Source organism: Ictidomys tridecemlineatus, chromosome Y, assembly GCF_052094955.1.
Source record: "Ictidomys tridecemlineatus isolate mIctTri1 chromosome Y, mIctTri1.hap1, whole genome shotgun sequence".
NCBI classification, from domain to species: Eukaryota; Metazoa; Chordata; class Mammalia; order Rodentia; family Sciuridae; genus Ictidomys; species Ictidomys tridecemlineatus.
This window is the reverse complement of record NC_135494.1, coordinates 16,915,923-16,988,011: the sequence shown is the minus strand read 5'-3', so window position 1 is coordinate 16,988,011 and position 72,089 is coordinate 16,915,923. Positions and strand designations below refer to the sequence as shown.

The 72,089-nt window shown below is 35.8% G+C and overlaps 1 long non-coding RNA gene across 1 annotated transcript; it reads left to right on the top strand.

The window, feature by feature from the left end:
• The first annotated feature begins 35,171 nt into the window (after positions 1 to 35,171).
• LOC144371847 (uncharacterized) lies at positions 35,172 to 67,681 on the top strand. Its single transcript, XR_013431949.1, has 3 exons — positions 35,172 to 35,258; positions 63,384 to 63,452; positions 66,256 to 67,681. It is a non-coding gene; the product is annotated as an uncharacterized LOC144371847 (long non-coding RNA).
• Positions 67,682 to 72,089: the final 4,408 nt, after the last annotated feature.

The window sequence follows — 72,089 nt, the reverse complement described above, 5'->3', positions numbered from 1 at the left end:
ATTACATTTCTGCCTGTATTTAAGAAATGTTTTCATTCACCCAAATTTATCTGTCATTTGTGCAGTTGAAATGTAAGACACTGACTCATAAACAATAAATTTACCTTTCAGTATTATTTTTTTAATCTTGAAGGTACCACTCTTAAATTAAGCTTTTGGACTTCTATCACCTGCTGATATACAGCCAATATCTTGCTGAAATAAATTTGTAGAATTTAGCAGGACAAAATGAAACCTACAGACAATTTACATGAGACCAGAATTCGAGAATTTATAATATGAAATTTCAGTAATACATATTAACAAACAAAAAGGGATAGACATATGCAGAAAGAAAATGTTTCCTGAATTATTTTCTTCTGTTTTCAAATGAGTGAGTGTGTGTGTGTGTGTGTGTGTGTGTGTGTGTGTGTAACATAGTTAAACAGTAACTCTATTAAATCATGGGAAAGTATAGAGGGATTTCAATCCATAAATTTATAACTAGAATGTACATATTTTAGAGGTGAGGGTGGCATTTTTTGTCCCATTGAATTAAGTAATGTTCTCAATCCAACTCTCTCTGCAGCAATCCCATGATGACTTTTAGAGTAGCCTTATAAAGAGAAAATAATTTTCATATTTTTCACAGGAATACATGATTTTTCTATGATATCAAAACCCTTGCTTCTAATAGTAAATTTCTGGTTTGGGGAAGTGACTTCACTCTCTTATTGTGTTAATGTGTCTTACTACTCCCACTCTTAAGTAAGGAGGAAAAGTGGGACCAGTAAATACCCTGGTTTTGTATATCATTTTTCTCACTTTTGAGAAGAGAAAAAAAAAAAACCACTTTGCTCCAAGTAATCTCCTACTTCAGCACAAAACACCTTTGAAAACAATGGCATACCTTAATATGTTCTTAGAAATAAATTACTGGTAAATATTTGTTCTTAATACATAAGATCCATTTATTTGCCTTATTTTATATTGATTCATTTTTCAAAGTTCACTGAGATGAAACAAATGCTATCTTGAGATTGTACCAATCTTGGGATTTTCTGAGTAGAGCCTTACACATTTAGCCTTATTTGTCATTTTTATTTTGAAACACAGGCCTTCTTTGGCATTTATCCATTCACAGGACAGAAATAACTGACTTTGTGGATTAGCATTAGAAGCAGAGGCAAAAGACTTGGATAAATCGTGCAACTTGCCTATGTTTTTAGCCTTGCGCTCCTTTTCAGAATTTTGATAAATTTTTCATTGATGTACATAATGTGTTTAATGCTGTTCCTACATTTATCATTTATCAATACATGCAATTTTTATTCACAGCTACAAAATGTTAGAAAGCAAAATATACTAGGAATATTTTTAGGAAAAGACTTTGGGGAACTTTTGTATGTCTTGGTAGATGTAGAGCTAAGGCTTTTACTATGGGCTGGTTGAATACATAAAGTATCAGATGGTGAACATATTTGTATTAAAGTTAAATGTTCTTTTAATTGCCACTGAAGCCATCCCAAAAGATAGGTCCATAATAAAATATTTGGGGTTTTTAACTGTTTAACATGTAGATCATATGATCCTAAAAGTGGATCAATGTGAGAAATAGTGAATTTTTATTTTTTATTGACTTTTTAAAGGTATAATTACAGTAGAGCAGGTTTTGTATAGTATATAACTTCTTCTATTTAGGATCTCATTCCTGTGGTTGAAAATGTTGTAGAGATTTGCTGGTCATATATTCATATGTGAACATAGGAATGTGATGTCAGATACATTGTACTTTCTTTCCCCTCCCTTCTCAGCCCTTTATTCCCTTCTGTCTAATCCAACAAACTTCTATTCTTTCCTACCCCACACTTAGGTGTGTTATCATCCACATATTAAGGAGAATATTCAGACTTTGGATTTGGAAAACTGGCTTATTTCACTTGACATGATACTCTCCAGTTCCAACGATTTACCAACAAATGCCATAATTTCATTCTTCATGGCTGAGTCCATTGTTTATATATGAAAAAATTTCTTTATCCATTCAAATGTTGAAAGTCACCTAGGTTGGTTTCACAGCTTAGCTTTTGTGAAAAGCTGCTATAAATATTTATGTGGCTGTGTCACTGTAGTATCATTTGAGTATATACTGAGGAGCAGAATAACTGGGTCAAATGGTCATTCCATTCTATACTGCTTTCCTGAGTGATTGCTTGGTGCAATGTATGAGTGAATCTTTTCCCCACACTCTTACCAACATTTATTGTGACTTGCATTCTTTATATTTATCATTTTAACTAGTGTGAGGTGGAATCTCAATATAGTTTTAATTTGCATTTTTCTAAATGCTAAAGATATTGAACATTTTATTTTCATATACTTGTGAACTGTTTGCACATCTTCTTCTTTAAAGTGCCTGCTCAGTTTTTTTGTTCATTTATTGATTTGGTTATTTATTTGTTTATTCTGTGTGGGAGAGGGTGCTTCTGTATGTTATATTTTTGAGTTGTTTATATATTCTGGAGATTAATGCTCTATCTGAGGTGTCAGTAACAAAGATTTTCTCCTACTCTCTAGGCTGTCTACTCACATTTTTGATGGTTCCTTTGTTGTAAAGATACCATCCGATTTATTGATTATTTATTGTACTTCTTGTGCTTTAAGGGTCTTTTTGAGGAATTCAGTTCCTGCACAAACATGATGGAGTGCTGGGCCCGTCTTGTCTTGTAATAGGCCTAGGATTTTTTTTTCTAATGTCTAGGTCCTTGATCCACTTTGTGTTGAGTTTTGCATGGAGTTAGAAATAGGGGTTAAATTTCTCCTACTACACATGGATTTTCAATTTTCTCAGAACCATTAGTTGAAGAACCTATCCTATTTCCCAATACATGTTTTATAGTGTGTTTGTCTAGTACTAGATAACTGTATTTATGTGGGTTTTCTTGGTGACTTCTCTTATGTTTCTGCAAAGTTATTTTTTTTTACATTGGAAAACTAACTAATCACTTAATCTATTCTTTCATTCTGGTGTAATGAAGATTTTTTTATCCATTAATTTTTTTATAATCAGGAATTGAATGAGGGTGCTCAACAACTGAGATGCATTTCCAGCCATTTATTTATTTATTTATTTATTTATTTATGAATGATTCAGTGTCTCACTGAATTGCTGAAGATTTGTTTGAACCTGTGATCCTCCAGCCTCAGTCTCCTGAGACATTGGTATTAGGGGCATATGCCTCTGGACCTGTCAGTTCTTATATCCTTTAAGTTGTAACTTTCTTTTACTCTCATAGATCCATTTTCTTGAATTCACTTTTGAACTCTTGGGAATTTATATTTCTATGAGCTCAGAAGTTTACATCTAACTTTTATTCAGTGGGCTATCTATTTATTGAAACCCTTTCACCATATAAATGTACAGGTTATTCTTTAATTTCAGTGAAAAATATGAAATAACATTTTATTAAATGCTAGCTAAATGTTTCCTTGGTTTTATTTAGGTTTCCACTAGTGATAGGACAGAGAACAAGCTATTGCATCAATATTACAGGAATAAGGATGAAATCTCCATAAAGAGACTGGAAATGGACACAATAAAATATCAGAACCTGGAAAATAAGTGCTTTGAGAATCCTCAAATTTTAACAGAAAAGAATATCACTCTTCCATGGACACAAGAATTGAATGAGGAAACACTTACGAAAATATTCAAGGACAAAAAAACAGTTGGATATTTGGAAATCTCAGAGTACACTGGAGAGTGGAAAAACAAAGCATAGAAATATCAGAAACAGAAGTCAAATCCCACCCTACCAGACCTGGCACTGATCCACACCATCATGGTGAAAGTCCAACACCAAAAAGAAATCTAGAACTTGCTTTCCAGAAAACAAGAGATGAAGACTTTAGTTCGCAGAAAGAAAATAATATTAATATATCTAACCTAAAAGTTATTTGTGAGATTTCTTTCCAACAGGTTCCAAAGTCTGAAAAAAAAATGACCTAGAAAACAAGCCATGTCAGACAAGAGGTACTCTGAGAGTAATGACTTTGGCTACAGAACAGTTAAACAGACACCTAAAACAAAGACAGTGCCAACTGAAGGGGATGGAACACCGGTATCAAAATGAACAAAGAAAAAGGAATGAACACCTCAGAAAGCAAGAAGCTTCTAGAGAGAAGGTACCTAAACTACAAAGTGAAACTACATTGTGTGAAGACCAATTGCATGACTATCAGAACAAAGGTGACAATAAAAAGATAGAGTTATTAATATTCAAACCCAAATTATAATATACTTATAACATAATAGTTATAAAAAAACTTCAAGCTCAGAATGAAAGATATCATCTCATGCTGGAAAACAAATATTTGGAATTAATCAATAAAACCAATCATTTAAAAGAACAACTGGATCAATATGGAAAGGAGAAAGCAGAAGAAGTATCAAGCAAGTTAACTGTATAAAGGGTCTTCGAAGGAATATTCAAAGTGATACCTGCTTATGGCTAAAATGTTGAATCTTGATGAATATAAAAAGTGTAGATATTAAAACTGTGTTTTCTATATCAAAAGAGTACAACCTGTTTTCCAGCAAATATAATTTAGGCATCATTCACAGCACAACCAATCTGTGTTTGAAGTGCTAAGCCTTCCAATTTCCCTATTCTGATTCTTACACTCTGTGTACATATTTTAAAATATCTATAGTTACTCATATGCCAACTAAACACAAAAGACTTAGATGGATTTTAATATTTAAAAAGAAGGAAATTTTTTTTAACCTTGGGCCTGACAGATTCCTCAATTTAAGAAATTATGTTTCTTATAAAGATTTAAGAGAGGGCTGGGAATGTGGTTCAAGCGGTAGCGTGCTCGCCTGGCATGCGTGCGGCCCGGGTTCGATCCTCAGCACCACATACAAACAAAGATGTTGTGTCCATCGAAAACTAAAAAATAATAAATAAATAAATTCTCTCTTTAAAAAAAAATTTAAGAGATTGAGTTACAGATTTTTTGTAGATGTATACACTGACATTAGTTATATGGTATCAATAATGTTGAAACAATATCTAATTTTGGTGCTGTTTATTCAACCCAAAGTTTACACATATTCTACCAATGAGCTACATTCTATCACTGAATTACAATTTTAATGTGTTCTTATTGCCATACTTTAAGATCACAATGAAACAGATAATGGAAATGCTCATACCTAGTTTCAATTAAATTAGTTACTTTGACTGTTCATTCCAAATTTCCTAGTTGAACTGAAATGTAGATGCTGTATTTTGTAATAGACTTTCTTTGCTATTTTTATATATATCTAATTGGTAAATTTATTTTTAGTCATTTCAATTCAACTTAAATCTGAAAATAACTGTCCTGATATTTTCTGTTTTCATTGATGTCTTGTCCACCTCTTTAAAAGCATCTATATGTCATTGTAGTAAATTGGGACTAATGTGATGAATTGTAGCAAAACCAAAATTTTTTCATCTGTAATTCATTGCATATATCCATGATAACTTGCTAATAGTTTTCTTCATTTCATGGCCCATTTTCTATTCTGAAATTTATATAGTGTCTTTAAGTAGAAAGATAATTGTAGCTATCTAAATTTCATTAATTTGTCACTGAACCCCCATGTCCAGACTAATGAGGGTGGCAGGGTTTATGTATAGTAGGAGTGGTGTGAGGACCAGTGAGAATTCTAGAAGATATGGACAGGCAGTGAGGTGGAAACCAGGTTACCTAGGGTCTCCTTTATTCTTTGTGAAAGTATATTGGAATTATTGTATCAAAGATTCATGAATGTATATTGGAATTATTTTAACAAAGTTTAAAGATGTGAGGATGTGGGGTATTAATTTGAGCTTCTAATAAGAGAAGGATAATAACCTCTGCAGAATTCACCACCACCAATGAGACCTGTGTAACCATTTCTCATTGAGAATTCAGTAGGTTGTTAAACATTACAACATTATCAAGGGCAGTATGTAGAGATACAGGGTTTGACCCTGTTGTCTAAGGAATGTGATAGTTGTTAGGCAGGAGTACACAACCTTCCCTAAGGGAATTCAGAAATAAACAGGAGTGTACAAACATGTAAAAAAAAAGGAGAATAAACATGTATGTAATGATATTTTTCAGAGTAAACATAATTACAAAATGTTATTAATATACTTTTAAAGTGAGCTGAGTAACAAAATCATTAACAGAAATATCAGATAGTTGCGAGACTGATAACATGAAATTACCATTTGTATCAGAGTTTTCACTAAAAGATTTACCACATTTTCACATAAATTTGAAAGACAAAGACAGGATTTAATGAAGACACTAAGACAAATGACAAGTATGTCTAAAATTGAACATGTCAACTGTAAATCTACATCTACTTAAGTAATAAAAAATGTTCTGGGATAGTAATTTCAATGAACAGCTTTCTTTATATTTTAATTATAATTGATTTTATTATATATGGGGATCTTTATACTGCATTTATTTCTTACACTTAAAACTGTATTTTGAAATTTTTGTCTTACAAACTCATGCATCTTTTATTAAAATATCTAATCTGAGGATAGCTGAGACTTTTTTCTATAACCCAGAAGCTTTTAATGCTATCTCTACTTTCATGTTACAATAAGAAAAATTAAATCAGAGGTACTTTTTAATAGAATGTTTCAGAAAATTTTGTTACTTTTACTTTCATTTTTGTGCATCTATACAGAATCTGCAGGTAATTGATAAATTAATTTTTAAAAAAAAATGATTACAAAAAGGTTTTATGCATTTCTCAAAATGCAGGTATATTTTAGGTTATTGTTTAATTATTGAAAAACTTGGGCTGTTTCTTTTTGTTTTATTTTAGATACATTATGAAAGCATATAAATATTTGTATTATTTCTGGACTGATATTCCAAACTAGTAAATAAAAAATGTTAGCTAAGATTTTTTTTCAGTTGATCTCTTAAAAGGCATTTTTATGATATATGTAATGCACATCCAATTCACCCATTTAACATGTAAAATTCAGTGTCTCTTAGTTCATTAACAGAGTTATATAACCATTTAAACAGATAATTTTTAGAACATTTTTATGTTTTTAAAAGAAACCTGAAACCTTTTAGCCTTCAGTTTTTTAATCCCTACACTTCCAAAGTCCTGGAAAACTACCAATATACTTTTTAGTTATTTATAAATGTAAACAATATTAATTTACTTATTTATTTATTTTTATTTTTACATATATATGTCAGTAGACTGTATTTTCACATTTAAATACATGGAGTATAACTTCACATTATTTTATTTATACTAATGTGGAGTTACACTGGTCACGTATTCATATGTGAACATAGGAAAGTCGTGTCATATTTATTGTACTGTTTTCTCTGTATTCATTCTCACTCCCATCCCTTTTGTCTAATCCAATAAAATTCTATTCTTTTCTCCCGAATTCCTTACTGTGTGTTAGCATCCACTTATGAGAGACAACTTCCAGCCTTTGGATATGGGGGATTGGCTTATTTCACTTAGCATGTTAATCTCCAGTTCTATTCATTTATTGGCAAATGCCATAATTTCATTCTTTCTCTAAGCTGAGTAATATTCCATTGTGTGTATATGACACATTTTTAAAAATCCATTCTTCTATTAAAGGAAACCTCATTTGGTTTAATAGCTTAATTATTGTGATTTGAGCTGCTACAGACATTGTTGTGGCTGCATCCCTGTAGTATGATGATATTAAAGATTTTGTGTGTAAACCAAGGAGTTAGATAAGTGGGTCAAACGGTGGCTACATTTCAAGATTGCTGAGGACTCTCCATACTTCTTTTCAGAGTTTTTGCACCAATTTGCAGTACCATATCTCTGTCATACTTATGTTGTGCTTTCTGTATTGCCTGTTTTTGTTGACTTTATCTCTTTTACTCAGAGCTCACATAAAAGTAAATTTTTCTTTTCATGCACTTTCTCTGACTTTTCTTTCACCAACAGTATTTGCATGGTGATTATCTTATTGAGCAAAAAATTCACTCAAGGTTAGAGTACTATTTAATGTTCACACCTATTCTAGAATGAATGGAAAATATTACTGATTAATATTCTTTAAACAAAATTATTATTTGATATCAACCAATAATTTTTGTTAGTAGATTGACCTGTCAAGTCTTTTATTCTATTTCAGTGACAAAACATAAAATTAAATTAACATAATCCAATAGTGAATTCATCTGTAGAATGTTCATACTTTTGTTAGTATTTGAAAAAATCTTCTGTATAGATTTCCCCAACATTTATTATGCCAGAATTGGAATTTATAGATCTGTAATTCTCGACCAACTGAAAAGCTAATATATCTTATTATAGACACTTAATCTACTCATCAAAATGCTGGTATAAATTATGTTTTTTTGCAATTGAATTTATGTAAAATTTGTTGTTTCAGTTTGTGTCAAATATTTTAAATACCTTATTTTCAAGTTGTGTTATTTCATACTTATTTTATTCATGCAGATATATGATCTTACTACAAAGATGGACAATGTATCTTCAAAGCATTTACAATATTTACAATTGAAAATAAATATGACTTTTTTATGCAGAACTTGTTTTCTTTGGGGGGGGAAGTATACAAGATAAATTTGAAAAAAAGAGAGAAGTCAAAAGAAGTTGGAAGAAAATGTTATATACTTCCCAAGGCACACACAGAGCACTGGAGTAAAATGAGGCCAAGAAGTATGGTAGGAATGTGACATTGAACAATGAGCAAGATGGAATTTAGAGGAGAAGTAAAAATAAATACTTCTGGTTTTATAGGCTATCTTATTTATCTGCAGTGTGTTTTGATCCAGTGTGTTTTGTAAATTATATTTTGGACATATACATTACATGTGTATTCTATATCTCTTGAGGAAAGTTGTTGTGTAGATTTCTAAGAGGAAGAAAACATTTGTTAAACCTTAAAATACCTCAGTTTACATCATTCTTATAGCTAATTCCATCTGAGTAATGATTTTCATCAGATAACTGTTGGATACTTGATAATAGTGGGCATAAATAAAACTATGAGGAGGAAAGAAAAAAATGTGATGCAGAAATATAATATACTTTTGAATTGATAGGTTAAATTTTTCAACTTTTATATTTTGAATTGATTCTATTATTCTTTAAATTGTCAGATGATCTAAGTACTAACATGAGAATGATTCATGACTGAGATCACTTTCCAATGGTACATAGCTAGCCTAGCTTGTGCAAGGACCTGGGTTCCATTTGCAATAGAAAGAAGGAGGAGGAGGCACCAGGGGGGAGGGGGATATGGAGGAGGAGGAGGGTAAAAAATGTGGAGGAAAAAGAGGAGAGGAAGAATTTAATTATTAGTTCTTATTTAATGTAATTGAGAGAGAGATGAGAGAAGTTTAAAGTCTGGCATCTTTTTTCTTCACATTTAAAATTGCTGTCTGAATTTTTTACTCAGAACTAAATGAAATAAATACATAATAATTGGGTTCTAATTTTTTAAAAAAATATATTCTTTTTATTTTCTTTAGGCACAATCAGTAGCTGCATAAATTTCAGAGCAGTTAAAAAAGACTAATTTTGCTTCAATAAGAAGTCAGATGGAACTCAGTATTAGAAATCTGGAATCTAAACTGAAAATTCTAGGCGAGCGTGCTACCACTTGAGCCACATCCCCAGCCCCTTTGTCAGGTTATTAAGCCTGTCTCCTCTCACTTTCTTACTGTCACTTTACTCTAGACTCTAGTGACACTGTTCCACTGTGATTCCATAAGTGTTATTTCTCATCTTGGTGTCTGCATGCACCTCTTACCTCTCTGTCACAATTTCTCCTTTTCCTTCAGATGTTAAGTGACATATAACTTTCACTAAAGGAACTAAAACACTGACACAAATTTGGGACAGAAGTCCCTTCTAAGTGTTCCAGTATTATCCCTGTCATAATGCCAATGACTCTGTATGAAATTTGCCTGCTTGCCTGCTTTTCAAGCTATGGTATATGACTGGTGAGGGGTGTCCATTATCATTTTTATGTTTTCATTCCAGTGCTTGCCAGAATACCCTAGAATATGGTTGTCAAATTTATGCATAAAGGGTGGAAAACCCAAAGCTCTAATACTTTGTCATAATGATAACTGTGTATGAAAATATGGGTATATTGCTTTTCAATTTTATATTGTGGACCTACATATCTATTTTTTCATTCTTATAAACAATGAAAAGTTCTCAACATCTTCACTGATTCATACTTAGAAAATCTTTGAGGCAAAAATATAATTCTTTTTCTCTTCACTTGCTGCAGAATTTGAATCCTGACCATGGGAGATTCTGCCTTAAAATTTACTAATAAGCCAAGAAAAGATGTGCTTTTGGAAACATCATAAGGATATACAAAAATTTTAAGAAAAAAATATATGAAAGCTAATATTGTGTTTTTAGACTGTTGACATAATATTTAAATTGTTTATAAAATGTATGATATAAAAATTTATTGAAATGGATGTGTGTATCATATATATGATAAAATATTCAAAATATGAAAATTATTTACATCTATAAGAAAATTTGAAATGCAATTGCAAACCCAGTTTTTACTAAGACATGCTTTCAAACTATCTAAATGCTAGCATTTACATTCAATTCAACAACCAAATTGTCAACACTAATTTGATAGATCTAAATATCACATTAATGATGGATTATTTGTATTATAAAAATATATCACGGAATATGGATCCAGAGAATTAGGCAACATTATTTTGGTATACTGGTTACTATTATATTCACTAGTGGATAAATGTATTAAAATTATTATACTGCCATCAAACATACAATCCTTAATATTTTATAATTTTAATTTGAGGCACTGACTTAAGAATTTTTCCTAATAAGAAAAAATATTTGCTTAATTTTTTTTATTTCTCTTTGTTTACACAATTTTGGGAAATAATAGTAAATTTACAGGTTCTAATATAAAGTAATTTTGCCTGCTGAAGCATTTTAAATTAAATTGCTAACATATACTATCATTCATGATATTTTTAGTATTTTCTACAAGTCAGAACATGCTAGATAAAGACAATACAGTCTTCATTCATGATGAATGAATTTTTCAAATATTAACAAGTCACAGTATACTTGTTAATAATATCAGTTTCATTATAAAGGTTATTTTGTTATCTAGCATGTTCTGACTTGTAGGAAATAATAAAAATATCACAAAATATGGCATATATTAGTAATTTACTTTAAAATGCTTCAGTGGACAAAAGTAATTTATAGTAGAACCTACAACTTCACAAATATTTTCCACAATTTTATAAAGAGAAAAAAAAAACATTAAGCAAATGCTGTTTCTCAAATCAATACTCATACATTTTATCATAATGCCTTCAACCACTTAATCCTCAGATTATTTTCATGTTTTTCTAGTAGCCTGATATTGTCCTTTATAAAAATATTTCTTTCAGAGCCATAAAATTATCTTAATTGTTGTATTTTATAGATGCCTTCAGATTTAAATATTCCTTAGTCTTTTCTTAACTTTCATGACCTTGAAACTTTTCAGGGAGAAAGCTCATAAAATGTGCTTAAGATAGATTTCTGGTTTTTTTATGATTGGAACTAGATTACATGTTTTTTTGCAAGAGTATCACAGAATCAATTCTGTGATTTTCTCTTTGAATCACATCATGTGACCTATAATATCATCATTACTGCTGATGTTAATCTTAGTAATTAAGGTGGTATTGCAGGATTTTACTTTGTAATTATTTTTTGTGGGGAGATAGTTTGAGACTATAAATGCCTTTGTTAATTATTCACCATAAAATTTGTTCATTTATTAAACCTATACAAATTCGTGGTTTATTTTATTGAGTATGCTGTTAATTATTAATATTTTAAAAATTTATTTTTCTTTCAGAAATGTTCTATTTTGACAATTTCAGATTTATAGAAGATTTAAAACAGTAGTGAAAAGAATTTCTAAGAAACATTACCCAAATGTTATTATTTTGTTAACTGGTTTTATCTTTTCTTTTCCATTTCTAGATAAGTATAGGTACATAAGAGTTTTTTATCTGTGAGCCATTTGCAAGATGCACACAATGTCTTTTTATTCCTAAATATTCACATTTTCTAAAAATGAGAAGTTATCTTCTATAAATATGGTGCAATGATCAAAATAGGGAAACTATCTTATGAATATTCACTCTACAAATCTTATTCAAAATTTGACGTTATTTTAACAATTGTCTAAGAAAAAAATAAATTTAGTTTGGGAAAATTTGAATATCAATTATTCATTGTGTCCAGTGGTCTTTTTCTTTTATTTTTTTTTTAAATCTGGGACGGTTCCTGAGTATCTATGGGCTATTCAAGACACCTCTTAATTTTTGAATGGTTTATGTCAGTAGTCATTCTGTAGATTTTCCTTCAAATTAGAATCATGATGTTTTCTCATGAGTAGATTCAGGTTATGCCATTAGAAGAAGACCATCATGTATGCAATTCCTAGTTCTTACACTAGAGAATATTCTGGAAGCACTGAAAGACATGGTCAAAAATTATGATCAGCCTCTAGTAATTTTGGACATATTGTCTAGGATCTAGAGTCAACCTCTACTTAAATGTAAGCAAATATATGGGGCCTCAATCACACAGGCACAAGACACTATGGAGATATACAGTGTCAGTTGGTTCCATCTCTGGTTATTGTTGACTAATTATTTGGTTAAGTAGTATCTGCCAGGTTGGTCCATGGTAAACATAGTATTTATTTACCCTTTATAGTTCATAAATATTTTGTGTGGAGATACTTTGGGAGTTTATAAATATATCCTTTGTCCCTAAAATTTCACCTACTAGAATTAATATTTCATTGATGATTCCTCCTTGTGTCAAATTATTGCTATTGGGATAGCCAAATGATGATTTTTTTTCATTGATTCTACATAACCAAAAATAGAAAAACCAACCAAAAGAGGGCAATAAGAAAAAGCTTATCATTTTGGTACTCTCTCACCCCAGACAGATGTAGACAGCAACTGCAATTTCAAGCTGATTACACATCTTTTTGATGTGTCCAATTCATCCTGGAGTACATTTGACTTTCTTGCAAAACAAAATGTTTCAAGCACATCATTTATTTTCTTGTTCCAGAGCTAGAATTAGCTGGAAGCTCTGTTTTCTGTTAGAGGAGGAATATCTGACCAGTATTTGTGGTGGTTTTCATTATTATCTTTGGGGTTTTCATGTTAAAGACATGTATTATATCTATAATATAAAAATGTGTATTTTTTTTCTTTTTAATACATTTTTAGTTGTCAATGACCCTTTATTTTCTTTATTGATGCACGGTGCTGTGAATAAAGCCCAGTGCCTCACTCATGCTAGGTAAGCCCTCTACCACTGAGGCACAACCCCAGACCAAAATGTGTATATTTTATATAAAAAACACATGAAGAAGGATCTTTTGCATATATTCTGATTTTGTCGGTATATATTCATTTATAAAAAGATTTATACTGATAAATTACATATAGACATGTAAAGAATATTTATTACAAATTTTTTTAGAAATTGTCTAAGTACTCTTTAAGCATTCAGTTTTTATATCTGTAAAATAATGTAGTATGTAATCATTTTTGAAAATAAGGTGAGATTAATAGAATATGTATTATTTCAAATACAAAGCACATTTAAAGCTCTAGTTTGTTAACACATCTTAAGTTCATTTTGTTCTAATACTTCTAACAACTTGCCAAGTTGCAGAAAGAAGCTGCCTGCCACACTGGCACTCTACCTGGTTACAAAAATTTATTCATAAATAAATTTTAATTTTCATTACCAGTTGATTATTACTCAAAATATTTGACTCTCAAATTAACCCAAATGCTGCTGGTGAATTGCACATAGGGTTTCCTGTTCCACAAACCTGCCAATATATTTGGTGATATTAAAATTATATCAGGGAAATATTTCTTCAGAGGGCCACATCATGAAAACGTTAGGCTTTGTGAAGCAATTTTTTTCTGTGATAATAGCCTCAAATCTGCAATATATAATAACTGAATGCCTGATGGCATTCCAATAAAACAATATTTTCAGGGTAAGGGGGTGAGGCTCAGTGGTAGAGGACTTGCATAGCAAACACAAAGCCTGAGGACAAATCTCAGCATGGCAAAAGAAAACAACAATAGAAACACTTTATTTGCCACACTTTATTTGCATAACCACTGCCCCACTCCCTGCTCCATCACCATCTTCACCATCTAGGTGCTTGACAGGGAAGTGTTCTCTGGGAAGATCATGCTTCTGGTGATGAGATACTGTTCCAGAAGGGGCTAAAGAGTGATGAACCAGGGAGAGAAGGGGTTCACCCAGCTGAATCTAATCCTCAACCTCAGCCTGGAACTCATACTCATCTCATCAAGTATTCTGATGATCAAGAATTCAAGGCCTAGGAGGGGTCTGAGGCCTGTCTGCACACTTGTCAGGCAAGAGAGTCTGGGTTCTTACTGAAGAGCATTTGCTCATTTCAAACTTACTATTCAGCCTCCTGGGAGCTACAAATGGCCTTTATCAAACAGTCCAGGTGTGTACTTGCTCACCTCAGTCTCCAAATACAACTTTTTATTTGCTCAGAGTGGCTGTTGTCCACAATTATTATTTACTTAGTATTCCATGCAGACCAGACCAGGAGTTGCACTTTCCAGGCCAGAAAAAAAGGTGGTGAGATGTTTTTGACATCTTTCAGCATTGCCATTCTCCCAAAAAGTGAGGAGGTGGAGGCTGGCTCCTCCAACTGGACAAATGGGCAAACACAGTGCTATTTCTGCAAGAAGTCTTGTACCTGAAGACCTGACTGGGAGCTGCAAGAAGCACAAAATATAACCAGAACTTGTTACAGGACTCTGGACACAGGTGTTTTGCTATGTTCAGAGAATCTCAGAACCTGTTTATACTTACCTATACATCTGGAAGTTAGTGTCTACTCTCTCTCCTTATTTCTCTCATTTCTGCTGCTACAATTCATGACAGCAAGGAAGATAAACAGTTTTTCCTTATCTGCTTTTTCCATTACTTTCTACTGCTTTTCCCCTTCATTTTCTCTATGGGAACCTGTGTTTAACAAGGTTAGTCCACATTATGTCTCCATAGGGGACCAAACAGCTTCAACATTTGGAACAATTTTTGCCATCAAGAATAGGAATGAACGAGGAGCTAAATTGGTGCTGACAGTGTATCCTGAGATATCTTTTCCACATTTGGGCCTTGGGCTCACCTAATGGAGAAACCACACTTGAGATAAGAAAACATGGGCTGTCTGTGCTTCTGCTTTCTCTTTTCCCTGTTTCTTTAGCTAAGTCACTTCTACCTCTGGACCTAAGGTCATCAGGTATGAAGCAAGGGTGTTGGATTGTGCATTCATTGTCTGGGCTGTCATAAACAAAGGACTACAAACTGGGTAGCTTACACAAAGAAAATTTATTTTCTCACTGTTCTGGACGCCAGAAGTCCAAGACCTATGGGTCAGAAGTGTTGGTTTCTCCTGAGGCCTCTCACCCTTCTTATAGGTACTCTAAGCATCTTCCCTGTGTTAACATAGTTTTCCCTTGCAGTGCACCTATGTACTAATCTTTTGTTTTATTTTTAAACTTTATTTTTTTTTATTTATTCATTTACTATTTATTTATTTATTTATGTGTTGCTGAGGATTGAACCCAGGGTCTTGCACGTGTGAGACAAGTGCTGTACCACTGAGCCATAACACCAGCCCCCTAATCTTTTCTTATACTGATAACTTGTATTGGGCAAATCCTGATGACCTAATTTTAAATAAATTATCTCTTTAAAGACCCTGTCTCCAAATCATGAGATATTTGGGTCATGACTTCAACATCTGAATGTTAAAGGCATGGAATTCAGTCAATAACAGACCAAATAAGCATTGTCCAAAGCATGGGCTGCTGCTACTGGTGAAGATGACTTCATGTCAAAAGAGAAATCAAACTTAGAGAACTATCCATTTTTCTGAGTACTTGAAGAAGGAAGTGTTCAGCTTGATAGTAATGTGTCTTTAACATCTTTTTGACACTTAGTGGTACAAATGGAAAGCAGGCCGCAGGCACAGACCCTTAGGTGGTAACCATAAATATATGGGTTACCTATTGCTGTGTAACAAATCACCCTCAAACTCTAAGTACTAAAAAATGCACCTTTGATATACCAAAGTTTGTAGGTTCAGGAACTCAATAATGACTTAGGTGGGTGTTTCTGATTCATGCTCTCTCCTAAGGTTGCTGTCATCTGAAGGCTTCACTTGTACTTGTTCATTCACCTCTAAGGTGGCTCCCAGTTGTGCTGGCAGTTGGCAGGAGCCCTCAGTTCTTTATCTTCCAGGCCTCTGCCCAGCCTGCCTGAGCATCTTCACAGTGTGGTGGCTGACTTCCTTCAGAATGAGCAATAGGAAAAACCAGAGAGCAACATGGTAGCAGCATATCTTATATTTAGCCTTGGAAGCCACATTCATAGAACCCTATTAGGTCTCTGTGGAATGAGTAAGATACAGCTGAGCTTTATTCACTGTAGAAAGAGCTCCACAAAGGCATAATTATCAGGGATCACTGGGAGCATCTCAAGACTGGTACACTAGAAGTTTATACGTTTAATCTTCTGCATTATTTTGAGTGGCATGCTGTCTGTGTTATTGTATAACCTGTTTTCTTTACTCAATAATATGTTTTTGAGATATACATTGGTATAGATCTGATTCCTTTATTAATTTGTGAGTATTTGCCATTTTTCTTTATCCTTTGCCCTATTAATGGTCATTTAGATCGTCTCCAACTTTTGTTCTTATAACAGTGAAAATCTTTGTACCTGCCCTACGATAAATAATGAGAAAAGAAATTGCTGGGTTGTAGAATGTGTGTATCTAATTATGAATTGCCCCTTAGTATAGTCACATGAATTTCACAGCTATTCACAGAGTAGGAATGTTTTCATTTCTCTTTGATATAACCAACTCTCCCGTCAGCCAGGCATTTTAAATTGTGCCAATCTGAAACATAAAAAAAGTATATTTTTATTATTTTTATTTTTGGTTAAAAAACACATCAAATTTCCCAATGTAGCCATCTTTAAAGTGACCAGTTCAGTAGTGTTAACTATATTCACATTGTAGTGGAACAGATCTCTAGTACTTCTTCCTTTTGCAAAACTGAAACCCACATTCATTCAATAGCTCTCCATTTGCCTTCTTCAGCCCCTGGATGCTACAATTGTTTTTGTTGTAGAAATTTGCCTACTTAAGATACATAAAGATGTGTACATAGTACATATTTGTATTTTTTGCATCTGGCTTTATCTCAGCATAGTGAACTCTATGTACATCTAAATTGTGGTATGTGACAGGATTGCCTCCTTTCCAAGTTTGCATAATATTTCATTGTATGCATATACCATTATTTTTTTTCCTTATTTGTCTATAGATGGAATTTTATGTTGTTTCCATACCTCGGCTATTTTAGAAAATGTTGCTATATACACAGGTGTATAATTTTTTTTTCAGTTCTTCCAAACATATATCCCAAAAATAGCATTGATGGGCAACATGGCAGTTCTGTTATTAATTCCTTGATGAACCTTTATGCTGTTTTCAAGTGCACTCACCTTTCTACATTACTACCCAGGGAACAAATCTTCTAATTTCTCCACATTCTCAACAACACTTGTCATTGTTGTGCTAACAGTACCACTCAACAGTTTGATTTTACACCTTACCAAGCACCAGTGGGTTTAGGCATCTATACACAATTTCTCTTGAACAATGGGAAATTATACTTCTGGGAAGTTAAATCCCTTGCCTCATAGTACAGGGCTAATCAGTGATAGAGCTAAAGTAGAAGTTAGAATCATGGCCCACAAAGCTATATGCATCAATACGTCACCCTGCCCTCAAATTTGCAGTGATTCTTTAAGAAAAGAAAGTAGGGGAGAAAGAGCTGCTCCATGCTTCTGAATTTCTGCCTTTTGAACTCCACATGAGTAGAGAATCTGCCAAGCATTGTTGTTTTTTGACATGCGGGCTAAGTGGCTTTTGCCTCCACCTGGAAGGAAGCGGTGTCCATGCTAATAAACCAGAGGGGAAATGTGTGACCAGAAGATTAGCTCTATTGTATGGGGCTGGATGCTTTCCACCAGAATTGTTTATGGGATACATTGTTTTTGCAAAGTTATTTGCTCCAGTAAATCTCCAAGCTCTTCAGGCTCCCTTGCCATGTAGAGAGTAAGATTTATGGGTAACAAGAGGTGTGGGCAGGAAAGGTTTATGAAAGAACAGATCCTCTGGGAGATTTCAGGAGTTCCCTCAAAAAGCAAGATTGTGGCCCTATTTTGTTCTATTTTTGAAACTGGATGTGCCAACAGGGTGTTGAACTTTTTTTTACTCTTGGTTGTGGGTGTCGATATTGTTGTGTTACTGTCTCTATTCCACATGAGCTCACTTCTGCACATTTCCATGTTTGTTGCTGAGGTTTTGAGACATTACCTTGGTTTTGTTTTCCCTGGTATTCCTGCAAGAAATATCATAGCCCTAACAGCATATACGTGTACCCATTTGTTCTGAATCTACTAGCAGATGGTTCCTGTAGTGCCCCCAAAAAACAATCTCCATTCAGAGGCACTGCTCCTGGTGTGGTCTCAGTGTTTTAGTTCTGTGACAGAGAATGCATTGTGTCTGACATGTGGCAGGGTTGTCAGCTGCTAACATGTGCTGTCTCTTCATTGTTCTCTCTTTCTATATACCTACCCAGTCAGATAGACAGACTGTCCCATCACTGGGATTTTCATACTGTTCTCAAACCTCAAGAATTAGGCTGTCTGATAGAGAAAAATGCAGAAAGCTGGAAGAAATATCAGGTTTCTTACCTCCTCTGAGCCTCAGTGTTCTTACCTGTACAATGGCATGAGAATGTCACCCTGGAACCTGATATTCAGGTAGTCAAGCATATTGATAGCTAAAGCACTTAGAACAATGCCTGGTACCTGAAAAACACTTAATAAAATGTTCTTGTTATTTCATTGGTCTAGACCCTGTGCTAGGGATGCAGGAAAATTAAATAAGATGTAACCTTGTCTCTAAGAACTCAAGGTCAAGTGAAAACCACAATGAACCATCTAGTATATGGGGGAAGGGTAGAGAAGAGTGCAAAGTGGGCACTTATACCTGACGAGGGTATCAGGGAGTCCTCTAAGAATTTGAAGTCAAGTGAAAACCACAATGAACCATCTAGTATATGGGAGAAGGGTAGAGAAGAGTGCAAAGTGGGCACTTATACCTGATGAGGGTATCAGGGGAGTCCTCTCGCAGAAGGTGATATTCAAACTGAGGTTGAAAAATGACTGCCTTTGCTACTTAGGTAATCCCACCAAAAGCACATCAGAGCCTCGCTGGACATCATTGATGTCTATGACTCCCATAATTATTCATTTATTCATTCAATCAGTTTACTAAGTATCCATGAACACCTATGGTACAACTTGAGCATTAAAATGAAGCTTGTCAATCCTTTTGCAGTCACTGAGACCCCTCCCTGGTCCCAGCTGGCTCCAGGCACAACTTTGACAGTGTCCATAGGAAGCCAAAAGGATGGAAGTGAAAATGAAAATAGAGGTTCACTGTCTAGCCTGTGACTTTGCCAAGCTGCTCCATGGCTCTGCCCCTCATCAGTCCTGTTAACACTGGGAGGTGACCTTGGTTCCCATTGGAAAAATGAAAATACTGAGGCCCAGAGACAGTTGTGTATTTCCATGGTGCCTTTCACTTTGTTTGTCTGGGAGACCTGGAGGAAGGCAGTATCTGCCACAGCAGGACCCATCATAAGCACGCTCTCCCCACAGCTTGAGTGTGTGGAACTAAGCTACTTCTGGAGGTCTGTGACTCCCCCAGTATTCATCCCAGACTAAACCCTCTGTTGAGAGCAACTAGAACCTGAATGAAAATGGTTACTCCGTGACCCATATTCCCTTGGTTTAAGAGGTCTTTTCACCAAAAGACTCCATTGTTTCAGAATTCCTTCCTTTTTTCTAGTTTCACCAAGATGGTGTGGGGCTGTGGAAGAGAATCCAATGCCTCAAGCTACTGCTCTGTAAGCCCTTGCCAGTCTCTGGGACAGTGACCTCCTTGCCCTCTGTCACTGGTTCAGCAGGCTACAGTTGCAGGTCCTACAGCTGCTGGACTTCTGGACAGTGATGGTCCACCCAGTCCACTCCTGGCACCTCCAAGTTGACCAGCCCTACCTTTCTGGTGCTAATTTTCTGCTAGAAAACTTGTTGCTTCACCCATTTTCCCTTGGTCATCTCTGGTCACCTTGTAACTTGCAGTCTCAGAGCCACTTCACCCCTCCCACAGCAACTCCTGTTAGTCTCACTACCACAATCAGTTTCTTTCTGTGTCCCTCTTCAGACACATGGAAATTTCTAGAAATTTTTGGATGCAAACTGCAAACTCTCATTCTGCCTAATCACACTGTATGCTGATTATATTTTGACATTGTCCCTAGTCAGAATTTCACATAGGAAATTATGCCAAATCTTCTCTGCTTCTGACTTTTCCATGCCCTCTATCTGCAATCTTCTGCTAGGAGTTCTGCCTAGATGAACATCTAAAATCTGACCACTTCCCCACCTGTCTCTTCTTCTTCTTCCATACTCCAGGCTCCACTGGGCTGGAGAGGGGCTAGCCTTTGAAGCTGCCAGAGAGGTGACCCCAGGGAAGATGTCAGATGATCAGAGAACATATCATGGCAGGTATCAGAAAATTTTACCAGTTACCCTGCCCATTGATGTTCTTGAGAGGACTAAATGCCATTGTGCATATATATGCTGTCTGTTCAAATAAGAATAGACCAGAAGAACAGATGGCTTGGATTCACATCCGATCTTCACCAGCAGGAAGCTGTATGACATATGACATTTCATTTAAACTCTAAACCTCAGTATGCTTGGCTGTAAAATAAGAATAACATTAACCCTCACCTCACTGACTCCTGGGGTGAAATAAAATGTCTAAGTCCCACTCACACATGTGTTTGGATGCTAGTGACAAAGTTTGAGTGCCAGTTTTGGAGGGATTTTTGTTATTTGGTGCCACCTTGAATAAAAGTAAGTTTTTGTTCTAGTAAGGAAGAAGGAAATAGATGCTGGTTAGGTTTCTAGCAAGTGTCCCTGACCACAGTTGGTAAAGTGGTCTCAGCAGAGTGCCTAGTACAGAGTAAGTACTGGAACTATTAGTTAGTAGCAGTAATACTGATCATGAACTAAGCCAAATTGGATCTAAAATTTTGAATTAGTGTCTACTTGGTGGCAAGGCTATTATGAAAGAAAGTCAGCGGAGTCCGTGGGAATCTCTGTGGGAATCCCCTTATTGTTTCTCTGCCAGATCCTTGTCTACATCACACAGAGTAGGTGCTTAATATTCTGTTGAGTTAATGAATAAGTATATTTCTTAGGTTCAGATGGGTTTCAGCCTTCGCCACTACATTTTTGAATCTCTGTCCCTATAACCTTCACTTGACATCCAAGTGATTTTTGTCACGCAATTATTGGCTAAATTCTACCCATCCCATTGTGTGCAAAAGCAAAAAAGCTTATTAAATTTCATTTCCAGCACTTCCTGGCCTGGGCTATATGGACCCTGTTATTCTATTTGCAATGCTTGTCTCTTCTCAACCTCCAGCAAGTGCTGATCCAGCAGCTCAAAGTAAGAGGTGTGAATTTCTTCTCACTGTGTGGTCATGTTTCTTAATCAATAGCCTGACTTGTCAGCACCAAGTAAAACAACTTTGATTTGAAGAGAAAGAGAGAGCCAAAGGACATGGGGCTTAAAAAGCAAGCAGAGAAAGAACCCTTTCTCCATACATTAATTAGTTCATTAAGTCAACAAATACTAGCAATTCTTTGAGCAATGACAGGGTGCCACGTGCTGCACTAAGTGCTATATGCAGATTTGTTCATTCAGTCCTCAAAATATTTCAAGGTGCTGTGATGATTTTTATTTTATACATGAGATGAATTAGAGAACATGTAGGTAAGTAGCTGTGGAACTCTATCCTGAGTTAACTCTGTGCCCAGGAGCCAAAGATGTAGCAGTAAATAAGTAAGACAGGTCTTCCTCATCCTGCCTAGGGGTGGGATATGCACAAAAGCCAAAAAACTGGGGGCAAGAAATGGGAGAGGATGGTTAATGGGTACAGGCTTGCAGGACAGCAACAATCACATCTAATATTTCAGGACATGGTGGGGTAACTATGCTTGACCACATTCAATTGCATATTTCAAAATAGCCACTAGAGAGGACTTGTAATGCTTCCAGTAGAAAGAAATAATAAATGTTTGAGGTGATGGCTATACCAATTTCCCTGACCTAATCACCATGCATTGTATACATGTATCATAATGTCACACTAGACCCCATAAACATGGACAATTATGTGCCAATTAAAATTTATATACACATATTTATTAAATGCATACACACATATTAAAGCAAGCAACAAAATTCACAGTAATTTCAAATAGTATTTTAGTTAGGTATGCTTTTGGAGGCAAGTAGAAGATAACCTGATTATCATGGCTCACACCCTAGGCCTTTGATTTTCTCCCTGGAGTAGAAGATAGGAGGATGCTGGTACTGGATATGTGGCTCTGAAATTTGCATTCTCCCTGGGGTCCTGCAGTGTTCAAACACCTCCCCTCCTGTCCTCATTCCTGTACTTCAGCAGGAGGTAAAGAGGTGGAGACAGTGTCTATATCAGGTAGGGTAAGCAGATTTCTGCATCTCTCATGGGCCACCTCTGCCCAGCTGGCCACAAAAAAGAAGAGCAGTTTCATTGGAAGTCATGTCCAATACCAACAATGCCTGATACAGAAAGTACCATGGAAGAAATTTACAGGGGGTAATTGGTTAGAGGGATTCAGTGCAAAAGGTAGTCAGGAAAAGTGACATTTGAACCTCTGTGACCAGGAGCCAACCCTGAAAATACTTGGGACACTTTTCCACATAGAGAACATCACAATGCAAAGAACTTTGTTTGGAAATGATCATGGGGAAATCTCAGGAGACAGAGGCCCAGGGTAGTTTCAGCTCAAGACCAAAAGAGAGCAAAAAAAATTAAGGCCAAAAGGGAGAAAGGAGCTAGATGATGCAGGTCCCACAAGGAGTTGAAAGTTATTTGGTTCTAAGTGTAGTGGGAAGGTGAAAGCTTTTCTTCAGAGGACTGACATGATCTGATTCATGTTTTAGAAACAATTACTTGGGCCAGAAGAGAGCTCTTTTGAGAGTGAGGAGGCTTGGGCTGGGGATGTGGCTCAAGCGGTAGCTCGCCTGGCATGCGTGCGGCCCGGGTTCGATCCTCAGCACCACATACCAACAAAGATGTTGTGTTCGCCGAGAACTGAAAAATAAATATTAAAAATTCTCTCTCTCTCTCTCTCTCTCTCTCTCTCTCTCTCTCTCTCCTCTCTCACTCTCTCTTTAAAAAGAAAAAAAAAGAGAGTGAGGAGGCTTAATAAGAAGATCTAATTCCAGGTTATGTTATAGTTTTCACAGCTCCTTCCTCTTGGTTAATTATTTCTTCCTCTTACACACCCCCTGCCTGCTGCTTAATTCAGGGAAGCTCTTGAAGAACTGGACTATTTCCTGCCTATTTGTCTCTCCATGGCTTTGCACAGGGCAAGACATTTGGCCAGTGATTGATCAACATGGCTTGAACTGAACTGGACAGAAGCGAGTACTTTTCTCCAAGATCTGTGAGCTCCTGCATCAACTCACCCTCCACTCACATCTTTTGGCTAGGTCAATGGCTCTCAGCTGGGTAAGTTTGCCTCCAAGGTGATATTTGGTAATATCTGCATGCGTATTTGGCTGTCATAACTAGAGAGAGAGTGGGGGAATGCTACTGGCCTCTAGTAGGTATTGGCCAGGAACACTGAAGAATATTCTACAATATGAAGGACACTCCATGAAACAGAATTCTGTGGCCTCAAGTGCTAATAGTGCTGAGGCTGAGAAAATGTGGCTGACTTACATGCCTGCTTTTTTATTTCTCTAGTATTTTCCTTTAAATATTTTACTTTTAAAGCAGAGTTTTAAAAGACACCATAAATTACTCCCCAAAAGTAGAAACTAATGTCACTTTCTATAAATAGATGATAATTGGAAGATACATACTCAGAAAACTAAAATCTATGGCATTCTAGCTGGATATTGTGATGAGCTCAAGACTCCAAACCTGAAGCTTGCTTTCTCTTTGTTAAAAATAGGCTGTGATCAAGGTCCTAAGGATTAAGAAAGACTGAGGAACTATTCCAGGTTAAATGAAAAATATGTGTAATCTGATTCCTAATTGGTTGTGCATCAGAAAAAAATAAAATTATTGAAAATGACTTCATTGGGACAACCAGAAGATTTGACTATAGATTATATGTTGGATAATATCATGGTGTCCACATTACATTCCTGAATTTGGTAACCATATTGTGGTTATACAAAGTAATGTCCCTGGTCTTAGGAAATACTTGAAATATTTAGAACTAAATATTCTAACATTGGAATCTCAATGCTTTAAAATAGTGTGTGTGTGTAATATGCATGTGCATATACATATACCTATACACATATAAATACGTACAGAAAGAGAGGCATGCACGCACAAGAGCTTACAAGGTAAATTTGTCAGAAATAATAGCTGTCAAATCTAGTGTATAAAAGATTATTTGCTGTTCTTGTAACTCTTTCATAGCCTTGAATATTTCTAAAATAAAAAAATTACACAAACAAACAGAAACTCTCTTGAATTTACTTCTCATAACACAAATCTCAAAAAAATTTTTGGAGAACTGGTAGAGCACTTGCTGAGCATGTGTGAGGTACTGAGTTCAATCCTAAGCACCACATAAAAATTAAATTTAAAAAAAACAAGGTATTGTGTCCATCTACAACTAAAAAATACATAAAATTTATTTTAAAGTTTTTTAGGAGCTCAGGAGGCCTTCAGATGTTAAATGGTTTTTAGTGAATTGAATGATTCATGTTTTATTCCCAAAATTATTATCAAAATTAAAATGTCTCCTAAATGGAAAAAAAATAGTATCTGCCCTGTCATTAAGTTTATGTAGATAAGACAGCCAAGTTATCTAAGAATCCAAACAGACCTGTTCTTTTTTTGGAGGGGTGGGACAGGGTGTGCTATGATTGTGACATCACATATCTGCAGAGCAGTCATTTTGCACATTTATGGAAGAATATGTTTGGTTGTATCCTGAGATTGTGATGCTCCTAGCATGTGTTGACTGATAAAAAAGAAACACTAGCAGTAAGAGAGAGGTGTTGCATATGGACTATGCCCAAGAGACTTTATTATCAGAAAGACTGAAAGAAAATAGATCGGATGCTGATTTTCCTCACTGCAGTTCACTGTGTTCAATTCACCCAGAGGCCTCTGCTGGCTCATCAGCTGGCTGTTTCTCTTCAGTCTCATCAAAGTGCTGTTGTGAGACTCAGTTTCCATACCTGTGAAATGGAGATAATACAGAGTAAGCTGACTTGGAGTAGTGTCATCCTGCCCTCTGAAGTCTCTAGCTATTACTGACATGAAACTCCACCCCCACCAGCATTCCAAGTGCCTGGGGGAAATTCCAATGCCTATGCAAAGATGTCATTGAATTCCTAAGACCTTACATTCTTATGATACCTAGGGCTCAATTTCCTTCTGTCTTGGCTGATGTCTTGTTGGTCCTCTGAGTCCCGTGACTTTGTTTGTAAATCCATTGTCACAAGAAATCAGTCCTTTGCTGGGATTTCCAATACACACACATACACACAAAAAGAAGACATACAGGCTCAAAAATATACACACAGAGATGCACTCTTATGGATGGACTCAAATAAATAGAAATAAAGACAAACAAATGTACACACAGAGATTACACACAGAGATATGGACTGCCTCACAGAACAAAAAAAACCCATAAAAATATAGACAAACATACTTATAGACACTGACATAGTTAGACATACACAAACATATACAAATTAATAGACATAGAGACCCATGGACACAGACACCAAGCTTGTATGTGCAGCAGACTTTACAAAGGTCTGGGGATATGGAAGGAGTTTTTAATGCAAACAACTTGTATAAGTTGTGAATGCTAGGAATCTTTTTTCAAAGCTCCCTGAACTTCTGTCCCTTTCCAACTTTTATATTCCCTGCCCTTCCCCAATATTCTCCTCCACTGTTTCCCTTATCAGAACAATTTGTTTCTTTTAAACTCCCTAATTTCAAAGTCTGCTCTGGACTTCTCTTTGCACCTCTCTCTTCTTATGATCTAGCTATGCTGAGAAACACCCTCTGATTTGGTCTCCTGCCCTCACATCAGGTTTTGCCAGGGAAAAAGAGCAGGAGAGAGATTTACTTGCCCACTGATGTGAACTATGTCACATGCCCTCACACACACCTAACCTAAAATGCTGGTGTGAAGCTCACTTCTCAATTCTATCATTATTAACCAAGGGTTTTGTATTGGTGTTGTTTAAAGTATTTTTCACCCTCTACAAAATCACAGAATATTCCTGCAGTCCCTTCACCCCGTTTCCACTCATATTAACTCTTAAAAAGATTAACTAGGCTGGGCACAAGGGTGAATTCCTGTAATCCCAGAAACTCAAGGGGGTAAGGCAGGTGGATATCAAGCTTGAGGCTAGCCTCAGCAAGTAAGCAAGGCCCTAAGCAACTTAGCAAGACCTTGTCTCAAATAAATAAATAAATAAAATAAAAAGGGATAGGGTTTTCCCTCAGTGGCCAAGCAATACAATCCTCCTGGCTTCAATCCTCAATACAAATACATAAATAAATAATTATAGTACAACTATCAAAACAAAGACAAAATCCTGGTTATAAAACTATCAACTAATCTATAGACTTTATTTGAATTTCACCAATTTTCCTTTAAGGTCTTGTTTCTGACTGGGATCTTGTGTTGCATTTAGTCATAATGACTCCTTAGTCTCTTCAAGTCTATGGCAGTGCCTCAGTCTCTCTACTCTTTTATGACCATGATCCTTTTAAAAGATGCTAGTCAGATGTTTTGCACAAGGTCTCTCCTCTTGGGTTTGGTGTTTACTTATGATTTGGTTGGGAGATGCCACAGAGGTAAAAGGTCCTTATGGGATTATTTGGTGGGAAGGGGGATACATCAACATGACTGGTTAGAGTGATATTAATTTCAATCTTGTGATGCTTCTTGGATTTCTTATTATAAACTTACTATTTCTGCCTTTGTGATTAATAAATATCTTGGGAAACATACCTTGTAAATATCTTATTTCTCTCTCAATTTTTACTTATTTAGGGGATGTGGCTCAGTGGTAGAATACTGGTGTGTCATGCATGAGGCCCTAGATTAAATTCCCATACTAGAGGAAAAAAATGTTTTTGCTCACTTACATTTTTGGCATCCATTCATAGATCTTACCCATAACACTTATTATTATGGTTTCCTAAAGGTTATTTTATTTTTATTTCACTTATCCTTTCTTTATTTATAAACTGTAATTATCTTTAAGGAAACAACTCTCTCTATTCTTTTCTTTCTTATTTTTTTCTATTCATATGGACTTATGGTTATCTATTTAATTCTATGACTTATAGTCCAATACTATAGTTAGTTTCTCAAAATGTTCCAACTTTGGCTATTGGAAACTCTTTCATATTGGTTTGTGTATCTTTTCAATAAGTCCCTATCAAATCAACCAATTTATGCTGCAATCATTACATATATGTTACAAGGAATCCTCCTGATATATGTAATTATAATTTACCATTTTAAAAAAATTAAGCCCCTATTCCTTATTAAGTATCTCTCTATTTTCTGACACCACAAGGTGTTCCAGGATTATTTTACATTTTTCCTGCTCCATTTCTGGGAGCAACAATTTCTTCAAGTCTCTATTATTGGAGAATAGTATTTAGAATCTAGATCCGGGTGGAGATCTGTCCTGCTCATTTCTATGGAACAAGAGTTCTAAGTCCTCTTAGTGTTCAGAATTTGGAACTATGTTATGTCTATAAATGCATGCATACACATACATCTCTTTTTATTTGTTTTCTTTTTCCTTTCATTAAAAAGCTTTAGTTTATAATGATACTACTAATTTCAATTCTTTACCACAGTGTTCATCCTAATGCCATCTTTTTTTTTTTTTTTTTTTGTACTCAGATTGAACTCGGGGACATTCTACCACTGGGCTACCTCTCTAGCCTTTTTTATTTTATTTTGGGACAGGGTCTCACTAAATTGCTTAGATTGGTCTCAAACTTTCGATCCTTCTGCCTCAGCTTTCTGAGTAGTTGAAATCACAGGCCCGCACTACTGCACCCATCTAATGTCCTCTTTCCTTACTTGTAACTGTGGAATTCGTTCTTCCTTTTTTTTTTTTTTTACTTTGAAAGGCTGTTGCTTACATATTGCTAAATTGTGAAAAATGTTCCTCGATCATGCCTCCCAAACTTTTTTTTCCCCTAGAAATGGCTGACACAAGAATACAAGATAGGTTGCTATATATTGCTGTCAGAAGCTACACAAAAGAGAAGCCAGCTAATTTCATGGTCCTTCTTCATGCAAAAAGCACTAATCATACCCTTTATGCTTTATCAGTAGTGAGGTACAGGAGGGTCAGTCCAGGCTGTGGAATGTAAGCTCATTGTTCCAGCAAAATGAGTCAGATGAGATGGGAATGAACATTTATTTAAGCCATTGTGTGTCAACAAGGTTCTGAAACAAAACAAAACAAAACACAAAAAGCTTTTTCTCACTCCATCCCTCTGGGAAAAATTCCCAATCTGAGGCCTTCTCACTTTGGTCATTGACCTTCCTGGAGGCAAGTTGCCTCTTGGGCCACCTCTTTATCTCTTCATTGATTTCTGGTCTCTTCTCATACTAACAATGTTAACATACCTGCTGTTTTCTTTTCTTCCTACAAATGGGTCTCTCCTTTATTTTTCACATGCCCTCTGGGTGTTCATCTCAGTGTGGGGTCTCAGCAAACACCACTCAAAGCTTGGGTCTTCAGAATCTTTCCAATCAGAAAAGTCAATATTCCATTTTTTCTTTATTCTGTAGCTTAAGCTTTGTTTTCCCTCAAAGGTTTCCTGTTCTGATGACATTTGGGTAGTGAGGAAAGGATCTGTTTTCTTGTCATTTTATAATAGCCCAGACTCATTCAACAGGCAATCTCAACTGGAAATGCTCACCAAAACCCCAATTTTGCCTACTGTGCTTCAGGTATGTGAAAGATGAGGAGGGAAGGGGGACAAGATTAGATCACTCTGAGGGCATTATTATTCCCAACTAAAATCCCCATTATTAGAGTTCCTTCTAGTAAGAAAAAAAAATAAGCTTTGTGCAGGTATTATTCCTTTTAGAGTTATCAATGATTTCAGAAGCCCACAGGCCTGTTTGACTGCCATCCTGATCCTTCCATAGGGAGACATAGGGGGCATCTCCACAGTGGCCTGGGCTGACCATAAATGAATTGGAAACACCCATAGTGAGAAGAATGTCAGTGAAAGTGGGAGGCTAAAGAGAACCTATGTTTTCTTAGCCATATCCAGATAGCCTGAATGGAACTGTCTGGCAGCTACAGACTTCCCAAAAATGCACTGGAGAGATTCCTGGAGGTACCAGGGAGATAATTTATGATTGGGACACCCAATCATTACAAGACTGTGAAGAATACATTTTGAGGATTCTGAGGATACTATGCATTCTAGGAAGGAATGTTTAGCACAGTCACTTAGACATGGTTGGAAGTATGAGTGATAATATTAATGATGACATCTATGGGAGTATGCTGAGTAGAGATAATAGCAGTGTTGTAATAAGAAGATACTCATAACAACCAAGGTGGTTGGGATTTAGTTCATGTCTCCCTTATGAACCAGGCAAGGCACTCAAGTTTACATCTTAATAAATTCTCACAACCATGAGGCAGTTACTCCCATTAGTTCTACTTTACTTCTGACAACTGAGATTCACAAAGGTGGAGAATTGTACAGTGGTCACAAAATTACCAGAAAACAAAGGCATTTCATAAATATTTCACTGTGTGGTCTTGTTGAAAGGATCTGTCTTGTGGGTTGTAGGAATGTGATTTAGCTGAGTTAAGCATTCACGGGGTCATGGCTGGCGCTTTAGCACAGTGTCCCCAATGCTAGTTACATGACTCAGAGAAAAAAAACTGAGACCCAACTGCAACCTAATGATGGAGATGCTCAGTCAGCCAGTAAAGGAATTGCTGTTGGGGGCAGTCATAGCACCAAGGATGGGGCCAGCCAATCAAGTATTCAATAACCTGGCTGGGGTTCAGAAACAAGGTGGAGAGGATTGAGGGAAGGCATGCCAGAGAGACAGGACAGCTGGAGCCAAAGCACTGCAGTGTGCAGTAAGTGGAATGGTATGGGCCTGCAGTGACAGGCAGTTTAATGCGGTCAGAATACATGGTTAAAGGTAAAGGGGGAAACAAGAAAAAAATCTGGAAGAGAAGCAGGGACCGTAAATGAATCAGCCAAGGCCTTGGGCCCTAGATAGATAAAAGCCTGGATCTGGAGTCCAATTTAGCTCTCTGCTAACTATTTTGAATCTGGGCCACATCTTTAGAGCTTTTATAAGCTTTGTTTTACATAACTGAAAAGTATAGTGACAGATAATAGTCTCCATGTTAAGCTGACAGCTTGGGTACCTGGTCTTGTGGTCACAGAGTTGATGAATGGATTTGCCAGGAAGCATATCTACTTTCTATTACATGTATAACTTTAGTTTTCATCAATTGCTTATATATTCTTACTTACTTTTGCATATTTCAGGTCATTTTCCGTGTTAGTAGTGTAATTTTTCTGGCTCTGGGCTTGTCCTCCCAGTCTAGGTATCCCTCAAGGGTAGACACCATATTTTAATCTACCATCACAAGATGTAGCCATGCAGGAATCTCAACCTTGCTAGACCATTAGAATTGGCTGGGCATACCAGACAATGCACAGGTCTGTTCCCCATCCCAGATGTATTAAACTGGGACCTTCAGGAATGTGGCTTGAGCTTTTACTCTTTACCAGCTGGGCAGAAAAATGTTTGAATCAATGAGAAAACAATCATACTGTATGTACAATTGTCCCTTGGTATCCTAGAGGGACTGGTTTCAGGACCTCTCCTGGATTCCCAAATCAATGAATGTTCTTCACTTTATACAAAGTACATATTTGAATAACCTATACATATTTTGGTACATTTTGAATCACCTCTAAATTACTTATAAACATAGTACAATGTAAATTATATGAAAATAGTTGTTATACTGTATTGTTTAGGAAATAATGACAAGAAGAAATTTCTATACATGTTCAGTATAAATGCAGTTTTTAAAGTATTTTTATTTACATATAGACACAATACCTTTATTTTATTTGTTGGTTTTATCTATTTTTTTTAAATGTGAGACTGAGAATCAAACCCAGTTCCTCACATATGCTAGGCAAGTGCTCTACAACTGAGCCATCACCACATCCCATAAATGCAGTTTTTTTAAAAATTATTTTTGTAATTGTCAATGAACAGCATGCCTTTATTTTGTTTGTTTATTTTATGCAGTGTAAGGGTAAAACCCTGTGCCTCACACATACTAGGCAAACACTCTGCCACTGAGCTATAGCCCCAGCCCTCAAAGCAGTTTTTTTAAAGAAAGTATTTGATCCTCAACTGGTGAAACTATGGATATAGGAGGCCAGTTGCATCAGTCAGGATAGACTACAGCAGGCTATGATAGTTATTAACCCCCAAATTTCAATGGCTTAAAATCAAAAAGATCTGTGTTTTGCTCACATTATGCAACAATGATAGTTTGGTTTGGTTGATAGTTTTCTCAATGGAGAAAACTCGATCACGGGCATTATTGTTTGTCCTATCAGGAAGACATATCTCAGGCTCCTCTCTCACTAGCATTAAATGCTCCACCCAGAAATGGCACAAACTCCTTCCATGTACACTCTTTGGTCAGGACTAGTCACGTGACCAGGAAGTCAATCCTGCAGGTGCCCAGAAGGTGGAGAGCCAGAAGTCATTGGTGAGCAGTGCAAATGACTACTAGCCTCTACAAAATTGGCACCACCAACTTTATTTCACAGCAATACTTACGAGGTGAGTTCGAAGCCAAATAGAAAATATGAAGTGGAATTTGAGATTTTTTTGTTTTTCTGGTTAGTCTCAGGGCCCTATTTTTTTGTTTTGCCTTTTTTTTAAAAAAATTAATGAGTCTAGATGGTATATGGCATTAAACTTGGTGGTTGAAAGCCTGGAATCTGGATGGTATCCAGACTTTCAGCTCTGCCACTTACCAGATGTATGAGCTGGGAAAGTAAAATACCATTTATACCCATCAAAGAGGCAATCAAAAGATGTGAGAGGAAAAGGAAAGAGGTTCTTTCTCAAATTGAGTGCTTAGAACCAGACAGCACTTACCTGAGTAGGACTGATGAGGAGAGGGCTACTTTAGAAGATAGCACACAAATTCGGGTGGCTCCACCTGGCAGGGACGATGCATATCTATCCCCCACCAATTGCTGTCTTCCTGCCTGACCCAGTGTGAATGTTTTGGCTGTAAGAAACAGAGAAGCCAAGTGGAGTTGGTTTAAACACATGAATAAGCTAAGTAAAGAAGATGTACAGGCTTCCTGCATATTCTCTCTCTCTCTCTCTCTCTATTTATCTATCTATCTAACTTCATTTTGCAGTATGGGGATTGAACCATGATCTTGCATGTGCACTTTACTACTAAGCTACATCTCCAGCCCTTTTGGAAAGCATTTATATTGAGATATGGTCTCACTAAGTTGCATAGGCTAACTTTAAACTTGCCATCCTCCTAGCTCAGCCTTCCAAGTAGCTGGGAATACAGGCATGTTCCACCTCATCTGCCCGGGGCTCTCTCTTAAAGCAGATAAATTTTCTATTACCATTGTCTCTAGCAAACTTCCCCAAAATATCCTGGGCTCTAATGGCTTATGAGAGGCCAGTGTTCTTGGGTAGAAATACTAGCTGCTTTAAGTAGAAAGGTTAGTGCACTAGAGGATGTTAGGCATCCCAAGAATCATTGGTAGGGCTGGAGAAAAGTACTTGAGGCTAAGCTTCAAAGAAAAATGCCCCAAACCACATGGAGGCTTGGCCCGATGAACTAAGGATGGCTTCTCCTTTGCTTCCCTGGAGTGCCATATGCCAGGAGTCTTCCCTTGCTTCAACTCCTGCTGCTGTCAGCCAAGTGCTGCTTATCCTAACTGATACTGAATTATCAGACTAAATGTGTTAGTGAGTGGACAGCACTTGGAGCTGTGCTAGGCACCTTGTAGCTGCCCCTTTCATGTGATTTTGTCTCCTGACCCACTCTTTCAGCTGGTGGATTGGGTTGGGTTGATATGTAGAAGGGGACTCATATGCTCTGGCTCATATAGCAGAATTATTTCCTGGAGAGTGAACTATCTTGGAGGGTGAGTGGGACTGCATTTTCTAACAGACATAATTATCATGTAAGGAAGACTCCAACAAAGGGGTAAATTGAACCTTAAAGGCTCATGATTTTACAGAACCTGACCCAAAATAAGTAGACTATACTGCTTGTGGAACAGGATCAAATTCAGACTCAGGTTCAAATTCTGACTAACTATGAACACTTTTGCAAGTTTCTTCATCTCCAGGACTGGAAGAATATATACCTTCAATAAATTTTAGCTCCTCTTCTTTAGAAACAATTATTACGATTTCCCCTGGGAAGAAATGCCATGTGTCTTCTCCCTAACATCATGTATATTCTATCTCCTCTATGCCATTCCATCATACTTTGTATCAGCAAAGTATGATGGAATGGCATATCCAAAGAGACTACAGAATTCAATACAGTCTCATCATTTTCTGGATCCTGCATAAAAAATAGCACAGGGTGGCCTTAGGAAATTCATGCAATGAAGCTGAAACATTTTATTGATAACAATTTTATCAAGATCGGGGGATTTTAGCAGATGACCTCCTAGGCGTGTCTCTGTTTACTTTGGTGAACATTGGGGCCAGGGATGGGATGGGGAGTGAAGACTTGAGCTAAGAGGCAGTGCCCTTGGAGCAAGCAGGGATAGGGCCTAGGGGTTTTCATGGAGGGCACTGGTTTGGGCTCCAGAGGAGCCCAGATTCTAATGTGGGCTCTTGCCACTTCCCAGCTGTATGACTTGGAGCCCATTGCTTAATCTTGCCAAGCTAATTTTTCCTCTGTGAAATAGGGAGGATGGTAATACCCTCTTAGGGCAGTTGTGAGGATCCAAGGGGTGTTGTTAAAGTTCTCAGCTGCTATGATTACTATTTTGACCATGCGGGCTGAGGCTCCCAGGTTCAGGGCCTGGGCAGGCGCATGCGCAAAAACACTGATGGGCCACATAAAACAGAGGTGCTGCCTAGCACCAGGGTTTTAATCCTTTGGGGTCATGGGGTGGGTGGAGTGGATTCAGGGATGGGGATATGGAGAGAAGGTTGCAAGAATGGCTAGTACTGACCCTCAGGCGCGGTGGGCGGTGTAAAGGGGAGGGGCCAAGCTAGTTCCAGGCTGGGTTTGCACAGTGGTGAGGGCGGAGTAGTGAGGGGAGGACCAAAGTCTCGCGAGATCTCACAGCGCTGGCGTTAGTGGTTGCAGAGGATACAGCAGGAGAGGTGAGCAGCGGGCCGTGGGCAGAGGTGGCGGTGGCCGCGGCGGCTATTGGGAGCTGAAGAGGGTGAAAGTGGCAGAGACCCATCCCCTGGCAAGGAGAGCGGGGCGGGTGGGTGGCCAGCTCTTTGGAGGCAGTCCAGCAGGGTCTGGGGTTGAAGCGGCGCCGCCTGGTCGGCGCCATACATGATGGTGCAGGGTGGGGCGGCTGGGCCTTGGGCCAGTTCCCCCTGGCCAGTCAGATCTCGCGCTCGGTGGGACCCCGGACCCACCTCAGTCTCCCAGGGTGGTGGGTTTGGCACTGCTGGCCATAATTGGCTCACTCTGCTGTTTGCCAGGCACTTAACTTGTTCACTTTCATGCTAGGGCTGCACAGAGAGGTGAAGCGCCCTGCCCAAAGTTGCACTGCTTGGATGTGGTGGAATGGGGCTCCCAATACTTGCACAGGTTTGTGCCCCTTCCTTGCCTCAGGTCCTTCTCCAAGCAGTGCTTGCAGCTGGTTTCCTGGGGTCCTGGTGGGGCTGCAGATGGTGTGTCATACCCACTCTGAAATTAGATGCAGCACGGTATGTGAATTCATTGGGAAAGGGATTTTTCAAGCCTTTTGTTCAATTCCTGGAAGGTCTTCCACCCCTAATCTGTCATTTGGTCCTGTGTGAGAAAGAAGAGGTGGGCATAGAGTTACCTTTGAACACTAGGTGTGGGGTCACTAGCCCAAGGCTTGCCTCAGGCAAAAGAAAGTTTGATTCCCATTGAAGCACGTGATTCTAGCCTGGAACAATTGGTTGTCAACCACAGAAACAAGGCCCCTGGGTTTGGTGTTGAGCATTTGTAGAGCCCACTTCACTACTGAGCAGTGAGGTTCCTAAATCAGAAAACCTACCTACACACATAAGTGAAAGTGGGTATGATACTTTCACTTACATGTAAAAGAGAAATAAGGAAAGAACAATGTATGATATGCATGCTGTCTCACTAATAACCAGAACTTTCAGCTGTGGTGGAAAACAGCATGCTTTTGAGTGCTTGCACCTGCTGCCAATCAAGAAGTTTGAGTGTTATTAGGATCTAGTTCAAACAAAAAAATCAAAGAGGGAGATGAAGATGGAAACTAGGGAGAAAACACTTAGTGATGGGATAACTTTATTTAAGCTAATAAAAAGGAAAGGCTAGATTGAAGTAGGGATGACATGTCAAGGTAAATTACAGGGTGCCTCAGTCTACCCACAGATCATACTATGGCCCTTCCATGGATCCCTTTACCCACTATGTCACAGGACATCCTTTGTGTCTTGTGCTTTGAGGTACTACTACTTAAAGGAACAGTAATGTGTTCCTTCAATTGCTAGTAATAAGAGTAAAGTATTAACAAGATTGAAATTTTTGGATTCATTAAGGTGAAATTTATCTGCTATCTTATACTGTTAGCATATATACTACTCTATGCATACTCATTATTAAATTTATGTTGCCTTAATGTGTAGTGTAAAGAAACGAGCACTAATTTTCAGACAGTTTCCTTATTCTGCTGAATCATCCCTTACTACTTTGTCTTACATAATTAGAGGCAAGCTCTGGGGTTTCCTATAAAAGCTTTAATTATTATGTCTTTTTAAAAATTTTTTTTTTAATTTTTAAATTTTATGTTTTAAAGAAATGCTCACTTAAAGTGGGATTGATTAAACCATTTTAAGATCAAAATTCTTTTGACCATGATGAATCTTGATGATACAGATCCATCCCACCCAAGCATTGTGTGAAGCCTAGATCCTGGCTCCCAAATACTAAATGCCCCAAGGTGTCCCCCAAACTCTTTGATAACTAAAAACTTTTCTTAAGGACATTTCTGACTCTTTGAGAATACTATTAAGAACATATCCATTATCTGCTTAATTTTAACAAGAAACGGGTGACAAACAACTTTTTTCTAGGAATTTTATTTTTTTTCCTGAAGTGTCTGACATATAACATAGACATGGTCTTGTCAATTATTCTAGAATCTTGGGAGGCAAAGTTGTTTCCTGTCACAAAATCTTGTCTGTGTTTGATGGGAATTCAAATTAGAAATGTTGACAACACTAGAATCATTTTAGAAGTTTGATGTTAGAAAAGAGTTGGGCAGTGACAGCAGTGTGTATGATAGCATGTCTGAGTTGCATAGAATATACATTCATGTCATCACTTAGGGCCTGGGTTACTTACAGGGATTGGATTGAACCCATAGGCGCTCTACCACTGAGTTATAACCCTTTTTTCCCTTCTTGAAAAGGGATATTCTGAAGCTGTTGAAGCAGTCTCAAACTTGGGATCCTACTGCTTTCCTAATTTCTTACTCCTTCAAATAGCTTTTTTAAAACAGATTATCATATCCTTTAACTTGATTGAAGGGGGAAAAAGCATATTTTTTGTAATAAGCACACCAAGATTGCTTTTCAGCATCTAATTTCAGAGCAAAAAATCTATATAAAAATCTATTTAAAGCTTGTTTTTAAGTCTTATCTATAGGTGTCTGCTTTGCCCCTCCCCCCTTCACCCCTCTTTCTTGGATAACCTCCTTTAGTTTATTTCCCATAGATGTCAATTGTTTCCTTTTATAGTTGGAGAAATGCCAGTGTACTATATTCTTTTTATATAAACTGTAGCATAATATGTAACTAATTCTGTCCCATGGCTTTTTCTTTATATGCTCTTGAGATCTTTTCCTATTAGTATTTATTTAGAAAGAATATAATCTTTGTTTATAGAAAACACTTTTAAAAAAAAATCTGTGTTTAAACAGCATCTATTAAGTGCCTTGTTTACTTAACCAGCCACCCTTGTGGGTATTTGGGTCTTCTCTAGGTTTATCAAAAACCATACTGTGGTGAAACAGCTTGTATATATATCATTTTACATATGCAGGTACATCTGTGGTATGCATTCCTAAAAGTGGGATCACTGTGCCAGTGGGCAGGACATTTATGGCTTGTTAAATACTTCCTTTCTTAAGTGTTGCGCCATTTTAAACTCCCAAAAGTACAGTCGCTCCTCCTTATCCTTGGAGGATTGGTTTGAAGACCCCTTTGTGGATACTGAGATTCAAGGATTCTTGAGTCTATTATATAAAAAGCAAAGTATTTGCATATAACCTATGTACATCTGCATACTTTTAAATCATCTTTAGATTGCTTAAAAGACCTAATACAATATTAATGCCATGTAAATAGTTGTTACACTGTATTATTTATGGACTAATGGCAAGGAAAAAAGTTAGTATGTGTTCTGCATGATAATTTTTTAAAATTTTTCAAATCCAGTTTGAATACCACAGATACAGGAGGGCAGATTGAAGTGTATGAGAGAGTTCCTGTTTTTCTGGGGCCTTTCCAATGTACTGTGCCTTTACAACCCTTGAATTTGCTAACAGTTTGATGGATGAGAATTATCAATATAGAGTTGTTTTAATGTACATTGCTATCACTATTAATGAGGTTGAGCTCCTATGCTTAAAAACTAGTTTTACTTCTTTTCCTGTAAATTCTCTATTCATGTGTTTTTTCACATTTTTGTTTCAAATTGCTTTTTTTCCCCTTATCAATTTCTAGAAATGTATAAATTGTAGAGATTAGCCCTGTGTGATATGAATTGTGGTTTTTCCCCAAATTTTCACTTATTTATTATTTACCTTCACATATTTTGAGATACAGAAGCTTTACATTTTTTTCTTTGAATTCTACAGTTTATATTACTCATTATGATATCTTGATATTTTTTAAAAATTTTTCTTTATTTCTATGTGGTGCTGAGGATTGAACCCAGTGCCTCACAAGTGCTAGGCAAGCACTCTACCACTGAGCTACAGCTCCATTCCAGGTATCTGGATTTTAAGTCACTGAAAGGCCTCCAAGATTTTTAGAATTTGCCCATGGTTTCTTTAAGTACTTTTATGGTATCACTTTTATATTTAAATATTCAAACTAAGATTTTTTCTGGTGTTGAGAATGATGCATAGGTTCAACTTTATCTTTTTCTGTGTGCCTGGTATTTTCACCTGTTGATTTTAGAGCCCTTCTTTGAATACTCTTATGGTATTGTTAACTTTTGGATGTATTGGGGTATCTCTGTGGTTTGTATTCTATTAGTCTTTTTCTTCATACACCAGCATCACATTATTGGTTTTATAGAAGTTTTAAAATCTTTTAAAACTAGTTTCCCCTTGTTGCTTTTCATATTCCTGGGAATTCTTGCTTGCTTATTTTTCCATGAGTACTTTTGAACTATTTTGTCTAGTCCCAGAAAAACAATAATCTAAAAGAAATAAACATCAGATTAAATGCATACATCTAAAATCTATTTAACTTCTACAAACTTTTTTTTTCAAGTGCTAGAAAGAATGTAAGACAGGAAAATAATTAAATATTTTCACTGTGATAAGTGTTTAATGATTTTACATCTTAAAAATTCTTTATTTATTATTATTATTTATTCTGCTTCTTTAAGTTGTAAAGGGATATTTTTTTAGGAGTGTTTCAGTTCATAGAACCTGTGGGTGGTAAGGTGGATGCCAATAATGTGAGCTGTCTGAATAATGATGTTTGTCTTTCCCTATCTCTTAGACTCTAATATTTTAATTTCTATTATCTTGTCATTTTAAAGTGTGGTTCTGAGAAGGAGATCCTGTGTTACATCTAGCAACATTCAATTAATTTTTTCCTCTTAAATTGGAGGTTGATAAGACTTAAAGTAATTCTGGTGATATAGAGGCACTTCTTTATCTTAAAAGTTTGTTGTGATTTTTTATTATAATAATTAGAAAAATTTCTACCCATAAAAACAACATAATAAAAATAGTAAGCCCTCAATTCCTTCACAAAGAAATGGCCACCATTAACTCATGTTTGGAAACTTATTGATGGATATAAAAGTATACAGAAGACTTTAAATAAATAGCAGTATAAAAGACTCAATAAATAGCATTTTCTCTCTATATGAAGCTATGTGGTCATTTTTAATATGTTTTATATATCTCTAATTGTGAGTTGAAACTGATGTGCATAATCATGGGTGATCAATTAACTGGCTGCCTAGTTTTATTTTTTTAATTATTTTTTTTATTTGTCAGTAGATCTTTATTTATATATGCAGTGCTGAGAATCAAACCCTGTTATTCACAGGTGCCAGGCCAGTGCTCTACCACTGAGCTACAACCCCAGCCCTTTGCTGCCTAGTTTTCCATCATTTAGAGGCATCATACTTTATCTATCTACTCCTTTGATAACCATTTACATTGTTACTTGTTTTTCTTTCTTGTGAATAATGGTATGTTGATGATAGTATACTTATTCATTTATCTTTTTAGAGGTATAACTTCCAGGTCAAATATTATATATGTTTTAAATATTGATAACTATGGCTAAGCTGTTATCTGTAAAAACTATCCCCTTCAATGACCATGGGAATCTTATTTTCAAAACCCTTGCTCATACCAAGTTTTGTTAATCTTTTTAATCTTTGCTAATCTAATAGGTAAGAAAAAGTACATTTTTGAGATAACATGTTTTTAGTTGGTATTGGGGATTTAACCCAGGGGCACCTCACCAGTAAATTAGATTCCCAGAACCTTTTATTTATATTTTATTTTATTATTTTGAGACAGGGCCTTGCTAAGTTGCTGAGGCTGTCCTTGAACTTGTGATCCTCCTGCCTCAGTCTCCTGAGTTTCTGGGATAACAGGTGTGTTCCACTGTATTCAACTATTGAAGGAAACCTTGTGTTATTCAAAGATTTCTTTCATTCAATATTCTTATTAACAGAGAATTCTCTCCTTATTTACATACTTGTTACTCTTATGTGTCAGATATTCTTAGGCATAAATGTGATGCAAATATTTAAATATATTGAGTTTTTTTTTTTGTCTTTTGCCTTGATTTTAAATCAATATTAATATTTGAAAACTTGAGGTTTGGGATGTGGCTCAAGTGGTAGTGTGCTAGCCTGGCATGTATGAGGCACTGGGTTCAATCCTCAGCACCACATTAAATTAAAATAAAGACATTGTGTCCACATAAAAAGTAAATATTAAAAAAAAATTGAAAACCTAATAAGCTATAATTGTTTTGAATACAGAATGTTTTCCTCTGCAAAGAACAGTATTTTTGTGTTTTATTCACTGAAGAGAAGCCTAAAGTAACTTTCAAAATAAATTTTTTAACAATTTTCAAACATGGATACCAATGGCTGAATAGCATACAGAATATTATTTCCATAATTGGTTGATAATATAGTGTTTTTGAGTCATGTAAACTATGTGATTGTGTGTTCATGTGTAAACCTATGTGTATTAAACCTATGTGTATTTCTTCTGTCCAAAAGATTTTATCACATCCTGATGTAAATATGATTTTTAATTTTATATTTGCTTTAGATTTTATTTCAATCAAATAAGAGTTACATATAAGAATGGCCTCACATGAAGCAGATTCACAACTTTGTCATTGACCTACTGTTTATTCTTTGGCTTAATAAAAAAACATTAAACTGTATTCTATATATAAAGTACATCTTGATTGCCTTTCCTGAGGGGGCTTTTGTTTTCACTTCAATAAACATTTTCTACAGAGTACCCCCAGGTTGGGACCATATGGTCCAACTGGTGATTTATTCACCAGATTTTATTCATCACTGAGTACCTACCTACCTTGTGGGCTTCCACAGACACCCAAATCATTATTTACTTTTTTGATTAATTTTTTGGTACTGGGGATTAAATCTAGGGGCTCTTTACCACAGAAGCACATCTCCAGCCCTTTTGTATATTAATTTTTTATTTTGAGATAGGGCCTTGCTAAGTTGCTTACGGCCTCACTAGGTTCCTAAGGCTGGCCATGAACTTAGGATCCTCCTGCCTAAGCCTCAATCTCCCAGTGGTTGATATGTATTTATTATTAGGTTAAAGATGTGAAAGTCAATACCCATACATTTTAATTTAGAGAAGACTAACATAGTTTCATTTAATTTGGATGTGATTAACTCTATGGCACTTGCTACTATTTCATTTGATGGTACTATGTTTCAAAATTTGATTTGTACTACATTCTAGTCAATTTTTAAATCACATAAGCCATGTATTTTAAATTTTTTTTTTCATTATGGGCAGAGTAAGTATTTAAACTAGGTATGCTGCTGGATTTTGTTTAAGATCTGTTTATGTTTCCCAGTATAGGCATGGCAATATTTTTCACAATATGTTGTTTGAAAATAAGGATAAAGTAAATGCCCACCCCACAAATAAAGTAAATATAATTGTATGGTTTACATTTTTTAAAAAATAAAAGCAGGGAATTAGATTGCCAGTATTTGAGTAGAATGAATAAGTCTTTTTCTGAGACCTGTCTGTGAAGTTTTTCTGACTCCTAAACCAGTTTTGCACAGCCAAAGTAAACAGAGAGATGGAAAAATTAATGATATAATAGATTTAACCAGTGTTTTATTCTATATTTTGTATAGTTTATTTCTATTGGAATACAGGATTCTAAAGAATAAATGTAACTAGTTTTAATTAGTATTATTGCAGAAGTAATTTTTCATGTAAAAATCTTAAAATCAAATAATCCTCTAGCAATTTTTATTTGCACTTTAATTTGCCTAGCAATTGTTATTTTTAATATTCATTTTTTAGTTTTAGTTGGACACAATACCTTTATTTATTTATATGTGATGCTTAGTATTGAACCCACAGCGCTGCATGTGCAAGGCAAGCACTGTACAACAAGCCATAACACTAGCCCCTAGCCATTATTTCTTTTTATTTATTTATTTATTTATTTATTTTTTATTTTTTTTATTGGTTGTTCACAACATTACAAAGCTCTTGACATATCATATTTCATACATTAGATTGAAGTGGGTTATGAACTCCCAATTTTACCCCAAATGCAGTTTGCAGAATCACGTTGGTTATACATCCACAATTTTACATAATGCCCAATTAGTAATTGTTGTATTCTGCTACCTTTCCTATCCCGTACTATCCCCCCTCCCCTCCCCTCCCTTCTTCTCTCTCTACCCCATCTACTGTAATTCATTACTCTCCTTGTTTATTTTCCCATTTCCCTCACAACCTCTTATATGTAATTTTGTATAGCTATGAGGGTCTCCCTTCATTTCCATGCAATTTCTCTTTTCTCTCCCTTTCCCTCCCATCTCATGACTCCGTTAAATGTTAGTCTTTTCTTCCTGCTCTTTCTCCTTGCTCTGTTTATAGTTGCTCTCATTATATCAAAGAAGACATTTGGTATTTGTTTTTTAGGGATTGACTAGCTTCACTAAGCATAATCTGCTCTAGTGCCATCCATTTCCATGCAAATTCTATGATTTTGTCATTTTTTATTGCTGCATAGTACTCCATTGTGTAAAGATGCCACATTTTTTTTATCCATTCATCTATTGAAGGGCATCTGGGTTGGTTCCACAGTCTAGCTATTGTGAATTGTGCTGCTATGAACATCGATATGGCAGCATCCCTGTAGCATGCTCTTTTAAGGTCTTCAGGGAATAGTCCGAGAAGGGCAATAGCAGGGTCAAATGGTGGTTCCATTCCCAGCTTTCCCAGGAATCTCCAAACTGTTTTCCAAATTGGCCGCACCAATTTGCAGTCCCACCAGCAATGTACAAGAGTACCCTTTTCTCCACATCCTCGCCAGCACTTGTTGTTGTTTGACTTCATAGTGGCTGCCAATCTTACTGGAGTGAGATGGTATCTTAGGGTGGTTTTGATTTGCATTTCTCTGACTGCTAGAGATGGTGAGCATTTTTTCATGTACTTGTTGATTGATTGTATGTCCTCCTCTGAGAAGTGTCTGTTCAGATCCTTGGCCCATTTGTTGATGGGTTATTTGTTATCTTATTGTCTAATTTTTTGAGTTCTTTGTATACTCTGGATATTAGGGCTCTATCTGAAGTGTGAGGAGTAAAAATTTGTTCCCAGGGTGTAGGCTCCCTATTTACCTCTTTTATTGTTTCTCTTGCTGAGAAAAAACTTTTTAGTTTAAGTAAGTCCCATTTGTTGATTCTTGTTATTAACTCTTGTGCTATGGGTGTCCTATTAAGGAATTTGGAGCCCGACCCCACAATATGTAGATCGGAGCCAACTTTTTCTTCTCTCAGACGCAGAGTCTCTGATTTGAGATCAAGCTCCTTGATCCATTTAGAGTTAACTTTTGTGCATGGCGAGAGGAAGGGATTCAGTTTCATTTTTTTGCATATGGATTTCCAGTTTTCCCAACACCATTTGTTGAAGATGCTATCCTTCCTCCATTGCATGCTTTTAGCCCCTTTATCAAATATAAGATAGTTGTAACTTTGTGGATTAGTCTCTGTGTCCTCTATTCTATACCATTTGTCCACTCGCCTGTTTTGGTACCAGTACCATGCTGTTTTTGTTACTATTGCTCTGTAATATAGTTTGAAATCTGGTATCGCTATACCACCTGATTCACACTTCCTGCTTAGAATTGCTTTTGCTATTCTGGGTCTTTTATTTTTCCATATGAATTTCATGACTGCTTTATCTATTTCTACAAGAAATGCCATTGGGATTTTGATTGGCATTGCATTAAACTTATAGAGAACTTTTGGTAATATCGCCATTTTGATAATGTTAGTTCTGCCTATCCATGAACAGGGTATATTTTTCCATCTTCTAAGATCTTCTTCTACTTCTCTTTTTAGGGTTCTGTAGTTTTCATTGTATAAATCTTTCACCTCTTTTGTTAGGTTGATTCCCAAGTATTTTATTTTTTTTGAGTCATTATTTCTTAATACATAGTCCAAAATTAAATCAAGGCAGACTTGAAATTATTGAGTCTTCATTATTGGGCAAGATTAATGAGTTTTTTCTGAGGTTTTTCTTCTGGGATCTTATTGTGGCTAATGATGTAATCTTATTTGTTTCCTAAAATCTTGAAGTTTGAGGTTCTTGAATCTCTTTTCTGTGGCAGTAGAGGAATTTGTTTATACAGTGCCTTTTATTATACTGATGAGTTCATTTCTTTAATTTGTGCCCTAATGCCTACTAAAAATATTCCTGAAAAGTGAGGGATTAAATAGAAGTTGTAATTAAAATGAAGGCTTTATCCTTTATTTCTCCTGTTAGCTGCATTTGTTAAAATTTTTATACTACATTTAAATAGATATTAAGACTTTATTACAGTTCTTGGTTTGTGGCTCAGTGGTAGAGTGCCTTCCTGGCATGTGTAAAGCATTGGGTTTGATCCTCAGCACAAAAATCAATCAATCAATCAATTAATTATGTTCTTCTACAACTATCAAAAAAAAAAAGACTTCATTACATATTACATGGGTTGGATTTTGTGCATTTAAAATAGTTTCTTTCTATATTAGGCATAAAGCTTAATTTAGACTGGCATAGTAAGTGATCATTTGATTGGAAAGTTGGGTAGACAGAGAAGTTCAGTCTTCCTGTGAAGAATTTGAGACTTTGTACTCTTTGAGATAAAACAGCTTTGCAATCAAGGTGGTAGTACTGAGCTGCAGTGGCAGGAGAGATGCCAAGTGCTGGTGTACAGTGTAGATGAGAGCCACTTAGAGTTTCCTTCTGTGGACTCTGCAACTGACCAGATCTCCCCAAGGGGCACTGTTAACTCAAAGTCTTATGAGTGGAGTTTTAGAAAGAGGAGGGAATAACAGTAGCTTTGGGGCACAAGGTCCATAATGATTTCAGAGCTTAGTGAAACTCCCAATGTTCTGAACATCCCATCCCCCTGAGAAATTTCTTTCCTGCTAACCCTGAATGTTTTGTCCAGTGTGTGACATAATGCAAATTTGTGTGGAGCTAGGCAGAGGAAGTCTATTACTACAGAGTCTAGATGCTGTCTTTAATTGGACATCCAGCATGGGAATATGGCTGAAAACCACTATCCCCCTCCCCACACCTTATCTATAGCAGTGCAATTGGAATTTCACACAAGCTTTTCCTTCTTTGGTTTGTTTAGAGAGGACACTTAGGTGCAGATTGTCTTTGTACATGTTAAACCCCCTGTGTTTTGTTTTAGATATATTTCAGTCTGTTCTAATATAACAAAGTTTTTCAGTCTGAACATTCTAGCAGCCATCACTCAAACATTAATTGCTGTCAATGAGAAAAAATATCTTCTCACATCTTTTCTTGGTGCTTGAAACCATCCCACTTCTTTTTTCTTTTACCTTAAAAACAGATTACTGACACTTGGAAATTATAATCATATTGCATCAATCTCTATGGAAAGATTACCAATTATTGCACTGCAAAATAGGCATTTCTTTCTAATAGAGTGTTCCTCTCCATGTTTTTCTCTCAGTTCAGTACTTTTAAATACCATTTAGGTGAATGAATGCTTTGTGTCTTGCTGTGATTTAATATTTTTAGAGACTTTATTGATAGCTTTTAAAAAACCTATGTGGAAGGGGAATGGAGGAGGAAGATTATTCATTCAGTATTAAATCTTAATAGATTTTTAGATGTTTACAAGTTAGAAGGATGGCCAATATTAATCACTCCTACTCTGGTATAAGTTCTGAAATGAGTATTTGCTGTGCAGAGTTGTGAACAGTGAGGATTTTTGTGGTGGGCTTGGATTGAGCATTGCACTGTGCTTTTTGTGTGCATTTTTACTTCATTTTGTTCTCAAAACAACAAGGACTCAGTAAAATTGTGAAATTTGTCCTTGGGTATGTAGCTAGCAGGTTTAAAAAAATAAAAACAAACAAACAAAAATTATCACTTGAATTCAGATTTCTCTATCTAAGTTCCAGTGCTTTCTTATGCATATAGAGAAGGGTAATGCATACAGAGAAGCGTATTGGTAGAATCTTAGAAAATTGTATTGGACTTCAGAGGCTGCAACAGGAAGATCAATAGTATAAGGCCAGCTTCAGCAACTTAGTGAGACCATGTATTAAAATAAAAAGGTCTGGGGGTTTAGCCCCTTTATAGTACATCCATGTTTCATTCAATCCTCAGTTCCACTAAAAAAAAAAAAAAAAAAAAAAAAAAAAAGAAGAAAGTTGTTAGACTGTTTTCATTGTTGTATTCTAGATAATGGAAATGTTGAAAAGACTGACAATAACTCTATTCTCTTGCCACCCTTGCCCTAATTCATACTATCCTTTTTATTTTTAATGTTCCTCAGCATCAACTAATGAAGTCTAGAAGCATGCCAGGGTGTCTGGCTCATTGTGTTCAATACAACATAGGCTTGTTTAATTTAGCAGCACTCTGAAATGAAAGGTTCATGCTGCCAAGTACAAACAGACCTTCTGTGGTATGTTAATTTGGTTATAGGAGAGAATGCTTGTTTTTCCTTGCTATGTGCCAATAAAGAAGCTGCCAGATTTTTTTTTATGAGTATACAGGATTTTAACTTGTTTATATCCATGTAATTGATAAGAACTGGATAGTCTTAATAAACATTTTTCTTTTTGTAGTCCTTGGTTAGTTTCATTCTGTAACCTGCCAGCTAATTGTGAATTGCATTCTATTTTGTTCTTTGCTCTTTTTACTTTATATATGGTTTTATGATTGGTTGCAATAGAGATTTATTGGTAGGAACATAGATTATTTCCTCATTTTAACAGATTGTATGTTTTTATGACAGATTATTCTGTCACAGGCAGAGTGATTCACCAGAGCCTTGTGCAGAGGTGTTACTATATGACTTTGTGTAGCCATTTTAAAAAATAACAGCTTTATTGATATATAATTCACATTATCATCAAGGTCACTCCTGAAATGTGCAATTCACTGAGTTTTAGTATATTCACATAGTTGTGTGCCTATCCTTCTGTCTAATTCTGAAACACTTTTATCACCTCCAAAGAAGACCCATACCCTTTAGTCATCACATTCCATTCACTCTTGCTCCATGTAGCTATAAATCTCCTTTCTCTTTTTTTGGATTTACTTGTTCTGGACTTGTTATATAAATGTAATCATTCAATATATGGCCCTATGTGTCTGGCTTCTTAGCCTGTTTTTGAGGTAGCACATAACAGAACTTTATTTCTTTTTTATTGCTAAATAGTGTTCTGTTATATGGATACACTGCAGTTTGTTTATCCATTTATTATTTGATGGATATTTGGGTGATTGCACTTTATGGTTCTTATGATCATGCTGCTGTGAATATTTTTGTTTTTGAGTTGACTTATGTTTTCTTTTGAGTAGATACTGAGGAGTGAAATTTATTGGCCATAAGTAACTCTGCCAGACTGTTTTATAAAGTGACTCTACCATTTTACATTCCCATCAGCAATGTTTAAAGATTCCATTTCTCCATATACTTGCCAACACTTTGCCATGGTATTTTTCCATAGTAGTCATCCTAATGCGTATGAAGTGGCATCTCATTGTGGTTTTTATTTGGATTTCCCTGATAACTAATGAAATTGAATATTTTCATGTAATTGTTTGCCATTGTTTATCTTTCTTAGACAAATGACTATTCAGATCCTTTGCCCATTTTAAAATTGAGCTGTTCTTTTCTTGTTCAGTTGTAATAGTTCTTATGTATTTTGGATATACACAAATGTACTCTTATCAGATATGTGAAGTATAAAATTTTTTTATTTTATAGTCTTTTCACTTCTTATGAAGCATGTAGATTTTTTATTGGAGTCTAATTTACCAGTTTTTTTGTCTCCTTATGCAGTTTCCCTGAAATTTTCTATAAGTTAAAAAACCTAAAATTTTATTTCTCAAATCTCCCATTAAATTTTTTCTATAGAAATAATGGTCATTTCATTAACTACACAATGGGTTAGAGATATTAAAAATAATGTGTTTTCAAATATTTTCATGAAATTAATTGGAGAAGCCCAAGATTTCAAACCTGATATCTAGTGCCCTCTTTAAAATCAGAAAATGACTTTGAGTGTTCTGCTTATTCAGAATGCACATATTATTCTGTAAATATTTATAGGTGTCTAATGTATTCTGAGGACTTTACTGGGCTTGGAGATCCAGGAATGCTGGGGACATGGTCCTGTCCTTTAGAAACAAGAGGTCATGTGCCAGGCTACGGATTTCTACAGAGGGTTGTGGTGCCAGTGGAGGATAAGGGGCACTGTCTGGGTGAGAAATCCCCACAGCAAGTCAGTGCTGGTGCTCTGTCTGCAGAGATGCATGGATGATCAGAACCTTTTGTTATAATCTTTGATTCTTCCGTTCAGATACTTGCTGCTGTGTGTGTTGTGTACATTGGCACCAGTTATCTGTAACAGCAATATTTATGGATATCGATGTAATGAAATGTAGATATCATTGTGATGACTTTGATACACAGGAACAAACCTGAAGAAAGCCACTTTTCTTTGATTTCTTCAGGTTTTCAAGAATGGGAACTTCCTAATTACTAATTAATTCAGTGTGGTGGGTGAGGATTTCTGAGATCCAGCCCAAAGCCAAGCAGTTCTGGGTAGTCAAAGCTAAAATGTGAGTCAAGAAGGAACAGCTGTTTGGCTGGAGAGAAGATTGTGTATAGAGAGTGGGGTGAGTCCTATTAAAGATTTTAGATCTTTCTTTAATAATGCAGAGCTATTGATGAGTTTGAGTGTGTGTGGGGAACATGGTTTTTCCTGTTATTGTATCACAGATGGTGGTTGTGAGGACTAGAACTAAGAGAATTGTGGGGATGTTTGACTAGTTCAGATAAGTGCCAATGAGGACCTGAGCTAGTGTACTGATGGTTGAGGTGAATACACAGACTGGAAATTTTTGAACATGCAAATCTGGATGCTTGGCTGCAATCAACCATCATAAGTTAAAAGGAAGATTACTAAAGAAGAAAGATTTCTGAAGAAAGTTTCAAAGGAATAAAATGCCACAGAAGCCAGCAAGATTTTAGGCCCTTGGGGTTAAAAGTGACAGAGCAGGGGTCATCCTCAGGCTCTCCAACAAGAGGGAGAAAAGAGGGTCTCCTCCCAGCTGTGCTTTTTAAAATCCCAAGAGCACTCTTTTTTTTTTAATATATATATATTTTTTAGTTGTTGATGAACTTTATTTTGTTTATTTTTATGTGGTTTTGAGAATCAAACCTGGTGGCTTACATATGCTAGACATGTTCTCTATCACTGAGCCACAACCCCAGCCCCCAAGATTACTTGTAGGCTTGATTTTATTGCCTTCTGCTAAGGCAGAAGCTTTACTGGGAACTCCTTGCTATCATCACTAGCATTCCCAGAATTTGGGAAGCATTGTGGGGCAGAGCCATCTTTTTTTTTTTTTTAATTCAATCTGGCTTGGGCAGTTATTAAGATTTGAAGCAAAAGGTTGAGAATACGTCAGAAGTTTGTGGCCTGAGTAGCCTGTGATGCTAGCATTTCTGTGCAAGATCAAGGTTCACAAGTGAGTAGACTAGAATGCATGAAGTAAACCGAGTTCACTTTTAGACCAGCTTAGTTGGGATGTGCTTGTCCAGATATTATGTTCCTGTGACTATTCACTTTACTCTATTCACTAATAGAAGCCTCTCTAGGAACTAGCTATTTTCTTTGCTATGACTTCCAGAGCCTAGCATTACTGTACTTGGCACATCTGTGAATGAATGCATATAGGTGGCCATGCATAGCAGGCACGGGATGGATCATTTGATCAAGAAATATAGATTAAGGAGCCCCATGTAGAGCTAAGTGATTGATAAGTCATGAGATTTATTCTTATTGGCTAAAAGACTTTTATGAAAGTTCAGTTGTGGTGTGGACCTGTAATTTTCATGTCTAAGTAACCAAATTGTGCCTTTTTGCCCTGCCTAGAATTTAATGCCAGTAATTATCTGTTGATAATCCTGCCAGTGATTTTGTGTGTGTGTGACGGGCAGATTAGAATCAGACTTTTGATAAATAGGGAAATGAAAGTAATAAGGCAGAGAAACTCTATTTTTTTTTAAGAATAACTGAGTTATAGGATGAAATCTTGGAAGTGATTTCAGATCACTTCTGTAAATTCTCACAAAAGATGTTTATAAAACACTTGGAACAATATATATTGTACTATGAGAATGTTCTGTGATCTACTCTAGAGATACAAATCAGGGAACTTAATAAATCAGGTCTTATTTGTGAATGGAAAGGACTGAAAGTTCACCTTAAAAGTAAGAATTCAGTTGATGTCAAGATTGTGTATTCTAAGTAGCAGAAGTTAATGTAGTTCCATTTTTTATTCAAAAATAAAATGATTACTGATTTCATATTTTGGCATCTTGAAATCTGACTCCTGATTCTTATCTCTTAATAGTTATTGGAATGCCAGTCTAGAATGGAATTCAACTTTGATATTTTTACTCTTTAATTTTAAGATGACTGTGCTTCTAATTCTGTCTTCACTCCATATTCAGTAAAGCCAAATTATTTTTAGCTTAAGTATGCCATAATTTTTATTATTTAAATTTCATAAAATCATAATTGTGTTTATATAAATTAGTAATATTACTCTCCTACTTGGGAGAGGCTGTTTGTTTCTTTTAAAAATTAAGGCAAAAATATAGTATTATTAACTTAGAGGCTAAATATTTTTTTCCTACCACCCTATCATATAACACAATATCATAGTCAGTTGCATATTTGTTTGTCCCTTGGTGTATGTGGGAAATTGGCTTCAGAACCCTCCTTGGACACCAAAATCTGCAGATGCTAAACTCTCTTATATAAAATGATATAATATTTGCATGTAAATTATACCCATTGTTCCAAGTACTCTCTATCATCTCTAGATTATTTATAATATCTAATATAGTATAAATATGGTGTAAATAATTGTGATGTTTTATTATTTAGAGAATAATGACCCTCCAAAAAGTCTGTACATGTTCAGAACAAAAGCATTTTTTTCCCAAATATTTTTTATCTGCAGTTGGTCAAATCCATGAATGTAGAACCCTGGAATATTGAAGACCAGTTTTTAAAATATTTATTTCTTTTTGTAGTTGTAGTTGGACACAATACCTTTATTTATTTTTATATGGTGCTGAGGACTGAACCCAGGGCCTCTCATGTGCTGCGTGAGTGCTCTATTGCTGAGCCACAACCCCAGCCTCCCAATGTGTTTTAAACAATTATGTTTATTGTCTCAAATCTTTCTATTCGCTGCAGTATATGTGAGCCTTTTAAAATTTACTTTTTTTGCCAAAAAATTTTCAGATGCAGCAGTGTCTTTTAGCAAGTTGTAATTGACATTTCTAAGAATTCAAATTAAGTTATAGCATCTCAGCTTTTTAAATTACTGTAAGATACAGTGGTTTTTTTTCAAATTAAAATGCTACAGGAGGGCAGTAATTGACAGTGGAGGTGTCGAGGAACCACAATTTGGCTCTTAGCTTCAGTGGAACTTAAGCTGTATTGTTATTTCACAATATTAATTACAATCAGTATCAGAGATGAGATGTAATGTTTCATAATTTTAATTATAAGTGGTTAAATGTCTTTGCTTGTTTTTTTACCAATTTACCTAAAGCAAACCATTTTCATTTGTAAAACTACAAAAAATCAATAAATAGAAGATGCAATAACTGAATACTATGGTTGTCTTCTTCATCTTTTGTTTAGTGCATATTACTTCTCAGTGAAGATAAGAATACTTGGATATTGTGCTTGCAGAACTCCTGTCTAGATTCCATGGTTACTGAACACTTAGGATTAGTAATGTTTAATGTAGATATGAATTTGGGTATGATGTGTTTAAAAGACATGTAGAGAAATCACGTCAGTCAAAATTCATTAAAAGCTCATTGTTTAGCAAAATTATACCTTTGAGAACACAAAACATGACAGTTTTGAAGAATCTTAACAAATTTAGAAGAAGAGTAAATTTTTAAGGGAATCTGAAGCACATACCATCCACAGTTACCACTAACAAGTGATTTTTATAGATTTTTTGGGTACCTGGCATGAGTTCCTGGGTTCTTTTTTAAAATTATTCATTAGTTATAATCAGTTATACATGACAGAAGAAAATGCCTCATTTCATTGTACACAAATGAAGGAGATGTTGGGTTCTTTTAGATAAACAACCTTAAAGGGCAGTATCATTGCAAGGGAAAAAGATAGTGTAAGGTTTTCAAATGGCTGCCCTTGCTATGCTGTAAAAGGTCTTGTATATTATGGCAGAGCTATGGATGGTTCTATTTGTGGTGAATAATTAAGCTTGTATCTTCTATAAAATATAGTAATTTCCATTCTTGGTCCAGTTAGCTGAGTTCAGTAATGAAGAATATGCTGTTACAGAATATTATTTTTGATACCAACTGTTAGAGAATTTACTTAAAACTTTCTATTTGTCATTGGTATTTAAAAAAATAATAATTTGGGGTCTGTCTTTTCATATCTTTTTATATTTCTAAGCCAGAATGACTACTTAGAGCTGGCAGACTCCATACTTGCTGTGTGTGGACGTAATTTTTAATCTTTGTTCTGAGTTCACTTAAGATATGAGAGATACTTGTCATTTTGGAATTCTAAGCTGTTAGTATACAGTTCTTCAGTCATGTTATTGAAATTTATTATTTTAACCTTTAATTAGTAGAGTCACTGTTCTTGGCCGTCTGTGGTCTGCTTCCATTGCTCTTCTTTCATTATGTGATTTAAGTGTTGCTAAACATTACAAATTATTCCAAAAAAGACATGGAATAACTTTGTAATTTGGTACTGTCCATTCTGCATAAAATCCAGCCCTTTTAACCATAACATACGGAGAGCACATGTGCAGTAAACATTTATTTGAATTAATGAATTGCTTCAGGGCTGCTTTCCAACACAGTGTTTTCAGTATTCAGTGACTGAGCCTTCAGTACTGAGAGTTTAGCTAAACATTCAGACTTCATTTGAAGCCAGTAAACAGACAACTGTGCAATTCAGGGAGATCAATTTGTTAACTTTTCTATCCAATAGTAATTTAGGTTTTTTTTTTTTTTTAAGAGAGAGAGAGAGAGGGAGAGAGAAAGAGAAAGAAAGAGAGAGGGAGGGAGAAAATTTTTTTAATATTTATTTTATAGGTTTTGGTTAATACAACATCTTTATTTCATTTTTATGTGGTCCTGAGGATCAAAGGCAGCACCGCACGCATGCACGTTACCACTTGAGCCACATCCATAATCCAGTAATTTACTTTTACAGTCGTGTTTATATAGAGTAAATGTCAAAGGAAAAGGTGTATTTGAAGCAGTTACATGAGTAAGTTTGCTACAGTGAAAATTTTCGGTATGCTAACAGAAAAGGGACAATGTAAAATTGATGTTATATAATTCAGGTAGCTCTTTTTAAAGACAGTTTTATTGAGATATAATTGACATCAAATAAACTTCATGTTTAAAGTGTATGATTTAATCACTTTTGACACATATTTACACCCAAGAAACCATCATAACAATGAGGAGAATGAAAAGATCCATCACCACCCCAAATTTCTATGTTTTTCTCTCCTCATGGTCCTCTGTCCCTTTCTCCAGGCAACCTACTGATCTGCTGTCACTATAGGTTAGTTTACTTACTCTAGTGTGTTATGTAAATTAAATTATATCACATGTACTCTTTTTTTTTTGCTCTTTCACTCAGTGTAATTATTTTGAGATTTGTCTCTGTTTCTGATTATACCAGTTGTTTATTCTTTTGAGTGCTCAAAGTATTCCATTGTATGCATGTATCTGTTCAACATTGACAGCAATTTGGGTGTTTCCAGCTTTTGGCTCTTAGAACTAAATATATCTGAACAACTGTATTACAGATCTTTGTGTGGATTTATGCTCGCTTTTCTCTTTGGAAAATACCCAGAAGTGATATAAATAGACGATGTGGTAGGGTATTTTTAATTTTTAAAACTGCAAAACTGTTTTCAAGTTGTCATTTCCTTTTACATTCCTACCAGCAGTGAGTGAAGAATCAGTTGCCCCAAGTCTCCATCTTAAATACTTACTGTGGTAGTCTTTTTAAATTTTATTCCTCTAATAGATACATAGTATTACCTCATTGTGATTTTTAAAATATTTTTTTAGTTGCAGATGTACACAATACCTTTATTTTTTAAATTTATTTTTATGCAGTCTTGAAGATTGAACTGAGTGCCTCATATGTGCAAGGCAAGTGCTGTGCCACTGAGTCACAACCTCAGCCCCTCATTGTCATATTAATTTGTATTTTCCTATTGGCTGATGATGATGTTGAGCATATTTTCACGTGCTTATTTGCCATTCTTTGGTAAAGTATCAAATCTTGTATGCTATTATTTATTGGGGTATTTGGTTTTCTTATTTATTGTTTTAAAAGTTCTTTTTATATACTGGATACAAATTCTTTATCAGATTTATGATATTTTGTCCCAGTCTGACATGTTTTACATTCCCCTAGCAGTCTCTTTCAAAAAACAGATGTTCTTAATTTTGATGAAATTCAATTTACTAATTGTTCTTTAATGCACTTTTGGTATCATATATAAGAACTCTTTGCCTAACCCCAAGTCACAGAAGTTAGCTCCTGTTTCCTTGAGCAGGTTTATTGATTTAGGTTTTACACTTAGGAATATGACCCATTTTGAGTTAATTTCTGTATGTGGTACAAGGCAGGAGTAAAAATTCATCAGTTATTATATATGGGTTTTTAGTTTTCAAGCAACATTTGTTAAAAATGAACATTGTCTCTTTGCTGAATTGCCTTTGTACTATTGACAAAGGAAGTTTTCTGTGTACATGGATCTATTTTGGCCTCTATTTTGTACCATGATCTACTTGTTTATCTTTATATCAGTACCACATTGTCTGAATTACTTTATCTTTGTAATACTGTTTGTCTTATGATTTTTTTTTTTTTTTGCAAAGTTCTTTGGACTGTTCTGGGTCCTTTGCATATGCATTGGAAGTTTATAATCAGCTTACCTGTTCATACAAAACAGCCTGCTGGGATTCTGAGATATTGGATCTATGAATCAACTTGGAGAGAATTGACTTCTTAACATCATTGAGTCTTCCAACAAATGAACATGTTATTTCTTCCCATTTGTTTAGATTTTCTTTAATTTCTCTCAGCAATCTTTTAAAGTAGAAGTCTTTCATATCCCTTTCAAATTTGTCTTAAGTATTTGACATTTTTGATATTATTATAGTATGTTTAAAAAATTCAATATAAAATTTTTCATTACCAACAGAACAATTCAGTTCTGTATCTAGGTCTTGTATCATGCAGCTTTGCCAAACTCACCTTCTAGCAGTAGTTTTTTTTGGGGGGTATATTTCATTGGATTTTCCTATATAGATAATCTCATCATTTAAAAATATAGCTTGAATTCTTCCTTTCTCACTTGAATGTCAATTTTTTTTTTTTTGCCTTATTAAAGTAAGCAGAATCTCTGGTATATTGTTGGATAGAAATGATGGGAGTGGTCATCCTTATCTTGTTCCTTATATTAAAAGAAAAACATTCAATCTTTTTAAAATTATGTGTGCTGTTAAATATAGGTTTATTTTGTGGATTCTTTTTATCAGAATGAGACTGTTGTATTCCTAAGGTTTTTATTGTTGTTGTTTTTGAACGAAGAATGGGTATTGGATTGTTATTATTTGTTTGCTAATATAATGATGTGCAATATGTTTTGAATGGCAAACCAGCTTTGAAATATTACCATGAATCTCATTTAGTCATGAGGTATTATTCATTTTATATATTATTGTATTTAATTCATTTAAATTTTGTTTGGGAACTGGATGTGGTGACATACACTTATAACCCCAGCTACTCTGAGGCAGGAGGTTCACAAGTTCAAGGCTACGATAGGTAACTAAGTGAGACCCTGTATCAAAATAAAAAGGACTGAGGATGTGGCATTAGCCTAGCCACATTAGAGCATTATCTTAGCATGTGTGAAGCCCTGGGTTCTATCCCTTTTTACAACCCCTCACTGTCCCCACAATTTTGTATAGGATTTTGCACCTGTGTTCATGAGAGGTATCACAACCTCTTGTAATGTCATTGTCTGGCTTTGATAGCAGGTTAATGTTGGCCTCAGAATATGTTAGGAAGTATTTCCTCCTTTTCAGTTTTTTTATAGAATTGGTATAATTTTTTTTTCCCTACATGTTTGTTGGAATTTTCCAGTGAAGCTATCTGGATCTGAAAAAAATTTTAAGGGAAGATTTTCAAGCTACCAATTCTCTTAAATATAAAGACTGTGACTACTCAATTCAGGTTTTCATTGTAGGTGAGTTTGGTGGTATCTTTTTAGAAATTTGTTGTTTTTATTTAGGTTGATGGATTTATTGGCATATGTCCTTTTCATAACTCTACAAACTGTGGTGATATCATCTTTTCTTTCCTGATATTAGTAATATGTATATTCTCTCTTTTTTCCCTCATTAGCCTAATTGGAGGTTTCCACTTTTTTTTTCTGTCTTCTCAAAGAACCAGTGTTTTATTTATTTATTTTTTTAAATTTTTTATTTATTTTTTATGTGTGTGTGTGTGCTTGGGATCAAGCCAGGGCCTTACACATGGTAAAGACACACCGTACTACTGAGTTATACCCCAGCCCAAGAACCAGCATTTAATTAGTTTATTTTTTCTCTATTTTCTCTACTTTTTTCTGTTGTTTATATATTGATCTTTCCTCTCTTTATTCATTACTTCTTTTTCTCATTTACTCTCTGCATGTGATTTAATTATTTATTTTACCATATTTAAAAAATTATATACATAAAATATGCTTCTTTGAAGATTGTGATTTAAATTATTTCCTCTCTGAGACATAACAATATTGAAGCACAGAGAAGTAGCTCATTGGTAGAGTGTTTCCCTCACATATGAGGCACGAGGTTCAATCCTTAGCACCACATAAAAATAAATAAATAAAGATTTAAAAAAGAGGAACTAGCAGAAACTAATGTTTGGGGTACCTTACTTTGTTGAAATCTGTGGAATAATTTCTGAGAGCAAATCCTAAGTGTTATTTTTTTTTGGTACTTTCTTTTGCTTTTTTGCAGTGGCAGGGATTGAACTCAGGGATGCTCTGCTACTGAACTACATCCTCAGTCCTTTTTATTTTGGGGCAGGGTCTCAGTTGCTGAAGTTTGCCTTGAACTTCTCACTCTACTGCCTCTGTCTCCTGGGCAGCTGGGATTATAGGCTTGCACCTGTGTGCCCAGTTGTCCGGTGTTAGTTTTTTTTAGATGGACACAATACCTTTAATTTATTTACTTATTTTTATGTGGTGTTGAGGATCTACAGGAGAAGAACATGACCCACTGAGGACTGGAATGTAAATAAAACTTTTTATTTCAAAGGGGTTTCCTGGAATTAGTGCTTAATAATTCAATTAGAAATGGTGAACATGAGCCTAATTAACCTAAAGTTGTCATGGCAGAGGATACTTGAGAGTTTTATGTTATCCTACTGTCAGTTCAAAGTCAAGATTTTTTGCGATCTTTTTTTAGATCTTCAAAAAAACTGAAGTTCAAGAGACCCATGCTATTATCTTTTTAGAGAAAACACACTTTTTTCTTTTTCTCCTTCACATCACTTCTAATAAACTCATTGCCTGCCACTCTGATTGATAAGTTTGGAAACATATATCTTGATTAAAAAAAAAGTCTGCATTTGAAGGGGGTGGTCTTCATTCTATCTCAGTTTTTCAGAGTGCCCCAGCCCTGTATCACTAAAAGATCCTTGCCACCCTAAGGGCTATCAGAGACTCCCTGGAGTACCTTCACTTCATAGTTTATACTGCTCTCTAGAGGGAAAAGACACAGGGGATGATATTCACTAGGCCCTCCAAAAAAATTTAGACATGGTAGCTGTTCAAACCTTTTGTTAAGCAGTTATGAAACCCACAAATAGGACAATATAGGAGGTTAGAATGAGGACAAATCACACCAGAAATTCTTAAAGAAAGAATTTCAAATCAGATATTGTGATAAGGTTTCTGTACCTGGGAAGACAAAGAGCAGAGACAAATTGTTCTTATTTTTCAAACTGTCAAGTTACACTTGTCTGCTTTTCTCTCATGTGAAATCCTTACAAAGAGAAACCAAAATCTTTAATCTGACATCCAGTTCTTGGAGAATACTGCATTTATTTGAAATGAACAATAGAAAAAAAGAAACAGTTGATAAGGCAAAGAGGGAATGCTGGCATTAAATATGTGAACAGAGCTGGTGCAGTGATGCACTCCTGTAATCCCAGTATCTTAGAAGGCTGAAGCAGGAGGATAATGAGTTCAATTTTAGCTTCAACAAAGATGAGGTGTTAAGCAACTCAGTGAGAATTTTTATCAAAATAAAATACAAAATAGGGCTTGAGGTTTGGCTCAGGGGTCCAGTGAGGGAATACATTTAGTATGACTTGTTATCCAATGACAGATAAATAATCCACTCACTATTGACTGGATGCCACAATTCAATCACAAGATACCAGCTAGTTTCTATGTGGAAAATACCTGGTATCTTATAGACAGTGTGGTGAAGATGTTCCTGCACCTCCTGTCTGACTGGGTCACAGTGTGGTGGATTCTGTGGCAGGGCTGCACCACCATGGGTAATTTTTAGTGTTTTGTTTATGATACTCATGAGATAGATAATAGGGCATACAACAGTCAATAATAAAAGTACATGTGTCCTGAGATTGCAGGAAAATTCCCAGAATGAGATTAAGGATACAAATAAGATATGTCTTTAGATATATTTTAGTATCTCTGACAATACAAACAATACTGTTATTTCTTAAGATATTCACAGGGAAAAGATTGCAAATCAAGGTTCCTGAGAAAAGCTTAACAATTTACACTAAGCCCCTCATTCTAAAACCACAACCTATCCAACATACATTCCTTTTACTAACAGAGCCTTCTTTGCCCTACACAGGAATTCATGATGAAAATAGGAAACACATAGTTAATAGTAATAGCAAATGAGTTGAAGTGCAGAGCCTGCTCTTTAATTAAAAATTATAAGGAGATAAGAATTCATAATTTGATGAAGGGCCAAAGAAACTTTTTCAAAAAGCAGTTAAATAGGTCATGTGAAAAAAAGAAAATTAGTTTGGAAAAACAAAATAACGTAAAATTTTATATAGATATATTTTAAAGTCAGTTCAGAGTAGTAGGCTTTTAAGTAATAGGCTTTCACTCTTTTTAAGTGTGTATTACTAAGACTTTAGTTCAGAAGCAAAAAAGCTTACCAATAATAATAGGTATGCTTTAGTGTTAAAAGTTAATAATAGGTCATGATACAGGTAGTCAAGTTGCATAGTCTAGTACTTAGTGATTGAAGTGAAAATGTAAAAGCTTAATCATGATTGGCAAAGGTTACAGGAACATATTTTAAACAATGTGTTCAATATCTTATGAAGTTAATATATGTCAGAAAAGATTGCAACTCTTGAAAATTATGTAAATGAAATAAGTTTTGGGCTTTGATGCTATTTTAACTACATGAATAAATTCCTGTAAAAAAGGTATGAAAATAAAGTCCCCTCTATGGGCCTCAGATCCTTCTGAAGGCTGCTTGTAACTTTCAGCCTGTCATCCTGTCTCCTCTTCTTTTGCTGAGGCCACATATCTTTCAGTACCTAATGCCATTCATACTTCAGGACCCCTGGATTCCTGCTAGGGCTGGACACTGGAAATAATAATTAAAGTATTCTTCATTTAAATTTGAAGTTGACTCTGTTGATGAACTGTATTGAATTGTAGAAAAAAAATCTATATAGACATAATGCCTGTGATTTGTGCTAATATTCTAATAGTACCCCATACCAAAGAAAAAACAGACATCATAATTCTATTATTATGCTCAAGGCAAAATCGCAAATAATTTATTTTTAATTCCTTATCCTCTAGGTTCTGGAATACTGAGAGATCTAGAGACATGGCACTGTTCATCTCTTGTTTATTTTATTAAACTAGAAACTTTGAAATTTTATTTTTGCCCCATTTTTTTTGTAGAGGAGTAGGGACAAAGCTGCCTCAGGGAATTACTTATGAGTTGAAGTCTCAAGCTCTTTCTTATAAGGCCAGAGAACAGAAATATTAAATAAAATTTTAAAGTAATTGTGATACTTAATTTTTATATAAATGCACTTCTGTCTGGGCTAGATCTAAATATTGAGAGGAAACTCTGCCATGAAATAATTTTATCCTAAGGCATTTAATGCAATTCACAGCAAAACAAACAAACAAACAAATAAATAAATAAACAATTAAATAAATAAAAAGATTCCAAGGCTGTGAGGCATGCCTGTAATATTGTAATATCAGTTACTTGAAAAGCCATCAGAGAAGAATTTGAGACCCTTCTCCAGGACTCTATCTATGTTTCTATTTATCCTTCAGTCTCTTCATCTGTGGTCCTGGGACTTTGTAGTGAATAATACCCATGGATCTGATCTCCAGTTTTTTTTTTTTTTTCTAATGACAATTGAACTCAGGGGCACATGACCACTGAGACCACATTCACAGCCCTATTTCTATTTTATTTAAACATGTCATCTTGTGAAGGAAAATTTCTAAGCTGATTCTAAGCTGCAAAGCCTGAGTTAAAGTGTAAAAGACCCGGTATTGTAAAGTTTCCAAGCTGCAGAACTTGGGTAAGAAAGTGAAAGACTAGGTATTGTTAAAATTCCTCTGCTACCCCCAGAACCTATAATCCCTGTAGATGTTAGGACAATATCGGAACTGGTACCCCTAGAACCTATAATCCCTGTAGCTGTTAGGACAATATGCGAACTGCCCAGTAAATGTTCCTCCTGATCCTCTGGTTGTTTAATAGCTAAGGGCTCTGAGTAGCTTGGCACGTAGGCAACCAGGCCCCAAATCCAATCAGTTTGAATATGTACCCCGCTTAGAAGTTACCAATCACCCATGCCTAGCCTATTAATGCCACTGAATGTACTAATCATGTCTCAGAGTTGTTGTTCAATTTTCCTGCACCTCATGATGATTTGTTCTGATGTATGCAAAGCCCCCCCCCCTCGCCCTCTCCAAAAAGTGTACTTCAGCTCTGCTTGACCTCTGCTCTGGGCTCTGTGCTGCACTATCTTCCTGAGTGAGCCTGGAACCTCAGCATACTGAATTAATAAATCCCCTTTGCCAATTGCATGAAGTCAGTCTCTTGTGTGGTCTCTTCCTCCAACGCTTCGCTGGATCCTTACAATCTCAGTGAGGTTCTTAGTGCCTTGCCATTGCTGAGACTTACTTTTTACTCACTGTCCTCCTGCCTCAGTCTCTCCAGTTGCTTGGATTACAGGCATGCACCCCTTCATCTTGTGGATCCCCAGTGTTTGATCTACAAAAACAGAGCAAACAAAAACCTGTCTTTGTGTTTTTATTTGATTCTGATCTGGATGAAATTCACTATCACTCAAACAGTAGGCCTACTGTATTAAACAGAAAGTGTAGATATGTAAATCAAATCAGGTTAAATTTAGGAAGCCAATTTTGAGTGAATTTGGAAAGTTGGAGACTATCCCCTGAGGGATATTATCAGGAAACTGCCCCTGCTCCAACGTGTTGCCAAGGTAACCTGCCCCAGGAATTTCCCCTCCCTACAGAGAGCTATAAGATTTTTAATGTGTCCTTGTACTCCATCCTGCCCTCCCCCCTTAAACCCACCTATTTCCCAACTTTAGGCCATCCCATCAAGCATTTTGAGGCCTAGACATATCCTCAGGAAGGAGAAAGATAAGGGGGCAAAGGCAAGAGAACAAAGGAAGCCTAGGACATATAAAAAGGGCAGAACACCTTGCTTCTTGAGATACCCTGATACCAGCTATGTCCTGTAAGGATCTGGCGAATCCTTGGAGAAAGAGACCACAAGAGACCAGCTTCATGCAATGGGCAGGAGTGAGTTTATTGAAGAGGATCCTAATTCAGCGCACTGAGGCTCAAGGCTCACTCAGGAAGAGAGAGTGGCCCAGAGCCCTGAGGAGAGGTTCAAGCAGAGCTTAAGTACACTTTTTGAGGAGGGCAGGAGGCTTTGCATACATCAGAACAAATCATCATGAGGCGTGGGAATATTGAACAACAACTCTGAGATGTGATTGGCACATTCATTGGTGGGAACAGGTCGGGCAGGGGTGATTGGTCATTCAAACTGATTGGTTAAGGCCCTGTGACAAACTGCAGAGGGCCCTAGGCTAAATGGCCAGTAGGGCATTGTCTTAACTATCTCAGGAATCTGGGTGTAACAGAGGAATTTAATAATACCTAATCTTTTACATTTTAATTCAGGCTTTCCAGCTTAGAAACTTTACCCTTTCCGTCCCACTTCTCCCTTGTGGGAGAAGTCTATGTTACTCTTTTCTAAATAAACCCTGCTTTGTATGCTTGCCTGAACATGCTTCTCTAATGTTCAAACTTCAACATGTGGGAAAGTAAGACTTGTCACCAGTTACCAGTGGTGTCACTACCAGCCTCAATTTTGGAGGAAGTTCCTGAAGCCCTTTCCAATCTGTCTCTTGGGTGAGAACTGTCCAATCAAGACACAGCCAGTGATGAGGGGGCAGACTTCCACAGTGTTCTATTCCTTTTATTTTGGAGTCTGCCATTCATTGAATCCATTTCTATGCTTTCAGGTTTCTGTGCTACACTGGAGCTGAAAAAAATATAAGGGGAACACTAAGCATCCTGAAATCCAGGAAATGGTAAGTGTGTGTTCTTATTTTGAGACTGAGTAGGGAGGCTGTTTGAAGCCAGTGGGATTGGCAATGGTGGCTGGAAACTCCTCATAATTGTCTCCAGAGTCTGGTGGGTAGAAGGTCTCTCCTTGGCAGCTTGGCCTTTAGTTTTATCTGACTAGTGGAGCTTAGATCAGTATTTGAGACCTCAAGTCTTTTGTTCCATAATTGTATGGTATTTTCAGGGCCTTCCTGAATTCCTATGTGGGCATCTGTGTGCCATTATCTCAGCATGTCCCCAGAATATGTGGTGAAGACTGGGATAGTCATCAGAAGAAGACCCCAACTTCATTAGTTGTGTTCCTGTGTGAGAGAAGCTGTGGCTTTTTTAGGGACCCCTGTTCTTGTTCCTCCTAAGTGTTTATTGTTGTTGTATACATGTTTATTTATTTTACACCATGAATTATTCCCAGGGGTGTTTTTCTACTGACCCACATTCTCAACCTTTTTCTATATATTTATGTAGAGACAAGGTCTCTCTGAGTTTCTTAGAACCTCACTAATTTGCTCAAGCTGGTTTTGAACTCAGCATCCTCATGCCTGCTGAGCTTTTTAAATGTAGTCTAAGAAGTAACTCAAATCCTGAATGGCTATCTGATAGTTTAGCTATTTATAGGTCTGAGATTAAATCCAAAATTTCCAGCTCTCTTTAAATTCTCAAAAGCAGGTTTCTTGCTCAACTTGATTGAGAAAAAATAAAATAAAATAAAATAGATAGTAAATGACAATGGACATCTTATTTAACCACACCTGAAGGTTAATGGATAGATATGTTAATGAGCACCATTAAGGCCTATTAAAATTGAAAGAACTTTTGAGATTCACTTGTGGGAATACCTTCAACCAAATTCTTTGTCCTTGGGGTGAACCCAATTGGAAGTCACTGGAAGGAGGATGGGATACCAAAAGGACAAACTTCAGCCTAGTTGGTAATAAGAATGTCTTTTTCAATACCCATTTTAAATAGATTTTAACCAATGCTCTGCCAAAAAACATATTTAAACTTCGAACCTGACACAGAAAAAATGGGTTCTTGTGCTATCACGCCCTCTTCCACATTTTGGGAATTGTATTTCTTCTTGCTAAAATAAATCCTATTCTTTTTACTATTACCTTCACGGAGTGTCCATAGATTTTATTCTTCAAAACTTGTGAGACAAGATCCCAGAGAAAATTGGTTAAATGGGAAATTTAGTTTCATCTCAAAACTTTAGTTTCAACATAATTATTTTTTCCCATGTTTTGTTTTAAAGGGATGCTTTATTTGTATTTTTTTTTCTCCAAGAACTGGATGGCAATTATAAAAGATTTTGCTTTATCCTTGTGGGACTTTCACATAAGAAAAAAGCAGAAAAAAATAAGATGACATTAAAAATGATGACATTTTTCTTAATAAAATAATATAGTCAATGTGTCCCAGTCGCCAGGGGCAAAATTGCAACATATGCAGTAAAGGAGAGAAATAAAAAATGTTCAAATTCTTCTGCCCCTTTCAATGCTTTATTCACTCAAATTGCTCAATGTGAAAGGGTAAAGTTTCTAAGCTGGAAGGCTTGAATTAAAATGAAAAGATTAGGTATTATTGAGTTCCTCTGTTACACCCAGATTCCTGAGATAGTTAAGACAACACCCTACTAGCCATTTAGCCTAGGTTCCTGTGCAGTTTGTCACAGGGCCTGAACCAATAAGTTTGAATGTGTACACCCCCCCCCCAGGAATGACCAATCACCCCTGCCCGAGCTGTTCTCACCAATAAATTTGCCAATCACGTCTCAGAGTTGTTGTTCAATTTCCCCACGCCTCATGATGATTTGTTCTGATGTATGCAAAGCCCACCTGCCCTCTCCAAAAAGTGTACTTAAGCTCTGCTTGACCTTTGCTCTGGGCTCTGAGCTGCTCTCCCTCCTTGAGTGAGCACAGAGTCCCAGCCCGCTGGAATGGATCCCCAATAAATATCCCCTTTTTCCAATTGCATGGAGTCAGTCTCTTGGGTGGTCTCTCCCTCTGACGATTCGCCAGACCTTTACAAATGTATTTATACTCTATAGGTTCTTATTCAAGAAAATAACAATCCTGAATGCTTGGCCCTGCAGTAGACATAATTCATTCCCAGCAAAAAAAAATAGGTTGATTAATTTACTGCTAAGAATTCTAGATTAATTCTAAACACTGAAAAAGTCACTTAATCATGACAGGCTAGTGATAGACATTCCCTCTGTGTACTAAGTTTAAATGTCATAACAAAATTATTAAGCCTTAGGCTTTTAGTCCAGCAGATGCACACTCACTCAGACCATGGTGACCAGATCCAGAACCAAGCAGGCTTCTCCTGGCTTGGAGTGGACAGCATGTTGAGGAGAGAACCTTTGGAGAAGTTGTGGCTTTCACCAAAATTCAGATGAAGTGGTAGAGTTTGAGAGATGAGAAAATCATGCATAGGATCAGAAGATCAATGACAAGTGATGGTATGTCAGGTCCTCATCAAGCTCTCAGCTTGAGTGCATCCTAGTTTCTGCTGGCTAAATCCCTGCTCATTAGCTCTATTATTTATACTAAATTTGAAGGCTTTTAACCTCTCTTTCAATTCTTATTATCTATCATGGGATTTCTCCATGACATTATTTACCCTGGGGTCAGAAACTTGTGGTCTTGTGGTCTCCACTCTGATTTTCTTGTCTTTCTCTGTTATCAGGCAAATATAGCCTGCCAGATATTTCACTCTCTTTATCAGGTTAAGGGGAAGTAACTTTTTTTTTTTTTTTTTTTTTAGGCCATACTGGAGGACTCTTTGGGTGTGCCTGGTGTGACTGCATGTTTCAAACTGGAGTTTTTAAAATGGAGTTGTTTAAGCTCAGGGCTAAGGCCATCCTCACAGTCCCAATGAAAGACTTTTAAAAAATGTAATGGGACCTTAATTGATGTTTTTTACTCCATATATGTAAGACCACTTTATTAAAATGACCTGTAGAAGCATTCCAAACATTTCCAGCAAACATCTTTGTCCTAGTGTGGAGGAAAATAAAGATGGGACTGGACTTGATTTAAACTATAAGGAAGTTTAATCACAAGGGCTAGATTACATAGTGAATCTGAACATCAAAAGCCATGTGAGAAACCTGGTACATTTAAAAAAAATATTTATCAATGGACTTTGATTTTACTTATTGATATGTGGATCTGAGGATTGAACCCAGTGACTCAACATGCTAGGCAAGCACTCTGTTACTGAGCTGAAACCCCAGTCCTAACCTGATACATTTTTAATAACCTGTTTTACATAGACATTAACCAGTAGCTTTAATACTTTTTCCATATCTGTTTGGATTGAATTAATAACCCAGAAATCAGTAAAGAAAAGAATCTAATTTTATCTCCAACTGTGGTTTCAGATATCACAGTGTGTGAGTTAAGATTCCCCTTTAAAGAACTTAACTCTGTGTTGTGTTCTCATTCAAACCTTCCATATTTGCCAAGTCCTTAGTTTTAGAACAGTCTGACATAAGGTGTCCACAGATATCAATGTCTCTTAGCCTATTTAGAAAATATCATTATCTGAGTCTTGTCTTCTAGAGATCAGTTTGAACTATAAGTGTAGCATCTAAGGGGAGTAGTTCAGTGCTATGAAGCTGGAATGAATCTTTTGATGTTCCTTTCATCTAAAAAGATATTTTTTGGGGGGGGTGCATACTAGAAATTAAACTCAGAGGCACTCCACCACTTAACCTCATCTCCAGCCCTATTTTACATTTTCTTTGGAAAGAGTTGCTTAGTGCCTTACCATTGCTGAGGCTGCTTTGAACTCTCCATCCTCTCCCTCAAACTCCCAAGCCCCTGGGATTAGAGGTATTAGAGGTATTAGAGGTATTTAGTAGAAGCTACTGGTTAATGTCTATGTAAAACATGCCCACCATGCTTGGCTGGCATTTTATTTATTTTTGATTAGATACTGTGAATAAAGCTACAATAAAAATGGAACTGCTGTTATTTCTTTGAGAAAAGTTTTCCAATTCATTAAAGGGGAATCTTAACTCACACACTGTGATATCTGAAACCACAGTTGGAGATAAAATTAGATTCTTTTCTTTACTGATTTCTGGGTTATTAATTCAATCCAAACAGATATGGAAAAAGTATTAAAGCTACTGGTTAATGTCTATGTAAAACATGCCCACCATGCTTGGCTGGCATTTTATTTATTTTTGATTAGATACTGTGAATAAAGCTACAATAAAAATGGAACTGCTGTTATTTCTTTGAGAAAAGTTTTCCAATTCATTTAGATGTATACCCAGAAATATTATTACTGGATTATATGGCATTTTTTAGCCAGATTTTTTAATATTATTACTATTATTATTATTATTATTATTTATTATTATTATTATTATTAGTTTGGTCACTATAGATTAACCCATGGGCACTTTGTCACTGTGCTATACACTAACCTGTTTCCCTTTTTTTGAGACAGCATCTCATTTGGTTACAACCTTGCCAAATTGCCGAGACTGTTCTTAAGCTTGAGATTCTCTCTTGCTGTACACTGGAGTATAGGCATATGCAGCCTTGCTTTTCTACCCAAAATTATTATTAGTGGATTATATGTCATTTTTATCTTGAGCTTTTGAACACTGTTTTCAAAAACTATATTAATTTTCACTAATATTTTTACATGTATATGTACACTGGCATAATTGTAATCTTTCAGAAATTGTTCACCTTAGTTGGTTTTGCACTGGGAGATAAACCCAGGAGTGCAAACCACAAAGCCAAATCCCCAGTCCTTTTTATGTTTTATATTAAGACAATGTCTAACTAAGTTACTTAGAGGCTTGCTAAGAAGCCAAGAGTGTCTTTCAAGTCACAATTATAAACCTCTGGGATTACAGTCCTCTGCCACCTCCCTTGGCTCTCAGATTTTACCTAAAGCCATTTTAGGGGCACTGCAGAGGGCACATAAAATTGATTGAATTCATACATTTAATTCTTGAGGCAAGTTTATGTGAAGTAGCCAGTGTAGAAGTGTTCTGTAAAGATTTATTTGAATAAACAGATTTGTGGTTTCTGATTTCTCATATTTGTTATCATAGTCCATAAAGGTGAGAGAAATACAATGTAATTTATTGGTTTTCAGTCTATGTAGACTTGCACATTCTCAGTCTCTTTTGCTTCCAGAGCTGAGAAGTTCAAAACATAGTAACTTGAACAAAAGATGTTTAAGTTTAGAAATTTAGTACACAAGCAAACTCCTCCTAGGAGCAATTGGTAGTTCAGGCTTTATTACTGGAGTTAGCAGGGTTGGGGCTGGGCTCATGAACTGCTAGAATTTTACTCAGGATACCAGGGGGTTTATTGTATTTTCTCCTATTATATCCACAATAAAATCTAGGGAGAATATCATCTGAAAGCAACAGCAATTGGGAAAATATGTTGGCAAATGTTTTCTTGAGATAAATAACAACTTTGATATTTGGCCTTGATCCCAGTTGATAAAACACTGCAGAGGCTTTCATTGCCCCTAGAAATCACCATACATTCTGTGGCTTAGACACTTCTGTATCACTATTTCCACACTTCTGTTTACTGTGGGTGATAGTGGCCATTGGGGATTTGTTCTCATATGCGGTTAATTTGCTCAAGACTGGGCTAATACTCAGTGTACCCCAGATTTTCATTCTGATTTAAGGTAAATATTTTCTAAATTGCTGAATGTATTTCAGTCTCTCTATTCATTTATAACTTTGTGAAAGAGACACTCAGAACATGAGTAGCTTTTTATTAATTATATTTTTAAATGGAGGAAAACTCTAGAATTTTAATATTCTGCCTTATTTTTAACATCATCCCCCATTAACATATGCCTTTTATAAATTGTGTTTCTAAGTTTGGAACCAAGTACCTTGCAATTTCTGCACACACACACTCTACTTGTAAATTGTGCTACTTGTCCCAAATTCCAACTTCATATTGGATAATTTTACTATTCATGTCTAATATTATTTTTCATATTGATAGTTTTTATTTAGGTCTTCCTATTGCTCTTAACAATGCAAAAAACTGACATATTTGTGGATTCAGATTTGGATAATTTATGATTCATTTGTTTGTATTATTGCAATACAGTTTCATAGTATACATTAATGTCACAAAACAATAGCAACTTTATTTGGTCTTAAAAATAGAAGGTTTTTGGCTATTTTACATATTTATTTCTACATAAATTTCAAAAGAACAATTAATGCATACTAAAATTTTAATGGGAAAATATTATACATTAAACTGAGATAAATGGTTTTCTTTGTAATTATGAGTTTTATTTACACACATGGTGTATACAGTGGAACATTTTATGTCCTCTGTAAATTTTTGTTTTGTGATAAATTGCACATATTTTCCTTAAAAGCCTCTCTCTATATAATGTGTTACACAGATATCACCTGTATATAATACTTATGCAATATTTTGTTCTGTCAATTAAACTGAATAAAATTATGTTGTGGGGACAAATGATGCAAGTCATGGGAGATAACAGGAAACAGTTTTCTTTGGCTACAGCCAGGTTCAGAGGGCATAGCTTTTCGTATACTCAATCAAACACCTTAACTCCAAGTTTGGGTAGCTTCAAAGTTCTATACCCAGCATATAAGTGGAGTGCTCAGAAGCTCACAGTATGCAGAAGTTCACATAAAAGCAGTTTTTTTTTCTTTCACTTTTCTCAGCAAGTTAACCCTTTAAGGATTGCACCTGAGAAGGGGAGAGATTCTTCTCCCCTTTCTTTGCTTCTCCTGCCTGCTATTACTAGGGAGCCAAATTGGTAACTTCTCTTATCTTAGAAATGTAAACAGATGTGTGAAGCACCAGCTCCAGGCAAAGAGGTCTTGTTTACATTTTTTTTGTTTTTTTTTTTTTACAAACTACTCTACTGGATACATGTTTGTGAGAAACTAGAAAGTGGGTGTAAAGTACCTGGAGTGCTGATTTCATCCCAGCCATTGGCCAATTAAAACAGGGCAACATTGAAATTGAAAATTTATCTACATTGAACTCTTTTGTAGAGACTCTTAGTTGTGGCTGGAAAAAATACCCTTATGCTATTTATTTTTATGTGGTGCTGAGGATGGAACCGAGGGTCTCATATGTGCCAGGTGAGTGATCTGCCACTGATCCAGAACTCCAGCCCATCTTTGTACCACTGAACAAAAAAAGTTTATTTCTTAATGTTGCCCAATTTATAATTTTTAACATAAGTACGTAACTTTCTGAAAATAAATAACTGCTCTGTTTTGTGGTTCTTACGATTTAAACCAAAGTTGCCATTACACTCATCAACATCCCCAGGCATTTTTAAAAAATCTATTTATTTTTATATTTTTTTATTTTCTTTTTTTTATTGGTTGTTCAAAACATTACAAAGCTCTTGACATATCATATTTCATACATTAGATTCAAGTGGGTTATGAACTCCCACTTTTACCCCAAATACAGATTGCAGAATCACATCGGTTACACATCCACATTTTTACATAATGCCATCTTAGTAACTCTTGTATTCTGCTACCTTTCCTAACCTCTACTATCCCTCCTCCCCTCCCCTTCCATCTTCTCTCTCTACCCCATCTACTGTAATTCATTTCTCTCCTTATTTTTTTCCATTCTCCACACAACCTCTTATATGTAATTTTGTATAAACATGAGGGTCTCCTTCTATTTCCATGCAATTTCCCTTTTCTCTCCCTTTCCCTTCCACCTCATTGTCTCTGTTTAATGTTAATCTTATCCTCCTGCTCTTCCTCCCTGCTCTGTTCTTAGTTGCTCTCATTATATTAAAGAAGACATTTGGCATTTGTTTTTTAGAGATTGGCTTGCTTCACATAGCATAATCTGCTCTAATGCCATCCATTTCCCTGCAAATTCCATGATTTTGTCTTTTTTTAGTGCTGCGTAATACTCCGTTGTTTATAAATGCCACATTTTTTTTTTATCCATTCGTCTATTGAAGGGCATCTCGGTTGGTTCCAAAGTCTAGCTATTGTGAATTGTGTTGCTATGAACATGGATGTGGCAGTATTTTTGTAGTACGCTCTTTTAAGGTCTTCAGGAAATAGTCTGATAAGGGCAATAGCTGGGTTAAATGGTGGTTCCATTCCTAGCTTTCCCAGGAATCTCCATACTGCTTTCCAATTGGCCGCACCAATTTGCAGTCCAACCAGCAATGTAGAAGAGTACCCTTTTCCCCACATCCTTGCCAGCACTTGTTTTTGTTTGTCTTCATAATGGCTGTCAATCATACTGGAGTGAGATGGTATCTTAGGGTGGTTTTGATTTGCATTTCTCTGACTGCTAGAGATGGTGAGCATTTTTTCATGTACTTGTTGATTGATTGTATATCCTCCTCTGAGAAGTGTCTGTTCAGGTCCTTTGCCCATTTGTTGATTGGGTTATTTGTTATCTTATTGTTTAATTTTTTCTCTCAGCAAGAGAAACAATAAGAGAGGTAAATAGGGAGCCTACATCATGGGAACAAATTTTTACTCCTCACACTTCAGATAGAGCCCTAATATCCAGAGTATACAAAGAACTCAAAAAATTAAAAATCTATTTATATAG